This window comes from Protomyctophum parallelum, assembly GCF_964188405.1.
Source record: "Protomyctophum parallelum genome assembly, chromosome: 12".
Classification (NCBI taxonomy): Eukaryota; Metazoa; Chordata; class Actinopteri; order Myctophiformes; family Myctophidae; genus Protomyctophum; species Protomyctophum parallelum.
The window spans coordinates 50,244,321-50,316,409 of NC_139712.1; the positions used below are offsets into that span (position 1 = coordinate 50,244,321).

Genomic DNA, 72,089 nt, shown 5'->3' on the forward strand with positions numbered 1-72,089 from the left:
CTTCAGATTCATGACACTAACAAACCTTTGATTCACACACTGTATATATAACGATAAGCATTTTTGTATATGGATATATATAGCTTTTACAGCATTTTTTATATTGTGTCCAAAACCTTTCCTTTTTTATTGTTATTTTAAAACCCAAAGTAGCACAAAAGTGGTGAAAATAGCAGATCTACAAGCTTAAAACGGGCGTTGTGAGCAATTTCACTACTTTTGCGCGACACTCTTGTATGATGAAGCAGGGCATTCAGAGAAATACAAAGTTTCTGCCTGACAGCAGATACTGTATGTTATTCACTGTTACATTACAATCATAGGCTGTAGATTACAATGTTGCTCTCGTAATATTCTTATTGTGACAGTGTGTTTTAGGGAGAGAAAAGAATGACTGTACTGCTGCCATCTACTGATTGAACAAACAATCTGATTATTTGTGCTTGTACAATCATAGTTTAAATGTGACCATTTTCCCATGTGGCTGTTGAATACAAAACAACCTTTTGTCTGAGGGAGAAATGCATGTGTCAAATTATTTCGTTTGCTTGTCTCCTCAGTTTTCGCTTATTCTAAAGGAAATCCCAGATTGTGTTGGAACTGGAAGGACACACAGGTGTGTGTGTGTGTGTGTGTGTGTGTGTGTGTGTGTGTGTGTGTGTGAGACACAACTTGGCCTGTTGTAGCGCCACCATGAGGCTGATTTGAAAACTGTCAAGTGGCATTTCTTCCTCAGCCTATAGTGGGAATAGGCATGCACGGCTTGGGAAGCCGTGGTGCACGGCTTGGGATACACACTGCCATGTCTTCCTTCTCAGAATGCATTTCTTCCATGTGGATTCCAAGGGATTCAATTTCCCAAAAGTTGCGTAACTGATCTGACAGTGCCTGTTCCTCTCCGACGCTGATGTGCATCACTTCAATGTCCACAACTTCAGTTGATATTTAGCGTGGTGACTTCTCCTAGCACCAGCCATCCAAATACACTTTCCAGTGCAACTAGTCCTTCATTCAGTCTCTCCATTTTTTCTGTGACCATTTTCCAATATTGGTCTCCGCCAATTAGGACTCCTAATTCCACTGCATCCATCCCTATGATGGGTACATCTGCTATGGGCATTCCTTTTGCTGAAGTCCCTCCTTAACTTTCCGTTTGGCGCTTTAATCATATAGAAGAGCTCAACTTGGGTGTTTCCATTAAATGGACATCAATGCTTTGATTGTTCTTAATATTTCTCCTGTCATTAAAGGTGTTAAATAGTACCCTGCAAAGGGTGCTATTTAGCCCCTATCATTAAAGGTGCTATACCCTTTGGCAAAGGTATAGCCTACTATAGCACCTTTAAAGATTGGTGCTATATACAGCACCATTTGACAAAGGTGCTATTTAGCACCTTTAAAGATTGGTGCTACATAGCACCTTTAAAAATTGGTGCTATATAGCACCAAAAATGGTTTGTAGTACCAGTAGTACAACCACGTGGTTGCCTATAGCAACCAACTGTAGCCAATCACAGCGCGACCGATCGCGCCTCCGAGGTGTGGGATGCAGTGCCATAGAGGCTCTGGTTTGGATGCATCTTCAGCCGTGCGCTGACTGAACGTCGGACGGATTCAACCATGAGCCCAGTGATGGTCGACGCGCTCAGTTCATTCCCATGCGATAGCGATACGTAAAGGTCCATGTAAGGTTGGTGGTTGGTAGCCTACACACGTACACATGTAATATTATATGACGACTCATCTTTAATAGGCTTTAAAAGAATGTTGCGTGCGGATGTTGGCAATACATGTTATTTGTCCACACGCACCGGCATGGACATGGTAACTCAGTATTCTGCATAAATCCTGTCAGAACCTTGGTGGATTATTTATTGGGCTGCCCATCTCTGTTCTCCTCAGTTTGTCAAGGTTATCAGGGACTTGACGACGTGTTGTCTGTTGCAGCGCTACAGGTGCAGCTAATACAAGCTTTGAGATCCATACGCCTTTGCCCTTCAAATTCGCGTTCCAAGCTAGCCCTCCAAGCAGAACCCAAATGCTACTGAAGTTTCTGACATTTGTTCGACCCAGTGCATTGGGTCCTGTTCCACGTCGTCCATGCCACCTGATTAAAACATTTACTGGCTCATGTTTACATGTTAAAATGCCTCCCCGCGGCATGTGACGCCATTATTTTCCTTGAGTTATTCTGAATTCGGTAACTTTAAGTAGCTATACATCCCGGTGCGAATATCTCCTGTGGCGCGGAAGCCGTTAAGTATTTTTAATATATGTTTGCCCGATTTGGAAGCTTGGATTCTTCTTGTTTATTGACACCTCATTGTACCGCCTATCTGGCTAGCTAGTGGCGCTATAGCTATGACACAGCAGATCAGAGGCAGGGACGTAGCCTCACAAGCCAACCGCACACCGGGAGGCGGTACAATAAACGGTAAACAAACAAGAAGAAATAAAGCGACCAAATCGGTCAAACAAAGATTAAAAATACTTAACGGCTTCCGCGCCACAGGAGATATTCGCACCGGGATGTATAGCTACTTAAAGTTACCGAATTCAGAATAACTCAAGGAAAATAATGGCGTCACATGCCGCGGGTCCTATTTTAGAGAGAATCTCCACATCCGCATTTAGGAATTTCCATACGAAAATACACTAGCGAGCAGGGACCCAACGTAAAACTAAACAAAATATCAAAAAAGTTTTACGTAGGGTCCCGAAAGGGGCTAGTTCCAAGCATGCTTCAAATGACATTGAGTATAGCCTAATTTTAGCCTACATACATCTCGATAATCTCGTTATTGCATATATCATCGGCATCGTGATTATTTTTATGTAAATTTGCTAAATAGAATCATCATTGTCTTTATACATTGCTTGCTATTACTATTATAAATATGACGAATTATTATTAATATTATTCCTATTATTAATTGTATTATTATAGACTATTATCGTATTATTATTATTATTATTATTATTATTATTCATCCTAATAGTGGATACGCAGATGCTAATTAAAGTGATCGACGAGTGACGAGTGATCAGACCAGCACTGAGTTCAAGTATCATTGATTGATTGATTGATTAACAGTTTGCAGAATTACAGTTGAGTAGGCTACATTTCAATTAGTCAATATAGTCAGTCAATAAAGCCAATGAGTCAATAAAAGCTAAACCGTTTCTACTGAGCTTTAGATTCAGACCGCTTCAGAGTCCCGGGACTAAAATAAAATATTAATATGTGCAGCATGCTGTTGTCTGTGGGCAAATATGAATAACATGTCTCGTTCACTATTTTTATTTCACTTTCACTTTATTTTTTAGATCAACCTGTTTTAATGAGACTATTAATGCCATAGGGGCATACATAATTATTATCTTGTACGTACGACATAATATCTTGTACGGACGAGATATTATTTTGTACGTACAAGATAAAATATATTTTGAATGCATGGCCATTCAGGGGCTCCGTACCTTCCCCTTTCCCCTTGTCATTTTATCTCTGTCTCCTGTCCTATCACATCACAGGCCTGCTCTGCTCGCATCCTCCTAAACGGAGAAACGGTGTACAGGTGAGGAACAGAGGAAGGGAAAGGCACAAAGATGGATTCCATCTCCATGACTGGTGCTGGCGGCGGCAGCCCGGTCTTCACCACAACCTCCTCTTCGTCCTCGGCCTCCCACCCCAACTTCCAGCACCAGCAGGAAGTCACCTTCCTCCCGCACAACGGGCTGAAGAACGGTTCCAGCGACTTGGGCATCCCCGCGGGTGGCGCCTGCACCTACTCCACGTCTTCCATGATCCCGCCCTCGCCCTCTGCCGAAGCCAAGCCCGCGGTGGCCATCTTGGGCTCAGGGGACTTCTCCAAGTGCCTGGCCATCCGACTGCTGCGCTGCGGCTTCCACGTGGCGGTGGGCAGCAGGCAACCCAAGCGCGCCGCCCAGTTCTTCCCGCATGTGGTGGACGTGACACACCACGAGGACGCCGTGGGGAAGGCCACTGTCGTCTTCCTGGCCATACGGCGCGAGCACTACCCCTTCCTGTGGGACCTCAAACACCTCCTAGAAGGTAGCTTACACTCCCACCCAAGCAGCTCAGCAGTATAAGGTCTCTCATGGGTAACGGGTACGGTTGCCCCTATTCCATCTCGCCCCCACTTTTTTCCGCCGACCTCAGGCAGACAGGTAGCTCGGTGTGGTGGTTCGTGTATTCTTTATTTCGTTTAACTGAGAATAAGGTTAGAAATACGTTTAGGGTTAGGCATAGTTTTACTGGGTTAAGTTTAGGAATAGGATTAGGTTTAGGCATAGTTTTACTGAGGTTAAGGTTATAGGAATAAGGTTAGGTTTAACCGTTTAAGCATCATTTACTTATAGGTTACTTTAGAAATACCAGGCCGCGCAGTTCGGCCGGCTGTGCGCCCGCGGCGAGTTGGTAAAGGGCCGGATTTACCACTGGGTAAGGGTGGGCTGCAGCCCAGGGGCCACCAACTGGGGATCCCTAAAACAACATAAATAATTATGAAATTGTAAAGTATTGCAATCCAATTCAAGTGAGATTTGTGTTTAGTTATTGTATTATAAAAGAAATTGGGTGATTTTGACCCCCCCCCCCCCCCAAACAAATCTGGCCAAAACGAACGTTTGCAGCTGTAAAGGGCCTGGGGGGTTCATGCGGGAGACCCGGTTTTGAACACTGGGTAGGACATAAAAGGGTTATGGATTGTGGCTTCAAGCAAAGGGGGGAGAACTGGTAAATTCCTCTCAGTTTCCCCTGTCTCTCATGCTGTCCAACCTAAATACAGAAAAATCGTAAGACAATAAAAAGCCAAAGATGTCCTAAGCCTAGTTCAGACCAAAGATTCACGGCAAGCCAAGTTGAAACTTGCAACCACTTGCAACAAAATTGGTCAATCTGTGGTTTGCAACAATATGAAACCGATCATCAAGGTGATGAGCTGAGACCATTTCCACAGCAATGCTCTTGTCATGTCATGTCAACCATACTCTACTTGATGTGTAAACTCCAGCACAACCTTTCCTCCTGTATCTGTTTAGCTGTATATGTATTTATTCTGCTTTTATTTATTTACTAGCAATCCCAGCACAGTCCTATATGATATGTAAAATTGTACTGAAGTACAGTACTTAAATAGTAGTAAATGTACTATACTTTACACTGCTGTAAAAAGCAACTTGTGGCCTGGCTAAGCTGTTGTGATTCCTCCTGTGTTTCCTCCAGGAAAGATCCTGGTGGATGTGAGCAATAACCGGCGGGTCAACCAGTACCCAGAGTCTAACGCAGAGTACCTGGCCTCGCTGCTGCCTGCGTCTTTGGTGGTCAAAGGCTTCAACGTCATCTCTGCCTGGGCCATGCAGCAGGCCAGCCCTAAGGATGCCAGCAGACAGGTACTTACATGTCAGATAACTCTATATTTCTCTATTCTATTCTATTCTGAGGTAGGCTACAACACTGTAGTGAGCTGGAGTCTGTACATGTTAAATTACACTGACATCAGAGGTAAATTATATCAAGATCCCACCGGGGAATTTCAGTCGTCCAGAGGTAGCACAGCAGTTACAGGTACAGAGTCAGAGCAAAGTACTGTCGTATACAGCAATACAAAGGCATGAAAAGCAATTGATAGTTGAAGCATATAGTTCTCATTATGCTTTATGAGCTGTACACATTCTAATTTGAATAGTGGTTTCTACAAACAACCTGTTGAAACAAAATGTTGATGCTGTGTGTCTGCTGTCATTCAACGTCAACCGCTTAGACTGGTGGTCGATATGATTGCACACAGTCATCTAATTTGGCGACATGTGAACTAAGGACACGTTCTTGCATTCTCTTGCATAAAGCTGCAGCTGGCTTCAGCCCGGTGATGATCGTTGTAGACATATATACCGTAATAGACTGCACGCAATGCATCATGTTCTCTCTTCAATCTCACTCACTCCACTCTATCTTTCTCTCAGGCTCCAAATGATCTTTGTCTGTCCTTCTATTTCTCTGTCTCCTCTCTTTCTGCCACCTCTCTGTCTCACTCATCCTCTCCCTCTCGGTGTTCGTCCTTCTTTAGTCGCCTCATATTGAGAGAAATGGCAGCTGGTAGAAGCTTTCTATCAGCACTACCAGCTGCCATTTCTCTATACTATAGTTCTCCAGTACAAGGGTCTATAACCGAGGGACCATTCAGATCACAGCTGACAAAAGAAATATCATATATCCCACCACTGCAGATTATACATATTATTTAATGATGCTATGAAAATAACTTCTCAGAAACTGGTCCCTGATATTCAGGAAGCAGCAAGTGAAAACATGACAGAGATGAAATGTCATGGTTTTAATAACTTTTCCCCCCCTTTGGCTATTTTTTGTTCATCACTTAAATTAAAAAGGGGGTTGTGTAGCCATTTACACATTTCTGCTGAGACAGTATTTGAAATTTAAATATTTTATTTTCAAATGTCTTCTAGGCAGGTATAATACCAATAATGAAAGAAAATAATGTAAGTAGCTATTCTTATATAAATGGTGTGATGTAGTGTAGCTATAGCAGTGACTGGGACAACAGGAAGAAAAACAAAGCCAAGTGACAGCTGTGTACGCGACTGATCCGGCCCTTATGAAGTCACATTTCGTCCAATGCGGCCCCCACCCCAAAGTGAGTTTGACATCCCTGCTTTAGACAGTAGGGGTCTCTGTCACCGCTGTGCCTGTCTGAGAGATGCTCGTTTGCCTTCAGATTTGATGCCTGTGGATGAGAGGAAAGGTTCATCTGCCACTATGCACAGTCCTGGGCAAATCCATTCAGTAGAGCACTCCAACACTGGGCAAGTGGATTAAATGGATTAAATGCTCATCCTTGAGGGGACTTTTGTACTATTCTTTTAGCATAACTATGTGACACCCAGGTATTGTCTGGTGACCACCGGAGAGACGGGTGACAGCCGGAATGTAGACGGCACTCCGGGAGCCGTATGGGTTAGCGCCCCAGCCTGCATCCTCCGTGAGGAGGAAGCCCAAAAACCTTCGGTGAGGCCTTTAGGAGGGCCATTCGAGCCGCAAGTGGTGCCTGCAGAACCATTGCGGCTCAAGAATCCACCACTCCTGAATGAAGTGTGCTGGTGCTGGGAGTCTGGTGCAACGCATAGGTCCTAGCTGTACTCCTGGTGAGAGCAGGAGTGGACCTGCGTAGGAACGGCCCGGACAGGAGTCAACCCACAGAGCCTAGTCCCTCCACATGCCAGAATAGTACTTCTCAGTCCCGGCATAGTATAGTTCCGGAGTGGTTCCAACGGATTGTGTGGCCCTGGTCTTGCCCTAGTGGGTCTGATCGAGGGTAGCTACTGGGACGTAAGTCGGGACTTGATCACCCCGGCTGGGTCACCCGAGTGAGGGGTATGATGTTCGCGAGACCCGAAACCCGATGACCTTGGGATACATCACTGAGGATACGTCCCAGTTGCATCCATGCAATGTATTAAGTATTCAATTAAAAACATGACACTGACCATGATACTGGCGTGATACTGGCATGATACTGACCAAAATACGGACATGATACTAACATGATACTGCTGACCATGATCATGCACTGACAATAAAAACTAATTAGCATTAAAACAGTAAATACATTTATTCTTTGTCTAGTGAATGATAAAATAATAATAGGCACACCTGGACTTGTCTCCTGGCAGGTGTCATGTGGCTAACCTTCGTACCGTCGTCCCGTTGCAGGTGTACATCTGCAGCAACTCTGTGGAGGCTCGGCAACAGATCATGGAGCTGGCGCGAAAGCTCAACTTCCAGCCCGTGGACATGGGCGCCCTGTCGGCGTCGCGGGTCATCGAGAACATGCCCGTGCGCCTCTTCCCCGCATGGAGGGGCCCCGTTCTGGCCGCCGTGGCCCTGTCCATTTTCTTCTTCGCCTACAGCTTCGTGCGCGACGTCATCCACCCGTACGTGAAGCACAAGCAGAGCGACTTCTACAAGATCCCCATCGAGATGGCCAACCGGACGCTGCCCACGGTGGCCATCACGATGCTGGCCCTGGTGTACCTGGCGGGCCAGCTGGCGGCCGCCCACCAGCTGTACTACGGCACCAAGTACAGACGCTTCCCCCGCTGGCTGGAGGACTGGCTGCAGAGCCGCAAGCAGCTGGGACTGCTCAGCTTCTTCCTGGCCTGCGTTCACGTCCTCTACAGCCTCTGTCTGCCCATGAGGAGGTCTGAGAGGTACCTGCTCCTCAACATGGCCTACGAACAGGTATAGTGAGGCACGGAGCGACTGGCTGCGTGCGTGCGTGCGTGCGTGCGTGCGTGCGTGCGTGCGTGTGCTCACAAGCTTGCATGCTATAGGGTATAGGCTATATATTGTGGTATCAACAGACATTATGAATATAACTCGGTTTACATGAACACAATTTAGTTCCTAACTGAGTAGTAAAAGCACACTGGAATTTTTTTACATAAGGATGCTGAATATGAATATATAATAATGTGCGACTCCCATTCTTTATACGTTATCTCACCAAATACCTTCCCAGCGGCCTGTTGGATTGCTGTAATCCAATTGATGAACATTTTCATGTCAAGGACTCCCAAATGTATATGTATTTGGCCACGGAACGATTTTGTGCCAGGGACCCTCATAAGAGAAGATTCAATAGCGTAAAGATCTTATACAAATTATATAAAATATATATTTTTTAATGAAAAAAGGGTTAATGCTATATTAACACATTTTGCTGAGGACCTCCTATAACCCCCTCAAGGACCCCTGGGGACCCCACTTTGAGAACCTCTGCTTTAGCCCACTGTGCGTCATGTTACTCTCTCCAGAGTGACTGAGTTGAAGGTGATGTGATCTGATGTGACGCTGGTCCCCAGAGAGTGACTCATCTATTTTCAATGTGGTCCTTAAGGCATGGCCATAAACTGTTGAGGGAGGTCACACAGACACTAGACTAGACTGTGTGTGTGTGTGTGTGTGTGTGTGTGTGTGTGTGTGTGTGTGTGTGTGTGTGTGTGTGTGTGTGTGTGTGTGTGTGTGTGTGTGTGTGTGTGTGTGTGTGTGTGTGTGTGTGTGTGTGCCGTTCGTGTTGATCTTTTTTGATAACATACTGTATCTCCATAATAGTGGCTGTGCATGTGCTTTCCCCCTTGTAATTTAAGCGTCTAGCTTTTAGCTTCTATTTGTAGTAACATAATTACCTTGCAGTGGTTGCTTTGGGGTTAATCTTGGGGTTGGTGCCGGTCCATGCCTTCAGTAATTAGGTTAGCTTGCATCCAGAATTTATTTGTTTTTATTTTTTCATCAAAGTTTTTTAATGATTTTACAATAAAGCATACAAAATACACATGACTTACACAAAAGAAAAAGACAAGAAAAAACTAACAAAAAACAAAACACTAGCAGTAAAAAAAAAAAAACACCCCTCCACATTCTGTTGACAATAGTGATTATATCATCTGTAATGAATTACCCATTACAAATTGTGAGTTATTATAGTTTTGAAATATTCATTAGTTAGAATCAGAATCGCAGAATCATCTTTATTTATCACAGGTTTACAGGTAATACAACAGTAGATGCAATTTGGGTTTTTTTCCTGCCACTTTCCATCGTATTTGTTGTGTCCAAGAAAACAAAAGAACCTTAAATAATTATACATAGAAAACAAAACATATTCATACATTATGGTTGTACAAGCTTAAAGGACTGAGACAGTCTCAGAGAGAAACGATGTGAGCTTTCTTCAAGTCTCTGCTACTGAGCTGCCTCCCAGCCGGAGACTGCAAGGTACATGTTTACTTTAAGAATTAACACACTGCTAAATTTAGATGGAAACTGGTTCTTATTATTCCGGGTCTGTTGGCGGTCTCTCGTGTGTGTGTGTGTGTGTGTGTGTGTGTGTGTGTGTGTGTGTGTGTGTGTGTGTGTGTGTGTGTGTGTGTGTGTGTGTGTGTGTGTGTGTGTGTGTGTGTGTGTGTGTGTGTGTGTGTGTGTGTGTGTGTGTGTGTGTGTGTGTGAGAAATCACATTGTTCAGGAAGTAGTGTACCTGCTCATCTCAGGCCTGACTCTATACCTAATGCTTGTGTGCTGGCAGGTCCATGCTAATGTGGAGAACTCGTGGAATGAGGAAGAAGTTTGGCGTGTGGAGATGTACGTCTCCTTTGGCGTCATGAGTCTGGGGCTACTCTCCCTCCTGGCCGTGACCTCCATCCCCTCCATCCACAGTGCCCTCAACTGGAGGGAATTCAGCTTCATACAGGTAAACACCAGCACCGTCAAGGGGGAGGTCAATAGATTAAACAGTGGGTAACACATGGAATTGTTGATGACTAAAATGGGAAGAGAAAAAAGATATTGTTGAAAAATGTAAAATAAAAGAATCCAGCTGTCTCTACCCTCAGATGAAGAATTGTGAGTTTTTTTTCTCCCAAAGGATGAAAATGAAAGTAGAGACAATTCTTGTAGTGCTTTACTTGGTTAAGTAATCTATAGTGGTTTTTTTATAAATACTATAAAGCTCTTTAAACTTTGGATACATTTGTTTTAGGGCATGTCGTAGAAGGTAATGTTTTAAATGGTCAACATCATGGTCAGTATCATGTCAGTATCATGGTCAATATCATGTCAGTATCATGGCCGTCACTCGTCAGTATCATGTCATGGCAGTATTATGGTCAGTATCATGTCAAAATCATGGTCTGTATCATGTCAATGTCATGGTCTGTATCATGGTCAGTAATGTCATGGTCTGTAATGTATCATGTCAGTATGACAGTATCATGGTCAGTATCATGTCAGTATGACAGTATCATGGTCAGTATCATGGTCTGTATCATGTCAGTATGACAGTATCATGGTCAGTATCATGGTCTGTATCATGTCAGTATGACAGTATCATGGTCAGTATCATGGTCAGTATCATGTCAGTATGACAGTATCATGGTCAGTATCATGGTCAGTATCATGGTCAGTATCATGGTCTGTATCATGGTCAGTATCATGGTCTGTATCATGTCAGTATGACAGTATCATGGTCAGTATCATGGTCTGTATCATGTCAGTATGACAGTATCATGGTCAGTATCATGTCAGTATGACAGTATCATGGTCAGTATCATGGTCAGTATCATGGTCAGTATCATGGTCAGTATCATGTCAGTATGACAGTATCATGGACAGTATCATGGTCAGTATCATGGTCAGTATCATGGTCAGTATCATGGTCAGTATCATGGTCAGTATCATGGTCTGTATCATGTCAGTATGGCAGTATCATGGTCAGTATCATGGTCAGTATCATGGTCAGTATCATGGTCAGTATCATGGTCAGTATCATGGTCAGTAGCATGGTCTGTATCATGTCAGTATCATGGTCAGTATCATGGTCAGTATCATGGTCAGTAGCATGGTCTGTATCATGTCAGTATGGCAGTATCATGGTCAGTATCATGTCAGTATCATGGTCAGTATCATGGTCAGTATCATGGTCAGTAGCATGGTCTGTATCATGTCAGTATCATGGTCAGTATCATGGTCAGTATCATGGTCAGTAGCATGGTCTGTATCATGTCAGTATGGCAGTATCATGGTCAGTATCATGTCAGTATCATGGTCAGTATCATGGTCAGTATCATGGTCTGTATCATGTCAGTATGGCAGTATCATGGTCAGTATCATGTCAGTATCATGGTCAGTATCATGGTCAGTATCATGGTCAGTATCATGTCAGTATGACAGTATCATGGTCAGTATCATGGTCAGTATCATGTCAGTATGTCAGTATCATGGTCAGTATCATGGTCAGTATCATGGTCAGTATCATGGTCAGTATCATGTCAGTATGACAGTATCATGGTCAGTATCATGGTCAGTATCATGTCAGTTAGTCAGTATCATGGTCAGTATCATGGTCAGTATCATGGTCAGTATCATGGTCAGTATCATGGTCAGTATCATGTCAGTTAGTCAGTATCATGGTCAGTATCATGGTCTGTATCATGTCAGTATGGCAGTATCATGGTCAGTATCATGTCAGTTAGTCAGTATCATGGTCAGTATCATGGTCAGTATCATGTCAGTTAGTCAGTATCATGGTCAGTATCATGGTCTGTATCATGTCAGTATGGCAGTATCATGGTCAGTATCATGTCAGTTAGTCAGTATCATGGTCAGTATCATGGTCAGTATCATGTCAGTTAGTCAGTATCATGGTCAGTATCATGTCAGTATGGCAGTATCATGGTCAGTATCATGTCAGTTAGTCAGTATCATGGTCTGTATCATGGTCAGTATCATGTCAGTTAGTCAGTATCATGGTAGAACACAATTACATTTGTATCCCTTTCTTTTAGGAGGGTAGGACATTTCAATATTTCAAATATGACAATTTACTGTATTTTCTGAAAACTATTACTGGATTACTGTGCGGTATAAAACAAACAAACAGCCTAAACATTGCTCCTGTCCCCCTGTTAGTCCACTCTGGGTTACATCGCCCTGCTCATAGCTACCTTCCACGCCCTGCTCTTTGGCTGGAAGCGAGCTTTTGAGGAAGAAGCGTACCGTTTCTACTTGCCCCCCAGCTTCATGGTGGCCCTGGCCCTGCCTGTGTGCGTCATCCTGGGCAAGGTGCTCCTGCTGCTCCCTTGTGTGGCAGGCAAGCTCCACCGCATCCGCCGGGGTGGGGAGAACATCCGTGGCCGCTTCCAGCGCCTTGACCCAGTGGGCTCCGTCATGCACTTATCACCAGAGAGAGTCACCATCATGTAAAGTGTCTTTTTTCTTTATTTTCATTTGCAAACAAGCTGCCACAGACATTTGCTCTCTTTATGCCGACTTTAACAAGAATTCTTATTCCATATGTTCATCAGCGTCTTTTTATTACTTTTTCCATTATCATACTTTTACTTAGTTTATATATTTTATCATGTGTTTTATATTTGATTTTGTAGTTTGTAGTCATATTTCTATATTACGTTTTGTCTATTAAACTTTGTTAAAAATGGTAATGTTTATAATTCTAATTCTAATTTCTGTAACTTGTTTTAAACTTTGCATTATTGTTGCAATCACCAAGTGGTTGTTCACCTTTCCTAAAAGTGGCAAACAAATTACCCTCTGGCTGGACAATGTGAGCCTTTTGTAGAGATGACATGACATCATTGACATGCATCTCAGACTGGAGTTATGATTTACCATCCAGTGCTTTAATCACTTGAACCCTAGCATCCCTATTCTGGGGGGAACATTGGCCAAAAATAGCATATCTACAAGCTAACAGTTTGTAGATTGTACATATAGTTTGGCAGAGAAAACAACAACAGGTTTTTGTGTTTTTTGTTTGTTTGACTGTTGTACTGTGAGCAGACGTAGAATACGCACATCGACAGGCTGGGTGCTGGACTAAGTAAACTTCAGTAGGTATTGGATGGATGACCGTTGTCAGTATTTCAATAAAGAACGTCTTTCTTATACCTGTGGTGTGCGGGCTCCATCCAATACATAATGACTGTTGTACTGTGCAATATTGTGTCGATCATTATGTGTTATATATGTGAGACCCATGGGCTGTGATCAAGAATTTATTAAAAAGGTCTTTTGATGTTGTCTGTTTCTCATACAGACTATAATCTAATAAAATAATTGATTTGTAATTGATCCTTATTTTGGGCATGTACATTGGACATATAGAAAATGAGCAATCTACAAGTGCACAATGCTTTGTGATGTGTTTGTGATATCTTCTATTTTAACTATTTTTTTTCATTACACTATTGTCCGAAGTATAAAATAATGCTAATGTGGTTAATCAATTTATTGATATAAATTAGCTTCTCAATTATTCAGTTAATCAAAAGAGCAATGGATAGAATACAAAGAAAACAATTGATGGTTGCTGCCTGCCAAGGTGATAACACCATGACATATAATGAATAATAATGTGTATTAAAGATACCTGACATATAATGAATAATAATGTGTATTAATTAAAGATACCTGCTGACTGTGTTCACTCTATGGCTTTGGTGTCCCTCCCCCGCGGGAGCCAATATCTAACAAATTCATGTGTTATCCAAATGTTGGGTTGACTAAATGCTGTATTTTTATATTAAAAGGGACTCAAACGGATATGTATGTAGATATTTGATATTCATTTTAACAGACACATCCCCTACCTACAAACCCATTGTAACGACAAACTCCATTTTAACCCTGTTTGAATCATTGAAAACACCCGTCCTTGGTTCTGGTGACCGATATTGTCCTAATGCGTGAGGACTCCTAAAAATGATAAAGGAAAGCTCTCCTCACTTTTTTTTTTAATACATTTGGGTGGGAAACTAAAATATGGGGTCAGAGTCATTCGAAACAGTGTCTGACTAAGTAATTGTAGTATTCCACTGTCTGAATACAGTGAATACATTAGTAGGCAATTTTTTTTATTTTATTTTAGATGCTTGACAAATGTGATACCATAGAAGCATACTGTTCATTAATGTAAGCAATATAACATAGTATAGCTGGATTTCCACATGGTCATGGCAGAGAAAAAAAAGATTAGACTCCTGAGAAGGTGCGTTGGAGGGGACTGACAATAGTTCAAAACGCAATGAGACCAAAAGAAGAAACTAGTAAGGTCAAGGTCCCTCTTGAAGCCAGTCCAGTGTAGCTGCTGGTACTACAAGGGTGTAGTCACACACTTGTAGTGCCAGCACTCACTACAACTACATTTGTCCACTAGGTGGCATTGTCTACCTAACTTTGCACAACAGTTGGCCTGTAAAATCACGGTCGGGTTCTTCTGCATGATGTGATGTGACGTGAGAGTATAACCTTGCATAATATTACATAATCTATGACGCATCTGATCATCAGATGCGTCATAGATTATGTAATCTGGACTGGAGACTCACTTTTTCAAACTCCACCTGAGCCTGTAGCACTTGATCTAGCTACGGATAAAAATGAAATGGATGGTTATTATCATGGTTAGATATTTCAATGTTGTACAAATGTACACACACGCTCGCACGCACGCACGCACGCACACACACACACACACACACACACACACACACACACACACACACACACACACACACACACACACACACACACACACACACACACACACACACACACACACACCGGTAGATGAGCACATTGAGCAGGGAGACAGCATGCGAAACTACCAGATGGCCAACTCTGTAATAATTACAGAGTTGGCCATCTTATTCATATCAACTCTGTCTTTTTAAGTTTTGCTTAAAAATATATATATATATATATATTTATTATGATATATATATATATATATATATATATATATATATATATATATATATATATATATATCATAATAAATATGATATATTAGCATTAGGACTCTACTGTAGTTGGGCCGAGTAGGGGGCGCATTTAAAAAAACGTACAGCTAGATGGCGGTCTTCCACTGACTGTAGCACATCTCAAAAACAGATAGCTCAAAAAATACGATCGACTATGAACTGAAAGCACGGACACACCTCGCCGCTAGATGGCGCTCCTTGCACTGTCTAAGGGCTGTAGCCCAGCTGAAAGCACAGAAACAAGCCAGCACAGCTAGTAGGTTGAAATAATTGACGATTTGAGGTCGCTGCTGCATCAACCAGAGACGCCAGTTAGCGCTGTCTAGTCTTTCACACCCCCCACTCTAAACACACTAACACGGCATTGATGGTAATGTATGCAAGGAAACAACCGAGACTCGGCGATGGGTAAATAACACTTCTTTTACGTTTTTATTTACTCCAGACATTTCCTCCTTCCTTTCCTCTTCTCTAGCTGCGCTCTGACAGGCCGCCATTTTTATTGAAACCAAAATAAGTGGCTGTAGAAAACTTGCACCATTCAGCTGTTGCGGCACTTTGGACTGCTTTGCAACGTTTGACATCCAGTGAAGCATTCTCACTCACCGCTGTTTTTCTGTCTCTATTATCCAGGTGTGACCGAAGAGATTCTCAGCCCTATCAGGTACTTGTTAGCTTAGCTTGCTAGCGATGCTAGCGTCAAAATAAGATTAAAATGGACACTCCGTTTCGGGCTTCCACAGAGCACAACAGGCCCCATCCAGTGCGCAAAATGAATCCAAAAGTAGGGGGTGTTGGCGTTGGAATTTGACCAACAAACTCTGCACATGTCAAGTTTCAGAAACGCGTAGTTAAGAAATACGCTGAGAAATCAACTTTTGCGTCGAATCCAACATTTCTTTTTAGGATTCTGCACTGGCGACTTTTATCAGGCTAATGGTAGCTTACTCGTTTAGCCAGTCTGACAAGGCCTGTCCGCAATGGAACAGCAGTGTTTATACACACAATCTCCCTTAAAAAAATACAACTACACACTTGTGCTTTATTTTAACGCACGCGAGACTTGCTATTTCAACACCACAAATCCACAATTCTAACAATCGGAGTTGATTTGCTGGCCTAAAATACTTCGGTAGGTACGGCTAGATGAGCGAAAACAACCACTTGACGTTTGCTCGCACGGATTATGTGCAATAAGGAACAGCGTTGACATGCCCCACATCTGATCAGTAATAACTAACAATAATGTACACATATGTTGCAATATGTAGATTTGACAGCTTCCTTACTATAATCACGTTTTCACCAAAACAAGGCATTTTCATGCTATACACAAGGATCACTGCTCAAAATCCATAGTTAAAATTGAACATTGATGTAAGACAACTTTAGACACGGCAGTTGTATAGCTACACATGACACCCAGCACATTGTCTTGATCATAGTAATATTATGTACATAGTAAATGTCTAATTCAGCATCATCTGATATGTGTTTTTTACAGACTCTCAAATACTCATCCAAGAGCCATCCCGGAGGGGACCACCGCCATGAGAAGATGCGAGACTCCTCAGATGCCACTCCACCCTGCAAAGTGCTCAGGCGCTCTGACAGCCCTGAAAACAAACACATTGACAGCACGGGCCACAGCAGAGCGAAGGCTGTCCACACACACCGCGCCAGGGACAGGGAAGGAGGTGAGAAACCCAGTACCTAGTGATCACTGACGTTTAGAATAGAACACTAAAAGTGAGTGAACAGTGAACTATTCGCTAAACTGATGAAAGGTTCCTGTTTACTTAACCGTTGAATGATATTTAACTAAGTCAACTCTGCTTGCCTGTCTGAATTGACTATACTCAATGCTTTTCTGCAAAATGTTTATATGGCTGCAGCACTTGGAATAAGGTGTATACATAACATAATTGAATGTCTGAACAGCTACATATGGATAGCCTGCTTTCTGTCAGTGGTGGAGGGAATCCACTCTTGGTTTAGGCTTATCTGGCTTTGTTGTACCGTGCATGCATGTAGATCACGGTTGTTTTCTAGTGCTAACATCTATTTTATTTTACTACAGTAAGTAGAGGGTATTGTTATCTAATAAGCCAGATATCCGTTTGGTGCATTGTTCAGAGTATAACATGCTTTGAAATCACTGGAAAGGTAGTTTGTTGTCTTGCAGTAGTAGTAAAATTAATTGGAGCGAATTCAGGGATTTTATATTTAAGCTTGTATATTTCATGCACACCACTGACACAAAGACTGTCCACAGCAAATACTTCGTTCAATGCCTAATATCAGCCACTTTGAAAGTTCTTAGCTAATGCTGAAAATGTCAACATTCAGACAGAAAACGAATCAAAGTTTTAGGCTGTTTTCCTGACATTTGTTGCTATCTTGATTTGATACACTTGACGCAAAGTTGTCTTTCTTACTAGAAGCAAAATACATTTTCAATGATTAGTTTAACATGTAACCTACAATCTAGGAAACGTGAAAGTTTCACCCAATGGACTGTGAAACAGTTTTTGTTGTCTTTCCCAATAGAATATTGGCCATCGCAGCAGATCATAATTAGAAAATAGAAATATGAGACTTACTTCGAAACCTCAAATGCAAATGACAGACTAAATGTAAATTGTCAGCATGCTGGTTTTAAATTGTTGACCAGTGTAGCCTGCTCAGAGCAGATATGATCATGTGTAGTTACAGATATGGGATAAGACAACAAAGGTAACATTGCACAGCAGCAGTGCTCATATGTGACAGGTTTAGCAACAACCAACCAATCACAAATGAGAAGGAGTGGGACACTGGGACCAATATTTCAGTTGCAGAGTATGGAAATGTCTGCAGAGATTAGTCATGACATGAACTTGCCAAAAACTATGCAAATGACCACCTGCATTGTGTGACAAGTAACTGAGAAGTAAGGTCATAGCAAGCTGTCACAAGCGACAAAGTTGGCAAGGTCTGGCACCCGTTTCAAATGTTATCAACCGATAATCACCAGTAGGTTACTTATCACTCAAATGCAATCGAGCCAGCAGGCTCGCCTGGAGTAACCAACGTCGGACATCTTCATGTTTCCTAATCGCAGCCAGTAGGCTACTAGGCTCAGGTGAGCCTTCAAGTTATAAATAACCTACTGGTGATTATCGGTTGATTTTTATATTCAAATCTGCTATCGGTACGTACAGTTGTACTATCATCTAGTTTATTACAAATCTACCGGTAGTTAGTATTTTGAAAATCCATTGTTATGGAATAGATACAGAGTCAGTCTAATTTTGTCAGTTTATATGATATACTGCATGCTCCGTTGGTTCAGTCACAGATAAACCATGATGGATGCCATTGCAAAGAGTGACAAAATTGTCGTATTTTTATGAAGTTCATTGATTCAGTTGGTGCCCAAATGTTTTCTTTCTGGCCAAGATCATTGCTGAATGAAATCACAGCATTCTAGAGTCCTTAATATCTTCAGTACCGTGATTTACAATGCTGTCAAATGTCAATTTGAAATGTGTGCTTGTTGGTACTTTGTGTAAGCCTTGTGTGCTGTAGTGCAGCTACGTTGGAACCAGGTGTGCTAAGAAAAATAATCTGTGCTCAGTAAACTTTTTATTATGGTTTGAGTTACCACTCATAGGGCTGAGGTGAAGTTGAAAAGTTAAACCAGGTGAAAGCCTCAAAGGTGGTGTTAACATTTTCACATCACTAACATCATAATGAGCAGCAATATCTGTCACTTAATCTTACTGTCCTACAGTCCTATTGGACATGCAGTGATGGATAGGTGACGTGTCAGCCGTCAGGTTAAATTACTGCGATTTTGACTCTTGCTAACTTATGTCACAGCTTGGCAAGACATTAGTGCACAGACGTGTAGCATGTACCTTGGTAACATGACAATGCCAAGTCACCATTATTCTCTGCAAGAACATTTACTAGTTGAGCGCTGCTCAATGTAGTTATTCTTTTCCAATAGTGTAGAAGTCTTGATTCTTTGTGCCACAATTGAGTCTAGCATCTTCCATCAAATTTGGTAATGTCATTTTCATGGCTTTTCAAAGTGCCTTTGATAGTCTGATCAAAGCGCAGAGGTTTTCACAAAGTTAGAACCAATATTGCAAAGACTGAGATGTTGCCCAGAGATAGAAGTAGTTTTAAAGGGCAGGACCACTTTTTTTTAGTTTAGTTATATTAGTTTACCTTGCCATGATATAACTCCAAAGGTGGACAAATCAATTGATAATTCAAAATATGCTCATTGACTAGCTCCAGACGGCACGGAACTAGTCTGAAAGCGTGTGAACGAGTCTCTTGCTGACAAGCTCCCATCCATTGCTGTCTATCGCCGTGCCGACTGGTCGGAACCCGTTCGTGAAGCGCCAAGGATGTTCGGTTGGTTGCCGATCTCGGGAGCCGTCGATAACTGTGTGGTTAGTGATGAGGGGGTAAATACTCCACTGTAGAATGCATCTTTAGTCTGCTCGTCATGTTTCAGAGCTGTTGCCAACCATATTCCATACCATATAGGCATATACACTAGATACCATATCCTCAATCTCAACTCTCAGTTCCTGACCTATACTGAACTCCAAAGCAAAGCTAGTGCAAAAATGCTGCCTGTGTGTGTTGTTTTTGTTGCGGGATGCAGACACTCCGATTCAGTGAGTGAAACAATTGATCAGGTCACGAGCTCAAAAGAATCGACCGGTTTCACCACTTGAGCCCTATTACATGAGCCATTTAAAAAATAATCGTGAAAGAGAGCCCAAATAAGCAACTACAGTTCAGAAACAAGCTCAAACTAAAGCAACGCACAACTATGAATATATATATATATATATATAAGGTCTTTTACAGGAATACGATCCCAAAGTCGCTTATAATAGGCAGAATTGGCAACACTGCAAACCAGTGCTGCAGCCTACTTTGCATGCGCAAAAACAATGTTTCATCAGCCAACTGGTTTGTGCTGAACTAAATCATGCGGTCTGTCGCACTCTGACAGTTTAAGTAGTGTTGATGGATGTTGGGACAAGTCTTTGAACTAGTCTGTTCTGTTTAGTGGGGAAGGACCTTTACAGTATATGCTCTCAAAGTCACTCTTAGCACAAATTAACACAGTTGATTCAGACAATACCAGTCCATCAACAAACCCAGTCCTTTTTTTAAATATATATATATATATATATATATATATATATAAAAATGTTAATTTCCTGTTGATTTGAAGATCAGGATCCAGTCCGGGGTTTCTTACCAAAATCAACAGGAAGGTAAAATCTTTATATATTAAAAAAAAACCCAAAACTACTGGCTTTGGCGATGCTCTATATTGTCTGAATCAACTTTGTTTACGGACTAAAATACTGATTCAGCATACAATGTAAGTCGATGAGTTTTGAATTATCAATTATCACTGGAGCAATTTTTTATTTCTTGTCCACATTTGGAGTTGCATCATGGCAAGGTAACTAGAACTCAAACCTCTACCAAAGTGGTCTTGCCTTTTAAGCCCCTTTTACTTTTAGAAATCTTAAAGGCGAGAATGTTGCGCCGTTGTTCTGCTTCACCATTATCTACAAAACGTACACAGACATGGAATGGATTTAGTATTGTTGTGCAGCCTTTGAACTGGCTCAGAATGTACCGATTTCAGTTTTTTAGCTTTTAAAACCCATTCTGAACGGGCACCCATTTTGGTGTCAGCATCATGTTATGCTTTAGCTATTTAAAAATAGCAGATCTACAAGCTCATATCGCGCCACCGAGTGGCGCGATACGAGCTTGTAGGTCTGCTATTTTTGAAAAATCGAAGAGCGACTGACATTTTTAGAATCTGATCTCAGGTCAGAATGGGTTCATCAGACCAGTGTGTGTCCGGCGGAAACCTCGTATGAATCTGATCTCAGGTCAGAATGGGTTAACAGTACATTTAGTACAGTCAAAGGTTATGATAAAAGGATAACATAAAAAGCCCCAGGGGGCTTTCTGTAAAAGGGACGGCTGGCAGGGCGTGATGGGCGTGACACAGATCCACACAAACCACTCCGTGCTTCCTATCGGTTTCTCCTCCCAACATGTATACACGCTGCCATTTTCACCACCCAGACCTATTTTCAATGGAACATTTTAAACAGGTTTTTTTTTGTGAGACAGTCCTGACCTTCCAGTGACAACAGATTTAAATATATCCTAAATGATGGACCTAGTCTAAACAAATCAATCTTTTGAGCCTGTATTTTGTGAAAAGAAAATGTAGGCTACCATAAATTATCCATCAATTCTGTCTTTTGACAGCTGTCATCTCAATTTGTGTGCATGTGGGGGAAAGAGATTGATAAAGCGAACGAGAGGAGAATTAGGTTATGATGTTAGTTTTGTAACTTTAAAACAAGATTTTCATGATTAACTGAATTGTGAATTGTTAAGACTAATTATGTTTTAGAAGACAAAACTAGAAGGAAATCATTACTTGCAGAAAGTTTACATAAGACCAGACAATTCAGACAGCTTAATTTCTGTTTAATTCGAAACAAAAACAAATTAGCTGTTAACATTGGGGTGTGCTGAGATCCCTTTGCATTCACGCTTGTCAGACAAGTGCTTTCCGTTATTATAGCTCCATAATTGTCGGATAAGATTGTTCACAAACTGTAAATGACTCGACATTCACTGAATATTTATTTTGGTAAATATTCTCTTCTTTAGTATGTGTTATTTGGTTTTTCACCATTTGTCTAGTCAGACTTGTTAATCCCATATGCAGGCACAACCATGTGCTGTAGGGCAGTGGCTCCCAAACCTTTCGGATTGAGACCCTAAAGAGAGTCTAGACCAGGGGTCCTCAACTAGAAATGATGAAGGTCCACAAATATTTTTTTGAATAAGACCGAGGTCCGGTCCCATGCGCGGCGTCCATCGGAGAGCGGGGCTCTATGCCCGTTTAGTATGGTCAAGCCAAGCTTATACAAATCAGATCCCCTTCCAACCAACCAATAATGGGGTGCAGAGTGCAGGCCCGGAGTGGAACTCCAAATCCAAATCACACTGCGCGCGCGCGTAGCGCGCGCCAGAATTTTGGGGGCCCTTGGGGGACATTTTGGGGGCCTTTGCAGCAATTTCACATGAGAAATGTACCATCTGATGTTATTTATATTATTAACTTAAAAAAAACAAAAAAACAAAAAACCTTTTTTTTTTTTTTTTTTTTGGGGGGTCCGCAAAGAGGTGGTCCGCGGTCCGGTCGCGGACCGCGGTCCGCCAGTTGAATACCCCTGGTCTAGACGTTTGCCCAGCACCCAAAGTGCAGAATGCGTTGCTTTGCGCAGCGTTCTGTGCTTGTAGATCAGCTATTTTCTATGTAGGAAACCTTTTTTGTGTAGGAAAAGACAATGGGATGTTTACTTGAGTTGTGACCCATGAAAATTGGTCCGTGACCCCCAAAAATTGGTCCCGATCCAATGTTTGGGTAACGGTGCTCTGGTCCTTCTTTGCCACTCTTAAACCTTGACTCGTGCTAGCACTGTTTCTGCATTCATGCTCTCTCTGTCTCTCCTGTGTCAGAATGCCTTGTCAGAAGAGGGTACAGCCTTCTATTCAGTCCCTGCTTCTGTCCAATGGGGACTCTCTCTTACTTGATTCTGCCATAGATATAAAAAGACCAATTTCAAAATGATGTGGCACTTGAATCGAATTGGTGCTACTCATGTAGAGCTGTGACTATTCCAGCATCTATCTTGCCAGCTGATTACTGACTGTTTTAAGCCCTACTGGTCCGCTACGGTATGTCGGTACAACAATGAAGAAGGCATCCCAGATTTAGACATGTGATGCTATAATTTCAGCAAGCCTTTTGGTCAACTAGACACTGGTGGAAAACCCCTAGCCACTGTTTCTAAAACTGGATTGAAACAATTAATGGATTACAGATTGGCAAAGACTTTTGGGTGGTCTTTCATGTAGGGACTGTTAACCCATTCTGACCGGGCACCCATTTTGGTGTTGGCATCATGTTATGCTTTAGCTATTTATAAATAGCAGATCTACAAGCTCATATCGCGCCACCGAGTGGCGCGATACGAGCTTGTAGGTCTGCTATTTTTGAAAAATCGAAGACACTTTTAGAATCTGATCTCAGGTCAGAATGGGTTAATAATGAAACTGTCAGGATGTAATAGACATTTTTAGAATCTGATCTCAGTTCAGAATGGGTTAATAATGAAACTGTCAGGATGTAATAGACATTTTTAGAATCTGATCTCAGTTCAGAATGGGTTAATGGATGTAATGGATACAATAGATGACACGTTTCATGACACGTCAATGTCGTTTGTAATATGGACTAATGTATCATGCAGAATTTACTTGCATCTTATTAGCTTACATTTTTCACATGGTCAGTGCTATATAATGAATGAAGTTTCCCATTAACCCATTCTGACCTGAGATCAGATTCATACGAGGTTTCCGCCGGACACACGCTGGTCTGACGAACCCATTTTGACCTGAGATCAGATTCTAAAAATGTCAGTCGTTCTTCGATAAAAAAAAAAATAGCAGACCTACAAGCTCGTATCGCGCCACTCGGTGGCGCGATATGAGCTTGTAGATCTGCTATTTTTCAATAGCTAAAGCATAACATGATGCTGACACCAAAATGGGTGCCCGGTCAGAATGGGTTAAAGGGCCCTATCAGGGCTAAATGGGTTAACGAGTATCTTTAGTCTTTTCCTGTTATGTCCTTAAATCTGATGGTCATGCAACTAAGTTCTGTTTTGCTATTTCCCCTTATTTGTGTTGTCTTGCAGGGACCAGCTTTTCTCCACAAGAAAACTCTCACAACCACAGTTCCCTTCACAGCTCCAACTCGCATTCTAACCCAAGCAAGACATCTGACACAGTAAGTGTATTCCAGTCTCGTATGCGTTTCGTGTGACTTGGTATGCAGGTATAATATGGTTTGATGCAATAGCAGATTCAGCGCCAAAGCTATGAATGGCCATGTGGGCTTGGCTGATGTGTGTGTGTGTGACTGTGTGTATTCACTCAGTATGTATGATTTTGCAAACTCCCTGGGTAGTTGGGGAAGTTCAATAGATCTATTGAGGATGGTGTGCACTGTTTGTCAAACTGAAATGTTCTTTGCCGTGTTGTTGACAAATTCACTGCCGAGTCCTGCTGCATGTTCCCTCAAACCAAACATATTTCTCAGTGATGCCTCCTTGACATTGTCATATTTCATCCAGTGTAATTACTGAGCTAGCGTACATTTTGGTAACCTTGAAAAGCCATTCCAGACATCGGTCGATGGGGCTATTCCTCCACTCGGAAAGCGTCTCTGATAACAGCCAAGCATGGGCAGATGAATAGCTAGCTTCCCTGACAGGGATATTGTCTGTGCGTCTTACATTGCAGACCGTTGCATCAGAAATAATACCTCATGCATTCTTTCTCTCTGCAGCCCCCTTTTTCAGACTCACCTTGACTATTGCATCGAGTTGCTCTCATTTTTCCCCGACTGTAGCGATGCATGATTTTGACCAAATAGAAAATCTTATTTCAACATATTTCTGCTATGAACAGATGTTGCTTTTTCTGTACAAAATAAATTAATATTTATATGTGCAAATGGGGTTTGTCTTGTTACAATTATTTTAAGAGAGAATTTGCATAAATCAGTGCATTAATTCTAATATCTGTGGGTAATTTCTAAATATTTGCTCTTTGTCTTCTTAGGCCCAGCCAGGGGATGACTGGTCAGAACACATCAGCTCTTCTGGGAAGAAGTACTATTACAATTGCAGGACAGAGGTCTCCCAGTGGGAGAAACCCAAAGAGTGGCTGGAACGGTAACCAATTTACCTTTTACTCAAAGCCTTGACGAATAAAGGCTATTATAATACAAACAAACTGCATCTGGATTATTGGCGTTGATTTACAAATGCCTGGTAGAAATGATTCCCTAATTGGATATCCGTTTATTCCACAGAGAGCACAGACAGAAAGAGACCACTAAGACCGCCATCGTGAACAGTTTTCCCAAAGACAGGGACTACAGAAGGGAAGCCATGCAAGCGTCGGCAGCCACTGGATTTACTGCTGCTAGTAAGTATACCGTCACATGGTACTAGACAGACATGGTGGGAGACTGCTCTTGACTGCCCACACCCAATCTCAGATGCTCCTTTTCTGCGTCTGTACTGCAGATGTTTGTTTAACTCTTAAGGCCAGACCTCGTTCATTAAAATTGGGAATGGGCATTCGGCATGTTAAGTCTTGGGCAGACTAAAGCCCTGTGTGGGCTCCATACGTTGGTTTGACATACCAACAGTGCTATAGTCATCAGTCAGACAAACCTGTGCTGCGCAGTGTTTTTGTCTGCTATTTTTGAGTGGTGCAACCACTCTTATAGACAGCTGTGTGTCCCTGGGTACCTGGCTGGCTGGCTGGCTGGTTCTCTCATTCTTTTGATGAAAAACACAATTGTAAGGAATACAACCAGAAATGGAACATGTTTTGATTGAATTTGCATATTTATTTGGACGTCAATGCTTGCATAAAAAAAAATCTAATTTAAATAAATCAATTCAACCAACTCAATTCAACAAACTGATGCCAGTACAGTAACAAGACAACACTTATAGAACCAATGTTCACTAGTTTAACCAACTGATGCCAGTACAGTACAACAAGACAACACCTGGTTATAGAACCATCCAGTTCAGCCACACTGTAAACCCAGTGCAACCTAACATTACTAAATACCTGGTTAGAACCATAGTTGGGTGAAAAGACACACACGCCGTCGCCCATGTGTGTTGCCACACGATAGGCTAATGTTACTATCATTGCTACAACAGTAGGCTGCCCGCACGCACATGCGTGCCACGTTCATGTGTTGCTACATTACTATTACTACAGTCTACATTAGTTAGTGGGCTAACCATTGACCAAGTGTCGTGGCACCATTTTCACTCACCTATTTATTTTCCACACAATTCCTGCCGGTAATTTCCATCACATTGCATGTTCTTTAGTCCAATAAGCCTTTATTATATTCCTATGTTCCTTTATTGTCGCTTGTCGGACGTAAGTTTTATAACCTTGGTGCATGTTGCAAACACTTGCCGCCACAACTCGGCGACATATAGCCCAAACGTTGCTTGCTTTGTATGGTAGTTTAGTAACTTTTGTATCTGCTGTGAGCCAGGTGTGTGTGTGTGTGTGTGTGTGTGTGTGTTGCCCACAGCAACATCGGTTTGTAAATGGAGTGCATCACAGGAAACGTGAGGAGAACATAAAATAACATATTATATATATTGTCTTTATTAGTCAACGAAATTACATAATTATTTAGTCCCAGTTATTGTTTAAACACGTGGGGTTTTGTCTAGTATAGACTAGTCTATAGTCTAGTCTAGTTTTTGTTGACGAACATATTTCGTTTTAGTTTTCATCAACAAAAACAACACTGTGCTGTGGGTTAAAAATCACTGTGGCTCCCGACATGCGTGGCGAGTTAAAACTAATCTGTGCTGCAGGTTAAAATCACCCGTGGCTTCCTGTGAGTGTGAGGTTAGGGTTTGGGGAGGGTGTGTCCTACTGTTGGTCTGTCTATCCGCCTTGTGGTCTCTGGTTTGTCTGTCTGTCCGCCTTGTGGTCTCTGGTTTGTATGTCTATCTGCCTTGTGGTCTCTGGTTTGTATGTCTATCTGCCTTGTGGTCTCTGGTTTGTATGTCTATCTGCCTTGTGGTCTCTGGTTTGTATGTCTATCTGCCTTGTGGTCTCTGGTTTGTCTGTGATGACTCTTGTTAAGCTGATCTGTTGCTGATGCATGCTAAAGAGCTGCTTACCAAAAGACTGAGACTAAAGCCAACTCCACATTGCACAGATTCGTTCACGTTTTTGCGTCGGCAGCTTGTCTGTAGGAGACTCCCGACGACAAGCTCCCGTCACTTACCGTCCATATCATTCTGTGAGTGAAACAAGCGACAAGGTCTGTGAAAACAAGTCTGATTTCTATAGTGTGAGTGAGCTTGAAGTACTCCCCCTGGACATGATGCTAGTATGTCGCTGAAACTTACCCCCATTCCAACCCTTGATTCTAAGTGCCATGCAGGGAGGCACTGGGTCCAAATTTTTGTCTTTGGCATAACCTGGCTGGGGATACATCACTCAACTCCCAGTCTCAGGGCGGACACTCTAACCACAAGGCCAATGAGCTGGTACCAATGCGTAAGCAAATTGGTTCTAAGATTTCCTAGGGGCTCCTGTTCGGTACTGTGGACAGTGCCTTTTTAAATAGATATCAAACTAGTCTTTGGCTGTGGGTCCATGTAGGTTTCATTCTTATATTAACCCATTCTGACCGGGCACCCATTTTGGTGTCGGCATCATGTTATGCTTTAGCTATTTAAAAATAGCAGATCTACAAGCTCATATCGCGCCACCGAGTGGCGCGATACGAGCTTGTAGGTCTGCTATTTTTGAAAAAAATCAAAGAACGACTGACATTTTTAGAATCTGATCTCAGGTCAGAATGGGTTCGTCAGACCAGCGTGTGTCCAGTGGAAACCTCGTATGAATCTGATCTCAGGTCAGAATGGGTTAACAGTTTGACTGTGGTATAAAACATTGCAATCCCCATTTGACTGCCTAGTTTTTCACTAACTTTGAAGAACCACCGCGCCGACATCGTCGTTCCGTTTCATGAAAACCCGCCTTACGACGGTGTGATCCTTTGTCGTCGTGTTGAAGAATAATCCAAACTGCCGATCAATAACAAAGAGCGTAGGACAGAGCTACCCATTGCACGCCACCATTGCCATTCGAATGCATTGGGCCTCAATTTCATGATGTCATCCAAACGCTTCACCTATCGCACTGTCTGATGGAAATCCTGTCTTTAAACGTATAAAAACACGAATTACACAATGAAAACATAACTTGTGTAAATCGTGAACGGGAGGGAAGCTGTTGTACATCAATTAACTCATGTAACTCGTCAATGGGAGTTCCACCAATTTTAGAGTAGCAGAGTATCGCCTCTAAATGATAGTCTTATATAGTCTTTTCTTCTTGTTCACTTGACTTTTATGAGGGTGTAAGCCTGATGTCCTTGTCATGTGTACCAGTTGTTTGTATGAACATTTGAACGATATTATTTTAAACATGGATGATGATCACTTGTTTTTTTTTGGGGGGGGGGGGGAAGACATGCAGTAAAGGCCGTGTCGGGCTCGGGAGTCGAACCCGCGGCACACTGCGACTGGATTACCAGTCGGGTGCCCAGACGGTTACGCCACCGCCTGGGCCGATCACTTGTTTTTCATATATGATTTTGTTATTACTGGGTCTTTTCTGTCAAAATCATGATGGGCAAACTGGTATGCTTCATATTTGAGTGATGGTATTATGGGTGCCAGCTGGGTCCCTGGTCAGCTGACACAGCACAACATGTATATGTAGGTGCTTGTGTGTGTATTTCAGTGTAAATATGTTTTCTCTTATTCTAACCTGCACATGGCATTCAGGGAGTGAATGTGAGTGCTTTTAAAGTTCTCAACGGGCCCAAAAATTATGGCCCGGCCCGACCCTACCCTAACTGGGTCGGCCCGAGGCTCGGCCCTACCCTAAAAATTGCCATAATGTTAAGCCCGAAGCCCGACAAAAGCCCGACAGAAAAACAAGAGAGAGAAAAAAAAGCAGCACTAAATGGCAGCGCAGCGGCGCCGTGTTTCAGTGTGAAAGTGAGAACGGAGATCAACGGATTTATCGAAATAAAGGATGTATGTAACTCACGTTAGAATAGGCTATTAATGTTCCATAACTTCCATTTCCAATCATTCTAATGGATTCCATACAGTGGTGGTGGTGACTGGTGAGTAAACACGAATAGCTGCTGCAGCTCCCTCCCTTAGTTTCCTCTGAAGTGAAGTTGCTTTACGTGTAGCTATAAGTTATATATCACTGGATCGTTTGGTGACGTTGATTAATAATTAGGTTTTATTCATCGCAGCCAGCTGGGTTAACGAGACTCTCAGTGCAACATGACGAAAACCTGACGCTTCTTCAGCTGTGATAATCCGATTGATTTTATAAAATATTTAAGCATATGGCAACTTGGCAAGTTAACTGGTGGTTAGTAGCTCGTTTGGTGCGCAAACCAGAGGGAAACCAGCGGTAGCAAGGCACGCAAGTCTCTCACCGTTCACTGTTCTCTACTGCCTGCGCGCGGGGCAGGCTACAATGCTGCTCTGGCCTCGTACACACATGCTGGACTGACATGATCTGTTCTGTCTGTGTTTCATGGCCGCCTCATTCTCAATGCTTTTCCAATGGAAGTCACGTGGTTTGACATGTGTGTACGAGGCCTCCGAGTCTGAAATGCCAGTGCGATGCGACCCCGTCTCCAGTCCTCCTCCTGTCACAAGTGAATCGCCTAGCGCAGCCCTCTTCATAATAAATACATACACGTATAGGCTACACAATCACATTACACAAATAACAGAATTGCTATATTTATTATAATAACACTTAAAAAAAAAAAAGAAAAAAAAAGAACAAAATTGCGGAAAATCACAGAGCCCGAGGCTCGGCCCGGCCCGACTAATTAGCATATATTTTGGGCCCGGCCCGGCCCTAAAACGTCGGGTCGGGTCGGGCTTGGTCGGGCCTGGTCGGGTTCGGGCAGAGTTTGAGAACTTTAAGTGCTTTTTCTACTTAAAAGTAGTAAAAACCGAATGGTTTTATCATGTGATGCAAGATCGACAATATAGTTTGTAACTTTAAAGTGCCAGCCAATGAGTCTGTGTTGCGCACATGCAACACTGTGTGTGTGTGTGTGTGTGTGTGTGTGTGTGTGTGTGTGTGTGTGTGTGAAACGCTGTCTGCACTGAGACAGACCGCTGGTTTAGCGCAGCAGGCAAGACTCCTCCCTCCGCCCATGAACGTCACTTGAAAGTTTATTAAAGTTTAACTTGACAGCAGCACTACTTACAGTACTTAGTGCTGCTGTCAAGTAGTTTGAAATTAGTTATGACAATCGCCGGTCAGTATGTTATACTTTGTAGTACGCTCGGTGTCGCGTGCCAAAAACAGGCGACGACATGCTAACAATGCATCATGCTGCCAGGTGTTTAACTTGTATATCTGTGGGGGAAAAGTTAAATGTTTCAGTCCTACAGTGCCAGTCACACTGTGTGTTTGTGTGATAATGGTGAAGCTAACCTATGTGTCTACTGACTTCACAGAAACAGCCCAGGTGGAGAAGCCCACAGCAGCCCACTCCACCCACTCTCATTCGTCATCCTCGGGCTCAGGCAGCCTGAACCATTCGTCGGGGACTCCGGGCTCCTCGGCCTCCACGGTGCCCGTCTCTCCGGTGCTGCAGTCCTCGATCCCCCCGCTTCTCCAGGACCCCATGCTGCTTCGACAGCTCCTCCCAGCGCTTCAGACCGCTCTGCAACTCAACAACGCCAGTGTGGACATGGCCAAGATCAATGAAGGTGAGGACTTGTTCAGAACACGCACCTGCATGATGACCTATTTATATTCACCCTTGGCACTACTAGGGTGTCGGTGTGTTGTGTTTCTTGAAGTTGAGTTATCTTGGATCTAGGTGCTATGAGCAAGTGGAACTGAAATGTTTTGGGTCTTGGATCAACATTTTTTACAGTATAACTCATTTATCTAGATTCTAAATCAAGCTGTACTGTACAAATGTATGTGTGGCAGATGCTGCCAGACTGCTAACAATGTACAACATAGTGGTCGTAGAGGTTGAATAAGTTTGACTGAATGTGGATTCACTGAAGGACATACCATCGAAGGGATTTGGCACAGACTGCATGTGGCACTAGTTAGCTTAGCAGTGTTGCTAATCACAGTTCAAAAATGTTTGGCAATCATCATGTGTCTCTGCAGTTGCATGCGGTTGCTGAGTGTACCCTTGACAGCTTGCCCACTAGTATTGAGTGTTGTTGGGACAGTCTGGACTTACTGGCTAGCCTAGCAGATGGAGCTGCCCAGAGCGGGGCATGTTCATCTTGTTGGCCCATGACTACATGCTGCTCACTACTTTTTACTTGCCAGTCCTATTTATCGCCTTTGCCCCCAAGTTTACCTATTGGGGCTGCGTGGTTAGTTTACCTATTGGGGCTGCGTGGTTAGTTTACCTATTGGGGCTGCGTGGTTAGTTTACCTATTGGGGCTGCGTGGTTAGTTTACCTATTGGGGCTGCGTGGTTAGTTTACATATTGGGGCTGCGTGGTTAGTTTACATATTGGGGCTGCGTGGTTCTTGATCAGATGTGAAAGTATAAAAATGTTGTGGCTTGAGGACCGTGTCGCAACTCGCAACACATTGTGAATGTGAACTTTTAGATCTACTAATTTCAGTGAGGTTGATTTGATTTGTATGACAGGGATTCAGGGAATACATCTTGCTTTATTCGACTCGTCTCGACTGTTCGAAATGTGTGTAGATCAGTCAATGTCTTAGCCAAGTGATATGTGATGGCTTTTGTAATCTCTTTGTGCCTGCTTTGAGAACTTGACAGATGTGTGTGGTGATGCAATGTATAACGGGTGTAATTGAGTGTGTGTGTGTGGTCTGCACTGCAGTACTGCAGGATGAGGTATGAGAATGAAAGAAATGAATCCAGATATTGAGCCCATTTATTTAACAGGCAGTGTATTCAAATAGCCTAACATAAGGCAATATGCATAGTCTGAACATTAGCTTCCAATTGCATTATTGAACATCACCTAAACACAATAATTAGGCCTTCCATTCAGGATGTAAAATAGAGTACCCTAGTCCGGCTTATAAAAAAAATGGAAAGAGTGAAGATATTCCCTGCTGAACTAGGAAGCGGCCAAGCGCTCACTCCCAAAGATTGTGCAGGGTACACTACAGAGAGAAGCATCCTGTGATAGAGGCTAGGGTACACTACAGAGAGAAGCATCCTGTGATAGAGGGTCCACTACAGAGAGAAGCATCCTGTGATAGAGGCTAGGGTACACTACAGAGAGAAGCATCCTGTGATAGAGGCTAGGGTACACTACAGAGAGAAGCATCCTGTGATAGAGGGTACACTACAGAGAGAAGCATCCTGTGATAGAGGGTACACTACAGAGAGAAGCATCCTGTGATAGAGGGTACACTACAGAGAGAAGCATCCTGTGATAGAGGCTAGGGTCCACTACAGAGAGAAGCATCCTGTGATAGAGGCTAGGGTACACTACAGAGAGAAGCATCCTGTGATAGAGGCTAGGGTACACTACAGAGAGAAGCATCCTGTGATAGAGGCTAGGGTCCACTACAGAGAGAAGCATCCTGTGATAGAGGCTAGGGTACACTACAGAGAGAAGCATCCTGTGATAGAGGGTACACTACAGAGAGAAGCATCCTGTGATAGAGGGTACACTACAGAGAGAAGCATCCTGTGATAGAGGGTCCACTACAGAGAGAAGCATCCTGTGATAGAGGCTAGGGTACACTACAGAGAGAAGCATCCTGTGATAGAGGCTAGGGTCCACTACAGAGAGAAGCATCCTGTGATAGAGGGTACACTACAGAGAGAAGCATCCTGTGATAGAGGGTACACTACAGAGAGAAGCATCCTGTGATAGAGGCTAGGGTACACTACAGAGAGAAGCATCCTGTGATAGAGGGTACACTACAGAGAGAAGCATCCTGTGATAGAGGCTAGGGTACACTACAGAGAGAAGCATCCTGTGATAGAGGCTAGGGTACACTACAGAGAGAAGCATCCTGTGATAGAGGCTAGGGTACACTACAGAGAGAAGCATCCTGTGATAGAGGGTACACTACAGAGAGAAGCATCCTGTGATAGAGGGTACACTACAGAGAGAAGCATCCTGTGATAGAGGCTAGGGTACACTACAGAGAGAAGCATCCTGTGATAGAGGGTCCACTACAGAGAGAAGCATCCTGTGATAGAGGCTAGGGTACACTACAGAGAGAAGCATCCTGTGATAGAGGCTAGGGTACACTACAGAGAGAAGCATCCTGTGATAGAGGGTACACTACAGAGAGAAGCATCCTGTGATAGAGGCTAGGGTACACTACAGAGAGAAGCATCCTGTGATAGAGGGTCCACTACAGAGAGAAGCATCCTGTGATAGAGGCTAGGGTACACTACAGAGAGAAGCATCCTGTGATAGAGGCTAGGGTACACTACAGAGAGAAGCATACTGTGATAGAGGGTACACTACAGAGAGAAGCATCCTGTGATAGAGGGTACACTACAGAGAGAAGCATCCTGTGATAGAGGGTACACTACAGAGAGAAGCATCCTGTGATAGAGGGTCCACTACAGAGAGAAGCATCCTGTGATAGAGGCTAGGGTCCACTACAGAGAGAAGCATCCTGTGATAGAGGCTAGGGTACACTAGAGAAGCATCCTGTGATAGAGGGTAGGGTACACTACAGAGAGAAGCATCCTGTGATAGAGGCTAGGGTACACTACAGAGAGAAGCATCCTGTGATAGAGGGTCCACTACAGAGAGAAGCATCCTGTGATAGAGGCTAGGGTACACTACAGAGAGAAGCATCCTGTGATAGAGGCTAGGGTACACTACAGAGAGAAGCATCCTGTGATAGAGGGTCCACTACAGAGAGAAGCATCCTGTGATAGAGGGTCCACTACAGAGGGAAGCATCCTGTGATAGAGGCTAGGGTACACTACAGAGAGAAGCATCCTGTGATAGAGGGTCCACTACAGAGAGAAGCATCCTGTGATAGAGGGTCCACTACAGAGGGAAGCATCCTGTGATAGAGGCTAGGGTACACTACAGAGAGAAGCATCCTGTGATAGAGGCTAGGGTACACTACAGAGAGAAGCATCCTGTGATAGAGGCTAGGGTACACTACAGAGAGAAGCATCCTGTGATGGAGGCTAGGGCAGGAATGCGGTCCTTCCTTGTTGGGGGTGTGGCGGAGGGGCTCAATGTGAGTAGTCTTGAGAGTAGCCTGACTTGTACTTCGTCACACGACCGTATGCACTGAAAATACAAGCTTGTGTTGTGACTCGTGAGCATAGGCCGGGGGGACGCGTTATGTTGTTCGGTAACTTTTATTTTCACGCACTATAATTGGCCTTTAGTGTGGTCAACTTTTTGAGGGCACAAGGCCAAGTGCCAGGGCATGAAGGCCATCAATTAAAACAATGATTTTAAGTCCCCGGTCATCATTATTTTAGCTTAAGAGGTTAAGGATGATTACATTTTTTTTATTTAAAGGCGAATGTTGGTTCAGAACAGTGCTTCTTAAATAAATAATCACAGCTTTAAATAACAAAATATAAGTAGCTACTGTTGTAAAATATTGTAAACATGTCTGTAACATGGGGTCCCAGTGCAGAGATGAAAATCACAATGAAAAGGCCTATAGGACCCTGTCACCCTGGGCTAATTCATATACATTTAATTTGGGGGTCCTTGAAATTAAAATGGCTGAGGATCACTGGATTAAACTTGAGTTAATTCACAGAAAATACAATGACAGACAGCCTACATTCATTTGTATAGCCCTATGTTTCTGTTCTGCCTTGTTTGTTTTTGTTCTGATATTGTCACAACTGTGATTGATATGTTCCTTGTTTTTAATTTTCTTCTATTGTTTATACTGTGCAAATTGTTCAGCACCTTCTAACTTTGTTTTGAAAGGTGCTTTATAAATAACATTTAATTTGACTTATTTACATAACTTTTGAATGAGGGCTTGGTTTAGAAAATATTATTTTGTGCTAAAGTAATATATTGAATAACATATAAATGTAGATGTTAAGGCTAAACTGGCATATGGCAGGACAGGGTGCAGGACTGAGGACTGGAGATAAGTCAAGTGTAAAAAGCGTTTTGTACAATTGTGTGCTCATGAACATTTACCACGTCATGTCCGCATTGATACAGAAATGAATGATTATTAAGCGAGTGACGCGTGGTGTACAGTGAGCACGCTCTGGTGCTTGGCTACTAGTGTTTGGCTAGTGATATTAGCCGTTGGCCACGGCTAATACGGACAAATTACTCAACTAACGTAGCAGACGATAGCGTGGTAAATGGTGGAGGAGTCCTGCAGTCTATGCTGTTGCATGGTGTTGTTTCGTGAGTTTATATCCATGAAGACGAGTCACGTTGGTCTTAACACGGGCTCTGTCTGTGTGAATAATCCTGAACTGAAGCACCGCTCTGCCAGCCGGGCCGAGTTGCAGTGAGTGAGAGCTTGTTAGTGCGTGCATGGAGCGGAGGAGCCAAAACAAATAGAATCAAACCACATGGCAACTACAATACAAGTCTGCGCGAGACGTTTGTGGAAGGTTACCTAATGACTTGGAAATTGCGCAGAGGAAAAACGGTAAAAATAAATGCTGTGGGCGCCGTTCAGACCGTCAGAGTACAGTAGTGCATCCCGTGGACGCCGAGGTTGATGGGTCCCAAAACTATAAAGTGCGTTTTGGGACGCAAAACGCACCGGATTTACATCACTGGGCTTAGTTCAGGGCTCTCTACAGGTTGGCAGAGGAAGAGTAGCGCCCAGGATTACAGTTTAGATGAAGGGTGAAGAGGGTCACAACATTGTGGGATAAAAATCTGTAATTCATTTTCTTTTTTTACATTTACCTATTCCTATTGCTTGTCTGATCTAACGGCCATCCCTAATTGCTAAATCATACAGTGGTTCTCAACCTGTGGAACTTTTGTGCACTCTTCCGTGGAAGTGCGTTAATGTTGTCAGTTACAGGGAATTCTGATGTTAAGGAATGCCACAGAAAAGGTTGCCTGAGTCATCATTATTAGGAAATGTGCCCATGTAATGTCAGTTAACCTGAGTTTAACCCATTTAGACCGAGACCAATTCTACAAAACGTGTTCTAAATCATGACAGTTTTCTGAAAAACCTTATGTTTCTATATCGGTGATTCTCAAACAATTTCATGTCAACGACCCCTACAATTATATGTATTTGACTGCCGACCCCCCCCCCCCCCCCATCTGAAAATATGTTGTTCCAGGGACCCCCCAGAAGCAAAGGTTTGAGTTAAAAACGATTTGCACCACAACTTTTCAAAAATGGCAGACTTACAACTTAGTGCCGCGCTATGATGTTGTAGATCTGCTATTTCTCAATAGCTGAAGCATAACATAATGCTTTAAAACACCAAAAGGGGTTCACGCCCAAAATGGGTTAATGGAAGGTTGGATAAAGTAAGAGAATGGAATAAGGGTAACCGTGGGATAGGGGAGAGTCCGCACACAGGTTTGCTCCAAGGTGTTTGCTTTTTATTCAATACACCATAAATAAGGCACAACGTTTCACCTGATGAAGACCGTTCACGGCCGAAACGTTGTGCCTTATTTATGGTGTATTGAATAAAAAGCAAACACCTTGGAGCAAACCTGTGTGCGGACTCTCCTCTCTTCACTGTACTTACCTTAGTCCAGCACCAGACAGGAACTGGATGTGCGCTAGCCACCTACCTTTTTATAACCGTGGGATAGGAACAGATCAGTGGTTCTCAAAAACAACCAAACAAACAAATCTTTTGGCTCTGAACCATTCATATATTTCAGTTAAATAATACCTGAGCTTGTTACAATTTGTTGCATGTAGTATCGTGCAATGAATCAAATCAAGCCCTTATAGTATAGTAGTATACCGTTCAGGACACACTCTGCTCGGCGTAGCCTGTCTCTTCAACATGATTGTTGATGAGAGAGACACTTCTCGCTCGCTCGTCTATAGCAGTTTTTCCAAGTAAAATGTAGTGTTTTACAAGTGGTTTCTTCAAATGTAGTGTTTTAGAGACGGTATCGAAGTCACGCTGAAATGACGACACGCTCGTAGTAGGTTGTGCTACAGGCAGCCTCCAGGATTCCACCGGATGAAAGACGGCAGTCATAGCCGAAAAGGCGAGCTGAGCACGGGAGGAGAAAATTCAACCCTGTATTCTAATCTGATGGCTTGTTTGTAAACTACTTATAATATTTAGTTGTAAATATGTGGAATGTGTATTCTTTTTGATCCATGTGCACAGACCAGCCATAGTGTATGAGAGTCAACTCGTGACAAATGTATTCATTCAAACGACTATAAAACAGTAACCACTACTGTAGAGTGTTACTGTTGTATAGCACCATAATGCTGTGTTGATAATCTACTGGTTCCGATGTGTCGACACACTGAACAGAACCTTATTTTTATTGGCCAGTTCAACCCAGTTGTGAGTGTGTATGCCATGACGCACGCACACACACGCGCACATACACCTTTTCTATAATCTTCTCTTTATTTTAACCAACCCTTGCACTACATTTTACTAGGGCCTTGACTTGAAATACAGTGCTTTTCTAACAGACAGACCTCGTGCATGCAATTTCTGTTTGTAGCAAACTACAAGGCCGCCTTTGTTTTAAATTGTCCCCCATTCGCACGTCGACAAAACCGTTCGCACCTCGGTCGGAGATGCGCTGCCACCCCCAATGGCCCCCATCAATCATTTAATCCACGCTACGTGCCTGCCCCTTATTATATAGCCCATGACGTCAGCTGCTGCTGCTGCGGCTATACCCGATAACATCCTCGACAAGCCAAAAGCTTATTGATACTCGGGTCTCGATAAATGCTGAACCGGGTTTGTAATGGACCCGATTTTCGTGTCCGTCTTTCAGCAGCCTAGCCTCGGTAGCCTAGGCAAGAGCTCTATTAACCCATTCTGACCGGGCACCCATTTTGGTGTTGGCATCATGTCGTGCTTTAGCTATTTAAAAATAGCAGATCTACAAGCTCATATCGAGCCACCGAGTGGCGCGATACGAGCTTGTAGGTCTGCTATTTTTTGAAAAATCGAAGAACGACTGACATTTTTAGAATCTGATCTCAGGTCAGAATGGGTTCATCAGACCAGTGTGTGTCCGGCGGAAACCTCGTATGAATCTGATCTCAGGTCAGAATGGGTTAAAACGGCTGAATTTCCGAGGCTAGAGCTCCATTGATTTGGGCTGGGCTGCCCAACAGACGCTGGGATTGGGGATGCATTCTAGCGTGCACCACACTGTGCCGTACCTGCGAGTGTGCATGGACATTTTAATGGTACCACACCGTGGTACTGTTACGAGCATGACTCCACTGGTCTGGGGTCAGAGGCACTTGCCCATCGGACAGTGTGGTTGGCTCGAAGGCCTAAGGAAAGGCGTTTTTGCTAGCCAATTACAATGTCAAGTCACCCCTGTGATCACGTGTAAGTAATTAGGGGGGGGGGATGTATCCCCCAAAAATCATGTTTATGCAACGTTATTTTTATTTTGCATTTTCTTGGATGAAAATTGAATTGTTTTTGGCTCTGTTGATTCAACCACTCTCAAACATTTGGGGTGGATTGGTCATTATGTTTGTGATTTATGGCACTAAATTTGGAAGACGATTATGGCCGAACGATACAGACTATCATAATTCTGGCTGTGGTGTTTTAATCGGTTGGGTCCAGAGACAATGTGTACAGATCTTTGCGAGTTGTGAACAAAATCTGTAGGTGGAAGAGCAAAAATTGTGTTTTGAAGAAAATTCTAAATGGCGGAAAATCTTATCGTGACGCAAATGTGGGGAGATGTGTCATGACCCAAGGAATCCAGGGAAAGAGACATTTAGATTTTACCAACCATTTTGTCTGCAAAATCATTGAAAATTTTTTTCTTCTTTTTTTAGCGTGATTTAAAAAAAAATCAGACTAGTCTGAAGCGAGTGGTGCAACAGCACCCCCTATTGGTACTCTAAATGGACATAGTCACATAGGTTGGGACAGGACAAAGCTGTTCCTTGGAGTGGTTGCACCACTCAAAACGTGAGTGTTACCGTACAGTACTGAGTACAGTATTGCATACCAGGACCCCGGGGGGGGGGGGGGACATCATTGCGTCCTTTCTCAATGTATTGTCTATTTGCAACTAGGGGTGGGTCCCGAATCTCGGGACCAAGTATGTACCGAACCGAACGTGCCTGGGTGGGTACCGGGTACCCATTACAATAATTCAATTTCGGTTCTCTATCGGTTCCCACAGACACGCAGTCACAGGATATTTATTTATTTTCTTCCCTTAATAGATGTGCAGGGAACAGAGCTGATCTACAAGCCTACATTGTGTTGCATTAGCGACGAGTTGTGGGCTTGTGGCTTGCAGAGGCGTAGCCATCTCTCTGCCTGGAGTTAGTTGTCGAGGAGTCTAGAGACAGTGACACACGCTGTGCCTGGCACTGAGGCAACATCATTATTAAAGTTTCTTAAACGTAATTTGCAAGTGAAGCTTATGGGAGGAAACTTTTAAGATGGGACAGGAATCTTGCGCCTTGTCTGAGTCTTCACTGCATACGTGCGCAGCACGCTGGCTGCGCAGCATTGAATCAACATGAGACAAGGAGAGAAAGCGTTGGTGCACTCACTTCGAGTGTGCACCCGTGTGTGTGTGTGAGTGTGTGTGTGTGTGTGTGATCACGGCGTAGGGTCCAGATACCCAGTCTAACTTCGAGAGGTGGCGAAAAAACAACAAACTTTGGGCAGCCCGTGTGCATGCACATTTCTGTTAGTAGCAAACCACAGCATGCAAGCCACCTTTGTTTTCAATGATCCCCCATTGATGCGCTGCCCCCTCCCCTTCATTAGCGATGCTAATTTACACAGTCAATCGTGTGTGTGTTGCTCTCAGATCTCAGACATGCTTTTATTTGTTATTGGTAATAAGAGAAGTAGCCTACAACACTATTGCCCTGGGTAAATACAGAATCGATATTATATAGATACATTTAAAAGAATCACTATATTATCCACAAATGGCTCAATAAAGGAGAAGATGTTATACTATTCATTATACATGTCTTTAGTATACACAGTATACAATCTGCTCTGACAGTCTGATGCAGACTGTGCACCACATGAGACTACCTGAGACTATCTTTTTATTTTTTTCTAGATTTCTGACTTTGTGTTGCAGTGATGTGTTGCAGTGATGTTTATGTTGTGTAGTCTCTCAGGCATATTTGTTGTCATTGTCAGTAGTAGTAAGAGGTAACTAACTGTAGCATCCACAAATGGCTCAACTGTTAAAGGAAAGGATGTTGGTCTATACTCTATTCACCTGTCTTAAATCAAAGTCTTAAAAATAAAAGCTTTGTGAAAAACAATTGACCTTAAGTTTATACCATTTATTTTGTTACTATATTATCCACAAATGGCTCAACTGAATGAGGAGGAAGAGGATGTTACACTATTTATTCATTACATGTCTTAAATTGACATTGAGCTTTTTTGTTAAACATTTGACCTCTTTTATATCATTTTGGAACCGAAATAGGGAACCGTTAAGAACCGGAATCGATAAGCAGAACCGGAATCGGTACCGGACTCGAAAAAACCCTAACGATACCCATCCCTATTTGCAACACTGTAGATGCTTTTTGTGTTCGCTCATTTAAGCTTCCGTTTGTTCGTCAGTGAAGTTGACGGAGCACCTGTGCTGCTGAGGTATAGTGCTTATGTAATGATGTGGGTCAGTGTTTCTCTGCTGTTGCTGTCGTTATTTCAGACTTTTTAAGCTGCACACGACGAGTTTGAGTTTTCCAAAACTTGAGTCACTTTACCACTGATATTAGGCTACTGAATGCACTACTTTTTATTTATTGAATGCACATTTATTTCATATTTATTGTTTTTATTTTAAAGATGGCAGAAGCTACAGTATTTTGCTCTGATCATGAGTAAAATATAAAGTGAATATGAAGCCTACACCCCACTTCCGTTTTGTCACGCAAATGTATCATTATATAAAAATCATCTGAACGCGATCTAACTTAAAGGACAACTTTAGTTTTTTTCAACCAAGGTTCATGTTTTAGGTTATTGGAGAAACTAAAAGATGAGTAAAAACATTTTCGTTTGCTGCTTTCTTTCGTTTTAGGGATTTTAGCTGTTTTTGTGGCATTCGAACATGGGGCTAAATATGTATTTTCTTTTTTACAAAACTTTTTTTTTTAATTATTTACTATAGTCCTAATGGAGCCCCGGAAATTAATCTGGCCACAAAAGATCACAGGATCTACTGAATGTGAAGGTAGCCTACTGGGGGGAAGCCACACTGTGTCATAGGCTCAATTTGTCACTTTGACACATTCAGTAGATCCCGTGATCTTTTGTGTCCAGATGTAATTTCTTGGGGTGTAGTAGGACTATAGTAAATAATAAAAAAAGAGATTGCTATAAAAAAATTGTAAAGAAATACATATTTATCCCCATGCTCGAATGCCCCTGCTCCCCTATCAAAAACAGCTAAAATCCCTAAAACGAAAGAAAGCAGCAAATGAAAAAATATATACACTCACCTTTTACTTTCTCTAATAACAACCTAAAACATGAACCTTGGTTGAAAAAAACTAAAGTTGTCCTTTAATCAATACAAATCCTTAAATGACGGAATATGCAGTGAATGATTAAGCAGTTTAAGTTAATTCCCTTTGTAAAATAATATTGCTCTGTAATCATAGCGGAGCGTAGAGCAGTTGTAGCAGACTGAGAGACTGTCTGGTAATCACCGGTTTGACCACTGACTGAGCTCCCTACCAAGTGCTCACCAAGCAGGGTGAAAACAGGAAATGAATTTCCCCCAAGACACTAAGACCACGGCAAAGAAAAGGAAATGCAGTTACAACAAGGTCTGGGGAAAGTATTTATCTGTGGGTGAAGCCATGCAGTGCAAGACTGAAAAAACGTGTTGCTCAAAAGGAGGGTTCACTGTGTATGGATACGTTCGTAATAAAACCAAATAAGATTCCAAGACAGATAATGTAACAGACGAAAATGGCTATTCGGTTTCGGCTCGAATAGGCCGGAAAAATCAAAATGCGGGGTACCTACGTAACCTAATGTTTTGTACCTACGTAACCTAATGTTTTGTACCTACGTAACCTAATGTTTTGTACCTACGTAACCTAATGTTTTGTACCTACGTAACCTAATGTTTTGTACCTACGTAACCTAATGTTTTGTACCTACGTAATGGTGATGACGTCTGACGTGATCAAAATGCGGCTACAAGCACGGCGTGCCCCGCACACATGCCTGGCTAGCAAAACACGTTTCAACATATCAACCATGTTGTAGGTTGATGTACACATATCAGTCTTCTGCGGCTTGGAAATATTTACAAACATCAGAGATATTGTTATAATGTTTCAGCAGTTAGTCTGGAATTGGATTAGATTAGATGTCTTTATTATGAACAAGGGAAATTTGTTTTGCTCAGGTCAATGCATACAGTCAGGACAATACAAATAATTACCGTATACAATAAAACACCCAGCAAAGTACTAGTAAAATAATTCAATTTTTTTAAAGCTATTTAAAAGAAAGCAAAGTCTCTCTCCACGCCATGAAACACTGTGTGTGTGTGTGTGTGTGTGTGTGTGTGTGTGTGTGTGTGTGTGTGTGTGTGTGTGTGTGTGTGTGTGTGTGTGTGTGTGTGTGTGTGTGTGTGTGTGTGTGTGTGTGTGTGTGTGTGTGTGTGTGTGTGTGTGTCTGTGTGTGCGCCCATTATCAGCACTCAGTCCAGTTCATCTGCTTTTTTTTGCGTATGCAATTAAGGCATTCAACAGTGCTGAATAAATGTTTTATGGACCCATAATAGTGATTATTACTCAAGTTAACTTTTGCCATAATCATGCCATAATCGGGTAGCTTTAAGGTACGGCCATGACAGCAATGGTACAGGTAGGCCTACAAAAACTGTAAAAAGAAAAAAGGAAAGAAAAAGATGTATAATATTATTCACATTCAGCTATTCGGTTTTCGGCCAACTATTTCCTATATTCGGTTTCGGCCAAGAATTTCCCTTTCGGTGCATCCCTAATCCTGACACAGCAGTGATTGCCACGTTGATTCTTAATCAACGTGGTGGTCCTTGGTTCACAATCAGTTGAAAACCCCTGGTGTAGAGGGTTCTCATCTGGAGATGTTTCTTTTACGAGATGGATGGATGAATGAGGGACAGACCGGACAATGCATTTTATATCCTGGACTTAGGATATAAGTGCACATTGATAACATTGGTGCTCCTTATATAACATTTTGGTAGGCGTTCCTACATTTGAAAATGAAGTTGAGAAGTCTACCCTCAAGGCTTTACTTCATCGTATGCCAGTATTGCGAATGAACACAAGCCGATCTAAAAGTCCACAACGCATCCATGATACAACACATTATGGGCTAATAGATTAGCTGTGTTTGCCGACACTGTCATACAATTAAGGATGAATCAGCTGCCTTGCTGTAAACACACAGACTTCACATGGCAGACACACACACAGTAACCAGCCTCGCTCGGTAGTCTGTACTAGTCATCACACTGTGGAGGGAGGAAACGGCGAGACAAATGTCGCCCCCAAATGTCACACCCAAATGTCACACAAGTCCAGACTAAAAACGCATGTCTGAATCGAATGTCAAGACTCGAGGGTAAGCAATGCTGATATAATTGGCCTGTCAGTGTTTTAGGGGAGAGGTTTTGCAATTTGATCACCAACAACGACATCGCTGTGATGCAGCCAGAAACCAAAGCAATTTCAGTGTAAGAAGTGACCGTTTCTTGTCCGTTTCCCTCTCCTTAGTTCTCACCGCTGCAGTCACACAAGCTTCATTACAGTCGATGCTGCACAAGATCCTCACAGCGGGGCCGTCTGCTTTCAACATCACTACTCTCCTTTCTCAAGCTGCTCAGCTCTCCAGCCAAGGTAAGCAACCAAGCCCTTTAGAAAAGGAACAGTTCCGCATGCAGCATTACATTTGCAAATTAAATGGTTTTATTTTATTAACCCATTCTGACCTGAGATCAGATTCATACGAGGTTTCCACTGGACACACACTGGTCTGATTAACCCATTCTGACCTGAGATCAGATTCTAAAAATGTCAGTTATGAGCTTGTAGATCTGCTATTTTTCAATAGCTAAAGCATATCATGATGCTAACACCAAAATGGGTTCCCGTTCAGAATGGGTTAATAGCGCTTCATCAGCTTCAAGTTTAAAACTAGTATTGCTATACAATATACAGTTGGTGGCACTGTTACATTCATTTTATCTGTGTACTTAACAGTATATGCCCTTGACAGAACCAACTGGGCTTCCGTCTGCTTTGTTTTCCTTCAAGGGAACTTGCCAGAATAGAGAATTGACAATGATGCATAGTTTGTGTGTGTGTGTGTGTGTGTGTTGACCCCAGCAGCCCAACAGTCAAACCAGTCGCCGATGTCGTTAACGTCGGACGCGTCATCACCCAGGTCCTACGTCTCACCCAGGATCAGCACACCACAGACCAATGCTAAAACCCTCCACAGCACACCTCCCGTCATCTCGCATCCAAAAGTAGGACCACAGCCCTCTGGCACTCGCACTGAATATTTTATGATGGAAGGAATTCGAATTCTGGCATAGTCCACATTTGCGGTCTGTTTTGAATGAATAAATGAGGCTCTGGGAGTTTGAGGCAAAATTTCCTATTTCTCAGTAGGAGCTCTCAGGTCTCATCCCTGCTCTTAATATTTTGTTTCAGGTGAGCACACCAGTGGTAAAGCACTCGGCTCATTCCCAGTCCACACCTCAGCAGCCCCATCCAGCTGATAAACACCATGGCCACGACACCACGACCGCATCGCCACGCACCACCATCCAGCGCCAAGGGTACGTTGGCCTACCACACTCTGACCTTAAAAGTGACATGAAATTGTATTGAGAGTATTTAATATCCATATTGTGACACATTTCCAAGTGAAACAGGAGCTGCACAAGTCTCAACCAATGGGGGTAGGGTCGAAGCGCACAGTAGCTTCCAGACACAGGCTGCACATGTTTTACCTGGCTATGAGTAACTCTTTTTCGGGTTGCAGAGTACCAAGTCATGTCTGGCTGCAAATTAAACAAAGCAGTGCTGAATCAAGTTTGTTACTGCATTGCCCATTTCTCTCCTAAACGGAGACATTTGAATGTACTGTTTAGCTTTGAAGAGAGATTGTAAATGCACAGCGGTCATAGCCTGATGGTTAATTTCGTTTTCACTCCATTATTCAGTCTGAAAGCCTTCTGAGTGCAATAGTTTTCTGAGATGAGGGCATGGCCAAAGTGGGACTCTTTGGCGGTTTGTTCATTGTGACCATAGGTTGCATTTACTATGAAAACGTGTATCTCCCGTCCGTCCGTCCGTCTGTCTGTCTGTCTGTTCGTTAGTCACCCACGCCTCCATATATGGTTGCCAATCCATCGTGCCTCATGACATCATGGAGACACTTAGATCTCCATATATGGATCTGACCTTGTGACATCTCGTGACATCACGTGACGACATGGAGACCCTTAGATCTCCTTATATGGTTTTTGGAGTGTTTCGGCCCTTAACCACAACACTGTCCAGCTATTGTCCTTTGTCTATGCCAGAGCCAACAGGAGGTACACCTGCCTTGTGTGTTCTTGGGGGATTGCAGGCACTTGGAGGTCTCTAGGACTGTGGTTTGCATCCTGCCTAGGGTCCTCCTATGTCTCACCAGACTGTAAGACTCTAGAAATGGAACATATCGATTTCATTTTTTTACATTTAATTAAACTTGAGTTGTGTAAACAATAGACATATGACAAATTGAGTTGCTCAGGAGGTAGAGTGGCCGGAAGGTTCTTAGTTCGATCCTGGGTTCCCCCTGAGTTGATATAGAAGTGTCCTTGAGCAAGACACTGACCCCCTAATTGCTTCCGTGGGGGAAGGTTTGTGCCTTGCATGGTTTCCTCAGCCGTTGGTGGGTGAAATGGTAAATGTAATGCACATTGTAAATGGCTTTGGATAAAGGTAATATTGTATATTTAACATTTGGTACTAAACACATAGGCATGTTGAGGATATTAAGATTTTTCATTGTTCCTTATAGATGAATCTGCAGAGCTGTGCCCTGAAGGCCACCTGTATGCAATCAATGCTGCGGTGTCGAGCTGCACTTTTAACCCATTCTGAACGGGCACCCATTTTGGTGTCAGCATCATGTTATGCTTTAGCTATTTAAAAATAGCAGATCTACAAGCTCATATCGCGCCACCGAGTGGCGCGATACAAGCTTGTAGGTCTGCTATTTTTTGAAAAATCGAAGAACGACTGACATTTTTTTGAATCTGATCTCAGGTCAGAATGGGTTAATCAGACCCAGTGTGTGTCCAGTGGAAACCTCGTATGAATCTGATCTCAGGTCAGAATGGGTTAATGTGACACTGCAGCTATGATTGTGCCCAGGGCAGCCTGCACAGATTTGTCTATAGACTGGTTTCTTGCAAACAGTGAAACTGTACGCATACGCACGGGTGCCGGTTTCATGTAATCAATTCCCAACTATCCACAAACGTGGTGTTTTGTGGAGCGTTGGTTTCTGTTTATTAATAAAACCTCCTTGTGTGTTGGCTGGTGAGGCGCTCCTAGCAACACACACAGTATATACTTCACCCCGCAATGGTATCGAGAACAGCCGACATACAAGCTCGCATCAAGTTGAGGATGCAACTGCTGTGAGCTTATAGGTCTGCTATTCTCGGCTGTTCTCTGTGCGCAACGGAGCATTCATTAGGATTGAGGGGATACAGCTGTGCAAGCAACCAGGGTCTGGTGCCGTGAGGTAGTGGCCGCGACTGGTGGTGGTGTTTGAGACTGTATTGAGAATCGTTATTATTGTTTACACACAGCAGAAAACCCAGGGGCACCGTGGCACAGTTGGTAGTGCTGTCGCCTCACAGCTAGAAGGTCCTGGGTTCGATTCCCGCTCGGGGCGCTGTGGGTGCTGGCGGCGTGTTTCCTCCTCCGTGTCATCAGTGCCCATACCCGAGGCGGGGGTTGGCGAAAGGGCCTTTCTGTGTGGAGTTTGCATGTTCTCCCCGTGTCCCCTAGGGTAGGTACCCTCACGAAAACATGCTGTAATCCTGGTCTCTAAACTGCCTCCCCCTGGCCAGCCGGGGCGCCTGATGGAGGGGAAAGGAACTGGTTGGAATAATGTGTAAAGTGCTACGTCCAACCAGGGAAACTCCCCCCTGTCGGGTGTAAAGGAGCAACTTGGACACTCAAGCATGAAGGAAGCATGAGTTAAGTCTGTTGCTCTCCCCAGGTTGGCGGAGGGTGTGTAGAGTGTGTAGAAACTGTAGATGATTGACACAGCAGAAAACCAGAGCGAGCGATGACAGTAAAACTCCTAAACCGTATTCCTCCACACTGTGAGGAAAACGTTTGTTACTCTATTGAGCTTTTGAACTTTTTTTCTGCTCTTCGCTCTAGACTGAGCATTCAGAGGTTGACCTTTGACCGTAGGAATACAACAATCCACGTCTGGTGTTTGACTGTTGACCTCGATACCCTCCTTGTCCTTTTCTTTGCATCTAATGCAGAGACTAAATTGTTTTGTTTTTTTCTCCCCACACTAAACCCAAGCGTTAAGGTTCTAAACACTTATTTGTAACACTTTTTAAACGTGTCACAGTGTTTGGATTATAAACAGAAGAGCATGTTTAAATGCCATGATTGCACTGAGTCATCTGGTACTCCTTAAACCAGGCTAGTCGCTTTGGTGAATTTCTGATCAGTATTATTATATGTCACAAACTACCATGAAATCCTGACACTCTTTGATGGTGTGGACAACATCTAAACTAAAATGTGGTGAATGTAAACAGACACTAGTTCTGTCCGCCTCGGCAGGTTCTGTGTTCTGTCGCTGGGTCGGCAGCAGGTTTCAACGGCAGGCTGGCATCGCTGTTGCCAGCCAGGGTGTTCTTGCTGGTGGTGGTTTCATTGTCTAGCCTAAGCAGAGTACATTACTGACTGTATGCATACGTACCCTACCTGGCAGGTGAAAACAAGCCACCAGATTACATTTGAGTGCCTGATCTGCATGTGTACAAGGGGACAGGCAACACGGTCCACCACCCCCCGCCCCGGGCCAGGACAAAAGAGCTGTTAACCCATTCTGAACGGGCACCCATTTTGGTGTTGGCATCATGTTATGCTTTAGCTATTGAAAAATAGCAGATCTACAAGCTCATATCGCGCCACCGAGTGGCGCGATACGAGCTTGTAGGTCTGCTATTTTTGAAAAATCGAAGAGCGACTGACATTTCTAGAATCTGATCTCAGGTCAGAATGGGTTCATCAGACCAGTGTGTGTCCGGCGGAAACCTCGTATGAATCAGATCTCAGGTCAGAATGGGTTAAAGCCTCGGCCCACTCATGGGGGCCGAGGCATAAGGTCTAATTCCTCATGGGGGCAGAGGCCCCGTGGCCCCCACGGACTCTACATCGAATGAGTATTGGTCTTTAATCTTTTGGTGCCAGCTTGCATGCGCATACTGGTTCTTATCAGAGTGACATTGTCTGGAAATGCCTCTATTGCTACATGCAATTTCTGTTGTGCGTATGTGTGTATTTGTTGAACAGAGATGCATGGAGTAGACAAACCTGGATTTGTCTTTATGTCCTTGATTGATTAATTCTACTTTTGGGAAACGGGCACCAGGTTTACTCTTGAAGAATGCTGTTGTAGTTTGCAACTTCGCATTGTAGTGTATTTGTATTTGTCTTGCAAACACTACACTGGTGACCCCAGCAGCACTCTTGCTGTCGTGTCGCTGTAATTCCTGAGACCATAGTACTGATATCATCTGTGCCGTCAGGCCAGAGCAGGCAGTTTTGTAGTGTGCAGTAGTATGAAACATGATCTGTCAAGCATTTCCTAATAAAGCTACGTAATATCGATTTAAGTAATAAGTAGTATTCGTTAATAATGACGATGAGAGTTTTCCTTTTGAGAATAATATATTGGTGTCCAATTCAATTAACTCCATCCCCAGTAAATGTCAGGATAGATCCTTGATGCACATGTACATTGTATCTACCCTGTGTGCACGGTGCACTGTGTAACGGTTTGTTATAGATCATGGATCTGGGGTGCCAGCCAGGCAGTTGTATCCTGACAAAATGTTAGTTAATAGAATAACCGTTGCATAAGGCTGTGCAGCATACCGTGGTCCGCACCACACTGCACACCCTGTAGAGTCACCGGTAAACACAATAAACACAGACACGGTAGAGTTGCAGTTTAAGAAGGTGTATAATGAAATGTTCACAGCACATAGGTTCACAGTTCACAGTTAAGTTCAGTATCCCGTCCTTGCCCAAACGTAAAACCCGACAGTATGTTTGCTGTACCCGCACGGTATCCGTTAGTTAGGTTGTAAGTGTAACCCCGAACCCCTCAGCTGTTCGGTTGTGTTTCTTCGTTTTTAGTTTAATCCCCACGGTTCCAAGGCGTCCGATCCGAACGATCGCCGGGACGTCCTCCTCTGCGTGATCCTCTCCACACTGTATATCCCAAAACGATCCGAGCACACAACGATGAATAAACTTAAGGAGTTACTGGCTAAAAACAACCGTAACTAGGTGCAAACAAACCACCTCCAGCCTCCGCGGCTTCCACAGCACTTCCTCCTGCCGCTAGCCAGGTGCGTGACGTCAGGGCATAAAAAGACGTCTCAGTCTGGAGTGTAACTGACGGCACAGATGGGCGTGCGTGGTGTGCGTGCGTGCGTGCGTGGCGACGCTAATCGCCACAACTGCTGCTGTTCCATAGGCTAGGCTAGATCAGTGATTCTGTTCACTGCTGCTGTTCCATAGGCTAGATCAGTGATTCCCAAACTGGGTGTAAGGACTAAGGACCTGCATGGGGGTCCCCACGTGATTTTGAGGGGTCCCCAGATGACAGTGAAGTGACAATTTAAGGACTTTCGAGGCCTTTTTAATGTCTAACCTAAGTTTCATTAGATTAATTCATTACTGCATGAAAAACCTATAAAAACTTGTCAAACATTGGTCAAATAATATAACAAGGAGGCAAACATTTTGAAAATACAGCTGTGATCTGGCAGATCAGCTATTTTCACAATATTTATCTGTGGAACAGAGTCAAACACAATGTCAACTCAACTCCTACAATTGCAATGCCTTGTCAACGTATTTGAAATTGGGTCCCCGTTTCAAATGATTATTTTGCATGGGCGCGGCCTTGAAAATGTAGAGGACCACTGGGCTAGATGAGGATTCGGCCTAATTCAATTGCTATGATCTGCCATTGAAAGAGGGAGATTTAACCCTCCTTGGGAGAAAGTTGTTCCTGACAATGTACATGTGTCAACTGTAGTGTTGTGACTCCATCTACTGGCGGCTGCTGGAATAACATGCTGAACAGCCACTAGCCATTTGATGCAATGGTAGGACAACTTGAGCCTGTTCATTCATTTCGGATAGATGTTAACACAACAGCGCCATTGGCCTAGATATATTAAACCTCATTATTTTAATAAAAACCCTCAACGCCATTAAATAAGGTTAGAAAGTGAAGACCGTATGGTGGACTCCATGTTGCTCCCTGGAAGGAAAGAAACATGCGCAATGGGCCTATATGCAGCCGACACTTCCGCGTTCAGCTTCCTTGGTCTCAATTGCGCACGTTTCTTTCCTTCCAGGGAGCAACATGGAGACCACCGTACGGTCTTAGCTTCCTGTCCTATTTAAATAGTCCTTGGTTCATGATCAGTTCCGAAAGTCTAGAAATGTGGCTTTTTAAAATAAGAGCTCAACTGGGGAAAAATGCTGGCGTGAATTATATAATTTGTCAATAAATGCTAGCGCTGTAAGTGTTAACCCATTCTGACCGGCCACCCATTTTGGTGTTGGCATCATGTCATGCTTTAGCTATTGAAAAATAGAAGATCTACAAGCTCATATCGCGCCACCGAGTGCCGCGATACGAGCTTGTAGGTCTGCTATTTTTTGAAAAATCGAAGAACGACTGACATTTTTAGAATCTGATCTCAGGTCAGAATGGGTTCATCAGACCAGTGTGTGTCCAGTGGAAAACGTATGAATCTGATCTCAGGTCAGAATGGGTTAAATACTCTTCAGATTAATTACTTGTATTAGATTTGGACGAGCCAATTGGAAGTTGTTGGGACAACATTCACTGTAGCGAGCATTGACACAACGTTCAGGTGCACATCTGAAAACTCTTGCTCACAAAAGAGTGTCCCAGCCTCATCTACAGTAAAGAGTGTCCCAGCCTCATCTACAGTAAAGAGTGTCCCAGCCTCATCTACAGTAAAGAGTGTCCCAGCTTCATCTACAGTAAAGAGTGTCCCAGCCTCATCTACAGTAAAGAGTGTCCCAGCCTCATCTACAGTAAAGAGTGTCCCAGCCTCATCTACAGTAAAGAGTGTCCCAGCTTCATCTACTGTAAAGAGTGTCCCAGCCTCATCTACAGTAAAGAGTGTCCCAGCCTCATCTACAGTAAAGAGTGTCCCAGCTTCATCTACAGTAAAGAGTGTCCCAGCCTCATCTACAGTAAAGAGTGTCCCAGCCTCATCTACAGTAAAGAGTGTCCCAGCCTCATCTACAGTAAAGAGTGTCCCAGCCTCATCTACAGTAAAGAGTGTCCCAGCCTCATCTACAGTAAAGAGTGTCCCAGCCTCATCTACAGTAAAGAGTGTCCCAGCCTCATCTACAGTAAAGAGTGTCCCAGCCTCATCTACAGTAAAGAGTGTCCCAGCCTCATCTACAGTAAAGAGTGTCCCAGCTTCATCTACAGTAAAGAGTGTCCCAGCCTCATCTACAGTAAAGAGTGTCCCAGCCTCATCTACTGTAAAGAGTGTCCCAGCCTCATCTACAGTAAAGAGTGTCCCAGCCTCATCTACAGTAAAGAGTGTCCCAGCCTCATCTACAGTAAAGAGTGTCCCAGCCTCATCTACAGTAAAGAGTGTCCCAGCCTCATCTACAGTAAAGAGTGTCCCAGCCTCATCTACAGTAAAGAGTGTCCCAGCCTCATCTACAGTAAAGAGTGTCCCAGCTTCATCTACAGTAAAGAGTGTCCCAGCCTCATCTACAGTAATCAATTGAGGACGGACATGTTAATATGAGATAACGTTCAACTGATTGGATTCTTGTACATGTATTGAATGTTCAATATAACACTGTCCCGTAAATAAGCAAATAAAGTAAAGCTTGAAAATGGCAATTTTTAACGACCACCCTCTACGTCTGTGTTTTCTCTCCAGAAGTCACAGGAGTCCCTCCCCCGGTTCCAACCACGTCGCCCCCGGCAGTAGCCACGCCCCCAACTCCGCCTCCGCTCCCTCTAGTGCCGCAGCGTCTCGGCCGTCCTGCTCCTTCACTCCCTCCCTCGCCTCTTATTTCAATGAGAATCTTATCAAACATGTCCAGGGCTGGCCTGCCGACCATGCGGAGAAACAGGTACGTACGTACTTCCATTTGCTGTTATTTCTATACTTTGATATCATCAACATCATCAATTTAGCATCAACACTATTCAGTATTTTAGCTGTGACGTGAGCGCCCCCTCCTGAGATACTTCCGGGTCCTACTTTTGTGTCGCTTTTGTGTCCCCATGGAGTTATACTGTGACGCTCCGTCGGACTAAATCTGAGACAAAACAACCACGAAAGTCTAATTTTACCGCTTTCCTTGCAACAACAAAGCTGCGCTGCTCTCCCAATTCTGGCTGTGACAGGCCGTCTGCCCCACATGGAATACTATCGCCATTTTATTTTATTGTGTCAACTAAATCCTCATTAATGCAAACTAGATTCAACATACTAAAGCCTGCACGCATTCTAAATATGCCCCCGAAATATTTTACCGAGCAAATAGTTTTAATTGTCTCCATATCATATATTTTTATTATCATGGACACTTGTACAAAACATTAATAATTCTACTCGAGTTGGAAGCATTAAGACCCATTTTAACCCTCAATGGCTTCCTTTCTGAAAAATAACGTCATTGTAAAAAGATTCACGCGTTTAGATATTCTATTTACAATGGGATGCGGACGGGAGCTGGTGCCACTTGGACTCGGACGTAACGTAGCACTACAAAATGACGTCTGACTTAAATACTGAATTTGTTACTATTAGGAAATTATGTCCTTAAGCATCCCCAAACTTATTTGATTTAACCCTTGCTTCAACTGCAGTACTGACATGTAATATTGGAACTAGGGATGGGCAAGATGGCCATGTTATGTTTATTGATATTGTGACTAGATATTATCTGCGATTTTGGTTATAATATTTTGCATGTTGTAGAAGTGTTGTCTTATACTTGTTACTTGGCTCAACAAAATGAGCGGCAAGATATATATTTTCACAAATTGATATATATTCTAGGTCATTGGTCAAATAGTGTGATATTTGTCATAATTGGAACACTTGTTTTGTTCAAACCGATCCTCCTCAAGGCATCAAGACTACGTGAGGAGGCCCACACCATGGGGAGCATCTGCATGTCTGACAATTGCACCGAGCTAAAGAATCTACGATCCTTGGTCAGAGTCTGTGAAATCCAAGCAACATTGCGTGAGCAGAGGTGAGAAATCATGGGAGACACTGACATAAATGTTAATCTACAAGCTGACGACGTGTTGCAGTTGCGATGCATTTTCAGCTTGAAGATTGGGTATTTTTGGGAAAGAGATTTGGTACAGAGTGGAAAAAGTAGGGGGCCTTTTATAGACTCCTGGAGTCAAAGTATATTTAAGTGGTTAATCTTGCTTAGTATGAATGCATCAACTAACTCTTGCCCACTCTCTCCCCCACTCTTTCCCACAGGATACTATTCTTGAGACAGCAAATCAAAGAACTTGAAAAACTGAAGAATCAGAATTCTTTCATGGTCTGAGAACTTCTGGTTGAGAGTCAAAGTGAGAGCTGGGAAACACCCCATTGCACATAACCGTAGTTGGAAGCCGGAGGGAGAACCCTTGTTCAGTTCTTGTTGCCCCCAGTCTTAACACATAGGAGCTACAGTTGGGTTGGCTTTGGACCGTTGGGCTGGGCGCGCATAAGGGGGAGACGTGGAAGAGTTGTTGATATGGTAGGGGAGCAGGTGGGGGTTGATTTACAAACGCTGGTTTGTAAAAAAGAAAAAAAAGAAACCCGGTGGGAGAAATGTAGATTTCTTGTAGATGTTATCTATGTTGTAAATATGTTTTGTAGATTGAAGCCATGGAAAGCCATGCCTATCAAAGCTTTTGACATCCAAACTAATCAACACAGAGGCCAGCTATATTCATTAGCTAGCCTTTCCGTCATGTTAACTTGTCTGCAGACTTAAAGCTTCATTTTTGTTGATGGGCCCTTGAACCGTTGCCTTGAGCATGTCATGTGACCTGCATGGAGCAAGATATTTTAAGCCCTTAACAACATGCAAAAGGAGCACAGCGTAAAGTTTGGAACACTGGCCTCTAATTTAGTTCTTTATTGGAATTATTGCAAACGGATTAGTCCAGAGTCTACTATTTACTTGTCCCTTTTGGGTTGAACTGTAAGGGTCGTCATGACTGTTCACAAAGGTTCAATGATCTGTTTGCAGTTTCCAGTTGCCCTGCATTTCCCAACTGAGAATAACAGTGCCTGGTGGTGTGGTGGAGTGAGTGTTTGATTAAAGAGAAAAAGAAAGACTTATGTGATGGCGTGCCGCTTTGGACCATTCCCACTGCTATAGCCCCTACCCTGGTCTTGGCCCTGCCCGCTTGGCAGCCCAACTGACACATCTCCTCCTGAGGGAATGACATCAACTGCAGTCACTTTAAACCTCTCCTAGTCATTTTGTTTCAAGAATTATTTTTCCTGTGTCATTGGGTTTGTTTATGGTGGAGAACTGTACTTTTAAAAGGTGATGTGGCACATCATGCCAGTCACAAGTTCATTCCTTTTTACAATTTGCTGTAGTCAGCTGAGTTTATGAAGAGAATGAAGAGGAAAGAAATGGTTCAACTGTAGTCAGTGGAGTTAATGAAGAGAATGATGAAGAGGAAAGAAATTGTTTTTATTAAAAGTTGCAGTGATGACTGTCCAAATAGGTTGTAATCATGAATTATCACTATTTTTGTTATTCGCATCCAGTTGGAACGGAGTGGTATTGCTGCCAACGGCAACCATGCAGCAGTATTGGGCACTGCTGAAAGGTGGAAGGACAATGCTGATCACTAATCATGCAAACCTGAGACGAAGCAGGGCAATGGAGAGGTCACAAGGTCAAATGTGAAATGTATGTATTGTAATAAACATGCTAAACTAAAGCGAGCACTGGGTATTATTTTATTGGAGTACTATAAGTTAGATTTGGTTTATACACTAGTGCCTTGTTGGAAGTCTTAAATCATATAATTTACATGAATATACCACATAGTTTATTGAAAGGTTCTTGTCAAGCATGTCATGCAGAGGGTTATCTTATTTTATTTTATTTTGCCCTAGCACGCTGTATCCGTTATGTTTGTTCCCCACTATTGAAGAGCAGTGTCCTAAGCTGTAGCGGCCACCATACTTGTACTGAGTAGAACTGCACCACACATCAGGAAGAATGGTGATCACGTCATTGCTTTGTATATTGTTTCCTGAAGTATATTGACAAAATAAATAAAGTACGCCATGTTGTGCTTTCATGGGCTTTTGACTACCATGTTTTCTCATTTTGCGTGCTCCTTGCTTGATTGAAATACATATCCTAAGGTATTGAAAACATCCCTAGTCAATTGATGGTTCAAAGAACAATTGAGTAACTAGTCTGAAGAACAGAGTTTTCAGATTGGTGGAAAGTGGGGAGTGGGTTTACTGTCCAGTACTTTGCACTCTTCGCCCCCTATGGGACATAAGGCATTGATAATGTTCCTCCACCTATCATGGTCATTGGCAAGCAGTTGCCCTGTGCTTCAGGTGTTTTAGGGGAAGGGTGTGGGATGGACAGACTTGAGCGGTGTCTCCTCAAATTTACCCGATTAAATTCAAATGACTCTCACGTACACGCGCTCGCACACACACAAGCAAGTGAAACTGACACCAGCCAAATATCTCTATAAAGCCACCGTCTGTTTTAAAATGTTATGTCTAAAACCTGTTGCATTCAAATCCATCATATACAACATACATGATATACAACATTAAGATTTTTATTTTTCACAAAATTAGTAATATTGAGCTGGAAATTTAAAGTAACATGAGGGATGACGGCTCATCAAGAGAATGGAGCCAGCCAGTGTCCTGTGAGGCTCCACCTGGACGGCTCGCATGAAAGACACGAGAGGCGTGAAAGGGAGTCTGTCTGCTGAGCTCTGCTCCATGTGTAACCCAGGTTTATGTGTCAATGCTGTTTATGCTTTCCATAACCTTAGCTTGGGACATGAAGTCATCCTCCGTTACTTTAGGGGTGTCAATAGGGTTTCTGTTAGCTCTGGTCCATATAACGTTAGAATAACTTTTGTCAGACTGCAGGTGTTAGTGAGGTGAATGGTGTTAACACAGGAGCTGCTTGTACCAAACATTAAGAATTTGCCAACTTGGATACATTGGATTTAGTGGCTTTTAAGATTCCCACCACCTACACCCATTGCTTTGAAATTGATAACACTGACTGAGCTTAGATTTCTGAATTGGTGAGTGAACATGAGGTGGAAATGTTTGTTTGAAATGTTTATTCTGATTTAAATGTTTACTTTTGTTTGAAATGTATGTATTTAAAATGTAATGCTAGTAGATAAACTAAGCTGTTTTGTTAAGTTTATTATCATTTTGCATTTTATTTAGCAAGAGATTAATTTGTCGTTTGTTATATACATTCCAGGTTTTTCAACAGACCCATGTGTGATGATTATGATTCTCGTGATGATGGCAAGCTAACCACAAGCCACTTAACACTAACAGTGACTCCAATGATCTACTCTGGATTCCAGCTCTTTTGTCCTAGCAGGGCGGGTAGGCCAAACTACAGCAGCCATATACCATTCACCCAATAATGGACCCATCCTACCAGGGCGGGTAGGCCAAACTACAGCAGCCATATACCATTCACCCAATCATGGACCCATCCTACCAGGGCGGGTAGGCCAAACTACAGCAGCCATATACCATTCACCCAATCATGGACCCATCCTACCAGGGCGGGTAGGCCAAACTACAGCAGCCATATACCATTCACCCAATCATGGACCCATCCGTGGTGTCCTACCAGGGCGGGTAGGCCAAACTACAGCAGCCATATACCATTCACCCAATCATGGACCCATCCGTGGTGTCCTACCAGGGCGGGTAGGCCAAACTACAGCAGCCATATACCATTCACCCAATCATGGACCCATCCGTGGTGTCCTACCAGGGCGGGTAGGCCAAACTACAGCAGCCATATACCATTCACCCAATAATGGACCCATCCTACCAGGGCGGGTAGGCCAAACCACAGCAGCCATATACCATTCACCCAATAATGGACCCATCCTACCAGGGCGGGTAGGCCAAACCACAGCAGCCATATACCATTCACCCAATAATGGACCCATCCTACCAGGGCGGGTAGGCCAAACCACAGCAGCCATATACCATTCACCCAATAATGGACCCATCCTACCAGGCCGGGTAGGCCAAACTACAGCAGCCATATACCATTCACCCAATAATGGACCCATCCGTGGAGCTTTCTGGGGGTCCCATGGACACACTACTGTACTGTAATTTGGTGCTATTTAATTTACTTTGTTTGCATAACTCTTTGCATCTTTCCAGTTGTCAACCCCTTCCCACTCATGGATAGGTCTGGGATGCTTAATTACATCACTTCAGGGCAAAAGTTTTAATTTAAATAAAGTTTTAATTTAAATAAAAGGTGTCATTTGTTGAGACATTTTCATAATGTTGAATTATAGAGCTTCAGCTGATAAAGTATGCCCTAATTACATTTAACTAAATACCCCTGCTGTAATGTAGACTACAATTACAATTTAGGCATTTAGCAGACGCTCTTAATCCAGAGCGACTTACATTTAAGCAAGAACAAAAGCATGGGAATACATCACATAAAAGTATTTATCATGAAACATGCGTAAGCTAAGAAAGTAACAGTGGAATATCTATATAATGAAACTATACATACACTATACATATAAACTATACATATTTACTACTATGCTATACATATGTACTATGGCGTGCTATGACTAAATACAATACAATTATAGTGCTGTCTACATAACATGCTATAAGTCTGTATCAAATGCTATCTAAGCCAACATAAATGCTATCTAAGGGGTTAGGGTAAGTGCTATGGGCCATGATGGAGTCTGAAAAGGTGGGTTTTCAGGCTAGTTTAGAGTGTACGGTATAGCCATACTATTTTTCGTAAGCAAATTTTGTAAAGTGAATTAAGTGATATACTGTAGTTATAGCAGCCAGTGACTGAGACAACAGGCTGAAAAACAGCCAGTCACCGCTTTTTAAGTAAACACGCAAGTCCCGTTTCACCAGTAGACCTTGTCAGATTTAGTGGCAGTATGTGATTGCATGCATGCATAATTATGTGCACGAGTGTTTCACCATGGTTGGTATCTCACAGAAGACTACATACCATAGCCAAACACCCACTCCCATACATGACTGAAACCACCATGTGCCATTCACATGGGTTCATCATGCCATGGGTTCATCATGCCATTCACATGGGTTCACCATGTGTCATACATGACTGAAACCACCATGTGCCATTCACATGGGTTCATCATGCCATGGGTTCATCATGCCATTCACATGGGTTCACCATGTGTCATACATGACTGAAACCACCATGTGCCATTCACATGGGTTCATCATGACTGAAACCACCATGTGCCATTCACATGGGTTCATCATGACTGAAACCACCATGTGCCATTCACATGGGTTCATCATGACTGAAACCACCATGTGCCATTCACATGGGTTCATCATGACTGAAACCACCATGTGCCATTCACATGGGTTCATCATGACTGAAACCACCATGTGCCATTCACATGGGTTCATCATGTGTCCGTGAAGTCACCCTCCCCTTCCACAACACCCAGCATAGGACACACTGTATGTGCAGTAGTTCTACCCCTGTATGTAGTATGTACCACATACAACATACATCATGATTAGTAGTCTTTAATACAAGGTGGGAGATCATTTCTCCCACTTTTTCTTATGACTAAACATGTGATGTGTAGTTGAGTTAGGTGGTTGTATTCCACTGGACAACAGCTGTGTTTGACAAATTGCTGTACATCACTCAGCAGAGTCAGCCGTTATAGTTTTTTGTTTGGGTGATTGTATGTCTGGTGTATTTAGTCTTGGTACAGTGGGCATGTGGTTAGAATGTGTGTCTTCTCTGTAGGAGTCGGGTCTGCCTTTGGTGGCCTTCATTGATCATGATTACTGCACACCGAGGCTTTCCTTATTTTGGGGTCAGTCACAGTGCTGCTCAGGTATTCTGTTCCTTCCTGTTTAGGGCCAATTGGTTCAGGGGCATCTCTCTGGGTGTGGGTGAAGACTTTGTTATTACGGAGCATGTCTGGGTCACCTTCTTTTGGTGACTGTAAAATGTAAATGCTCATGGCGGGTATCGCCCTAATTCTTCTCTTCATGTATTTGGTGTTTGATGTTGGATGCAGAGAATCATGGATTTGCTCTCTCTCTTCTTTCAGCCCCTACTGATCTCTACAATGTCACACCTAGAGTGTCAACACTGGCTCTCTTCACACATTAGGCTACAGTTCGTAGGCTAATGTGTGAACTGTGAAGGGAGCCACAACTAGTGTGAAATGCTTGATCTCTCAGCATGATGCAGACACATAACGAAAACACCCTCTCTTTTTAGATTATGTATTAATTTGAGTTGTAATCCCATTACTCTTACATGCTGTATTTGTCTTGCTTACTGTTGGCTCTGTTTGTGATGACGCCTGAATTTCTCAGGATTCAATATGTCTATACATACCTACCCCCATTAGTGGGGACAAGGGATACAATGTTAAATGGAATTATCAAGGTTGCTTAGACCCGTTATACTTCTAGCCAGAAAGGGAGCAGCTTGCTGATAATGACATGAGTGGATTTTACTTTGGCAGTAATGTCCCTCTTAAAATATGTATTTCTACTTCATATTTAAGTTCTGTGTGTTTATGGAATATATTGCACTGACTGACTGAACACAAACATTACACCAGGGGAAAACAACATATTTTGCGATATTGTTTAACTGAATTCCAAATACCTGTTTTACCAATTGTAACCAGTAGGTGGCAGTGTTTAATCGCACAAGAGAGGGGGGTGCTTCACTTTAAACTGGCTGGACACACCAGCAACAAAAACAAGGTAATCATGTTTTGAGCGCTGTTGTTCCCATGAAGTTGAGCTCTGTAATATATGCCTGCCCTCTACCTCTATAACACCTTTTCAACGTGCATCATCAAAAGTGCATCAATATTATATATTTTACCACAATTGTACCAGCAAGTACATTGTACTTATAGCTGATGTTACGCTATAAAATGTAGTCATTCTCAACGTATTCACCTGCCAGGCTGTCATTGAACTCGGCCGTAGCTATAAGGGCCGTTCAAGGTCTTTATGAACACAACAGCCTCCTACAGGTAGGCTAAATTCCTCTTTTGGGCTTCGGTTTTGGCGGCGTCTTTCAGTGTCTCATTTGGGCCTACATTTCAGAAAGCAGATGATGCAGCAACAGGTCAGCTGGCGCCTCTCAGGAATTACTGACTGATAATTACGGTAATTGGCGTCGGTAGTTATTTCTGCATGTCCCCTGGAGCGGATTTTGACTTTAGGCCTACTTTCGACAACGTTTCTTCTATGACACAGTTGCTTTTATAGTCTCATTTAGATGATCCCCCATTCCCCCTATAGGTCTATATATTAGACATAAGGCGTGCAATTTCACCAATTTTGCTTGATTGAATTGATGTCAGCCAATTTTGCAATCTGGCCCCCTATCTACTCTATTGTATGTTAATAAAATTAAAGAACTTTCATTATTTTCTAATATGAGACCTGTCACCTCACCAATGAGGTCAGGTTATGGTCAGGGACATGATTGATTGAAGTAGGTATTTATTGACAGTTTGACAGTACATTTCAGGTACAAGTAGCCTACAACTCAATACAAAAACTGTTAACTGTGAGTGGACGACACCATAAAGCATTACACTTGTTTTTTCAATTCATTAAAAACATAATGAAGGCATTTTTAACTGTTCTATATTAAACTAATGAATGGTGGTAAATACCTTTATGGTTATAGCCTATTAATGTAGGCTATACGTTGTATTAACCAATGCTAGCAAGCAATGTGCACTTTTATACTAACGTGCATTCATTCACTGGACTCTGGCCTTGGAAGGACTACAGAGAGGAGTCGGTGCTGATATCGATCGCAAAGCCTGTGTATTGCATGGAACTGTTTAGAGGGCAATTGAGTGTCAGTGTCTGTGTGTCGTCTCAGTGGCGCCGTGTGTCTTTTTGGATTGCTAATTTCCCTAACCGCCTGGTGTCCGCTCCGCCCAGTAGTAGGCAGAGAGCAGGCTCCCTGCATCAGCCTGGGGAAGTGTTCTGTCTTCTGTGTGTGTATCTGCTTCTGCTGCTCACACACACACACACACACACACACACACACACACACACACACACACACACACACACACACACACACACACACACACACACACACACACACACACACACACGGCGTCAAACTGACTGCCTGCCAAATTAAATTACACTTTAGGTACATTTAGATGTTCACGCAAATGTTAAGACGTATATTATGACTATAGCAAAGTTATATTATGCCATTTCCTGTTCAGTTTTGTTTCAATGTTAACAAGACAATGCATATATACAAATTACAATATAATTTAACAACGCAAAAAGTTAACAGAGCTTGGTTTTGTGTCTTTGTCTTGTTCTGTATGCTCCCCCCCCCCCCCCCCCCCCACTCCCCCTTAAAACAAAAAACAAATGTGTTTAACCTGATGGACAGATGGAGTGACTGGCGCCTGACCCAATCGAATGACATATGGAATATGGTATTATGGAAATGTAGACAATGAATGAGGGGCCGGCCCAGCCAATGGGAGCTCGGGGGTGGAGCTGTGTTACGTAGAGCTTCGGGCCATAGCTATTTCTTCAACTAAAGAACCTCTATTCCAACTCTGAGGAGCCTGAGTCCGGAGTTCACAACCTTTCTTTACATTTAACTCTGTTCTAGGAATACTAAACTGATGAACCCGTGTCGCCTGCTGTCCGAAGGAACACAGGAGGACCGGCGGTGACAACCCCGATCCAGTGTTGCTCTCTACTGGGAATATATTTTTTCATTTTTGCGTGGAAAAGGCGTTCTGTTTCCCGTTCTCGAGAATGCCGGACGGCTTTTAGAGAAATGCGCACCAATTTGTAGACCCAAAGGAAGATTTTTTTTGGAGTGATATATATTTTTTGTTGCGTTTCTTCCAAGGGATTGTGAGTCCACTACCGTCGGCTCGGGAATGCATCCGTTTCTTTGATAGCTTCATGTAACGTTTTGTTTAATCGAGCTCTGGCCACCGGGATCTGCTACTGGATAAGAGGAGCCGAGCGTAATTTGCTGTAAATGGATCGCCATTCCAGTTTCATTTCCATTTGGCTTCAATTGGAACTCTGTGCCATGGCTGTTCTTCTTACTAAAGGTACGGGCACAACGTCGTATTGGCGAGCACAGATTTAAGTTTAGTGGGCTAATTGTTTGCGTCTTCGAATCCAGTTAAAATGGCATATTTGGAACGGGCTTGAACTTTCGAAACGTAAAGGGGCCATGTTGGCTATACCGGAGATGCGGAGAACAACTAGACGCAGTGCCAGTGTAATAAACGTTCCTGGTCAAGTTCAGTGTCATATCACAAAGCCATAAAGCACACTGAGCCCCAGTTATAGATCGGATGTAACACACCGTGAGCGGAGAGTAACGTTAGTTGTTTTCATTGTACGCTCCAGCGCGCATCCTTTTAACTTTTTTGTGGTCGTCCTTTGCCTACCGTTTGTGCTTTCTAGTCTAATGAAATATACCGGTAATAACATCGTACGGTGTCTTTGCTCTAATCACTCACAAACAAACGCTTCAAATGTAGGGCTGAGTTAAAACTTAATTTGGCCAGAAACAATTAAGAAGCTAACAATCAATTCGTCTTAATTTAAAACACTACAACTAGGCTATACTTAACTTAAACTCCAAACAATACTAACGTCTGGGCTGGCCTAGTAATCCATAGCCTATACTGTAGGCTAATAGCTTTGAAATAAAGCAAATACATGTATACTTGTATAATGTTTATTAGATTATATATATATATATATATATATATATATACTACCCTACATACACACTAATAAGTGGCCCCGTGGAAGAGTCTTAATGATAAGGTTGCTGGAGGCTTTTTAGATGAGCCCACGGGTCCACCCCGCCCCCCAAGCGGTCCTGACCACAAGTAAGCTTGCGTGCAAACTGAAAAAGGAGACTTCTGCGCTCTCTTCTGGAGCTCTCGCCCCCCTTTACGAGTTTCCATTTGGGTTGAAAGAAATTGACTTTGGCAAACAAACCACTAATTATAAGCTACACGGTTCCTGTTTTATAATACAGAAAAAAGTGCAATTTTGCACGAAAGGCGCTCAATTGCAGAATCTATGTTAGAATAACGTTGTTTGTTGAAGTCTCTCAGCTACCTGGTCTTTTACTAGGCTAGTCGCCTAGAATTCTGACGGTCGCTTCTGAAATGAAGGCCTATGCTGTTAATATTATAGTTTCAATACTAATGTGGACTTAAGAAAATAACATGCTGTAGTAGTCTACTGATAAAACCAAAAGTTAGAAATATTTATTGCTTCAACTTGCACTGCATGCCGATGCTATAACATTAAAAGCCTATATGTCTTAACTCAATTTGGTGACTTTCTTGTGTGTACTACTATTATGTGATACTTACAATTATATGCCTTGGGGGCTTTTAGATGCAATATTAACAGCCTGGCTTCTCTCCCGATGCCTTTCCAGGAGAGATACGGTGTTACTGTGATGCGCCGCACTGCGTAGCGACAGGATACATGTGCAAATCGGAGCTAAACCACTGCTTCACCAAGGTCCTGGACCCCCACAACGCCAACTCTCCACTTACACATGGGTGTTTAGACCCCGTAGCCAACGCTGCAGACATGTGCAGCGGCTCCACAGACTTCCTCGTCGCCGGGGTCACAACACTAGAGTGCTGTCACGACGACATGTGCAACTACAGAGGCCTGCACGACCTGGCACACACCAGAGACTCAACAGGTAAGAGAGACGTTAATTCACCCACAGACTCTGTTGAAACATTATAGGATTGGGATCCATTAGGATTTTGACGATTCTGGTTCCCCTTTAACAGTGCCTATACTGTATATTGAAGAATATGTACTATTATTATAATTTTGTATTATTTATTTTATTTTTGATAAAGACAAATTCAATCATACCATACGGTATTGCATACATATTATTGTAGTGGTTCTCAAAGTGGGTTACTTACTTGGGGGGGGGGGGGGGGGGGGGGGGGGATTCCGAAATGGATCCCGTAACATTTGTACACTCTCAGAGTTACAGTAGTCCTTGAAATGAAAAGGTTTGAGAACCACTGACAGTGTAATAAATGGGAGGCACACGCAGATTAGACACACCCAACAGACACTGCTCCCGTGCTTGCGGTTAGGTGTTTAGGTTTGGGTTTAGGTTAGTTTAGGTTTGATGTAGGTTGGGTTGGGTTGGGTTAGGGTTTGATGTAGGTTGTCTTGGGTTAGGGTTAGGGTTTGATGTAGGTTGTCTTGGGTTAGGGTTTGATGTAGGTTGTCTTGTCGGTCTAATGACACTCGGACCAATAATAGTGTCGGAACTAAAGCGGTAAAATAGTTCTAAATGTTGTGGAGACTTCCGTTTTCCTCAATGTTGGATCCGGTTCCCAATCCCAACCCTTGTTGAAACGCCAACAAGGCTTATAGTTTTTAGGATGTCTCAGTAAACCTTAAACATTTGCCTCTTTAGTGTGAGCTTTAAGGTTTTTCAGACACCGTTATAGTCTTTATAGACACGCACCCCTCCTCCTTTTTTTCTTATACTTTTAAGCACTTGGACATAGATCAGATATTTTATTTTACAGCATGTGCACCATGTAATTTCCCCACCGGGTTAGGAATGTGCCTTGTAGAATGAATATTCCTCGACAAGACTGCATGTTGTCTGCATAAATACAGGCTCGTTGAGTTATGAAAAGGTGCATAGACTAAGGAAGGGGAACTCTCCTGTGAGGATTTCTGTCCAGTGTGACCTATAGTTTATTAGCTGAAATTAATTTCTGGCTCTCAGCCGGGATAAGGTGACTCATTCTTTTCTGCCCTCTCTCTTTCGTTCTCTCTCTAGATCATAGTCGGTACCAGCCAGAGAGCAGCAACAGGAACCTGGTGACTCGGGTCCAGGAGCTAGCCTCGGCCAAGGAGGTATGGTTCCGCGCGGCGGTGATCGCCGTGCCCATTGCCGGTGGCCTCATCTTGGTGCTGCTCATCATGCTGGCCCTGCGCATGCTCCGCAGCGAGAACAAGCGGCTGCAGGACCAGAGGCAGCAGATGCTGTCTCGGCTCCATTACAGCTTCCACGGCCACCACGCCAAGAAGGGCCACGTAGCCAAGCTGGACCTGGAGTGCATGGTGCCCGTCACGGGCCACGAGAACTGCTGTCTGACCTGCGACAAGATGCGGCAGGCAGACCTGGGCAACGACAAGATCATGTCTCTAGTCCACTGGGGGATGTACAGTGGCCACGGCAAGCTGGAGTTCGTATGACTTCCTGCTGGGACTATGTGTGACTCTCCTCTCCACTCCCTGTTCTGGCCAGAAAAAAAAACACATCACTCATTTGGTCTCCCTTTCTTTCATTACTTAAATGGAAAAAAAGAGACATTTCCACATTTTTTTTCGTCCATTGTGCCAGCGGGCACATGTTGTTGTCTTTTTTTCAATGGCGGAAAAAAAGACTAGACTGACTCTCACACTGTGTGGTTATTGCTATAAAGGAGCACTTTACTTGAAAATGAAAGGCGAGCCAATGAGGAGCTGAGTTTCAACCTGAGAGGGCTGTGGAGAGACAGACGGACAGAAAGAGAGACAGTTCTGTTCGTTGCTCTTGAGGATCCTGGACATTAAACACTGACCGTTGAAGGATTCTAAATCTGTCTTATTTGCACATTTGTAAAGATACAGAAAGCAAAAGAGAAATGAACATCCAAGTTGTCTTTGCTTAATAGAAGAAGAATTTTACACTGACACCAGGGTACAAAAAGGACTTGTCCGAGGAGTTTTAAAAAAAAACTAGAAAAAATTAAGATTTCAGTGTTTTGACTGTAGAGTGTGCACACTCCTCTGTGTACGTTCCGTGATTCAAGCTTATTGTAAAGATTTTAAATATATATATATATTATATTTTTGTCTGAACTGACCAGTGTGTGTCTTGCTTTGGGTGAATGTCCAACATCTCTCTTTGTGATCAGACTATAAGCTTGATTGTGAGTGTGAATGAAACAAAACATCCATTAAAGGTGACTTTTTATTTAGTTCAGGGCTCACTCCTTTTCTGTTGCAATGAACCACAGGACTCTTGAGAAATGAGACCCGATGGTGTTTTCTCTCTCTCTCTCTCTCTCTCAAACACACACACAGAGAGAAGCGTTCGGCACGTAGCCAAACAGCTATTTTAGCCGTGTATGAAAATTCCCACATTCATGTCACGCAGCTAGAGGTGTGTTAGTGTGTGTGTGTGTGTGTGTGTGTGTGAGAGAGAGAGAGCGAGCTTCTAATGAGTAACAGAACCATGCTGCTTTGGTAGCGTGGAGTTTCAAGCCAGGCAGGAGTGTGGGATTGGCACACTTGTTTGTTTGTGTGTGTGTGTGCATGTGCGTGTGCGGCTGCAGAGCTGACAGTAAAGGCCTTGTTTTACAGTAATGCTGTACATCTGACTCAGTCATTCTTGAGCCCTCTCCAGAGGTCAGATTTTCAGCTTCAAACAACTCTCCCTCCTCCCCCTCTGGATTTATTCTGGAAGTAGTAGTGCTATTTATTTTATAGATACCCACTCTAATGCCAGTAAGCCCCACCCCCCCCCCCCCAGTCAGCCTCTCTGGATGTAATTCAGCAAGCACACTTCCCTCCTATATCCAGGAGTGTGTTGGTAAAGATGGTGAGCTGTGATGCCACATTTTACTACTCATATAACTTTAAAATGTAGATGTTAAAAGTGGGCCAGTTAGATGCATCTATTCCACTGATAATAATGTTTGTCTCCATTTACCCATCTAGACCTGAGGCTGATTCTACAAATGCCTTCTAAACAGTTTTCAGAAAAATCGGGCAGAAACCTTATCTCCATACTTTTTGTATTTTTTTTCGTAAATTCGTCCTCCTTGATCAAAAGTAGCAGATTCACACCGCATTTTGTGCGTGTAGATCTGCTACTTTTGAATTTGAATCATCCTAAAAAGACAGTTTGGACAGGAGGTTTCCACCCCACGATATTTATAAAATCTAAAATGGCAGATGCTTTCCCGAGTTACAAGTTACACAATGTTATGCCGTGAGACATGTCCAGGTGTACCATGGGATTTTGTGACAACCAGTCTGTATACAAAAAGTTATTCATTGTCTTTTAATTTACGTCTCTACAAATGTGAGCACTCATTCCACAACACGGTAAATTATATACACTACAAAATATTTTAAAAAATTGCCATTAGTAAACATTTACAGAGTGATAAGACTGATATGTGTTATAGATGCTATTTTCCATGGATATGAATACAGTTGTGCCATGAGATTTTGACTTGCCCAACATGAATGAATGAATGAATTTTATTTGTATAGCACCTTTCCAAACGTATAGTTACAAAGTGCTTTACAGACAGGTTATAAAAACAGTAATCATAAAAACAACAAAACATCAGGACAACAGATATAATAAAGCATGAAGAAAATAACAGGTCAATAAAACAATAAAAACAATATTAGGAAAAACACTTGGCATACAGATGTGTTTTTAAAAGCGTTTTAAAAGAAGGCACTGATTCTGCTAATCTAAGAGCCAAAGGCAACATTGCCAATCCACTGGTTTAGCATACATGCAGTCCTAATGTACCAATTTGTGATTTGGTAGTCTCTTTGTTTTTTAGGCTTTTTATGCACCTCCTTTTTTCCCTATTTTTCCCTAAAATAGCTGATCTACAAGCTCACACGCATCCCAATGCAGGGCATTTAGCAAAAAAAAAATGAACACAAAATGTAACACATTCCAATACTTTCTTCCACCATTTCATATGGTTTAAGTGTTAATGAGTTTACATTTGTTGTCTTGAGTGATGTCATGTCATATGTAGGTTATACCTTAAAATATGAAAACCAATAGCATGGCCTACACACTCAAGACACATATGTCAAAGCCACAAAGAGGAAAAATAATTACTACCAAATACTGGCGAAAGACTGCAGAAACAAAATAGTATTTTCTTCACTATGGGCTGCTGTACATAGTCAAATCCTCAGTGTAACTGTTCAGTGTCACTCCGAGAGTTAATTCAAGGACAAGTTTACCCTTCATGGCAACTGCATGGTTGGTCTGGTGTTTGAAGCAGAGACGACAACATTGCTGAGAGTTTGTCTCCCTACTATGCTGAAGTTGACCCTTGTTTCTTTCCATTAGGAGGACAGGAAAACACTATTAGCAGCTAACCACTTATGGCAGCTTGCATTAGCTAGGCTGAGCCCTCGCTCTGGGCCTCCCTCAGGACTATTACCCTTGTAATAATAACAAGGTCCTCTGCCTGGCCCTCCTAATGTGCCTGCTGTTTTCTTTAGGCCCGCTCTGCTCCATTGGCTCACCTGCTGATACCAAACACATGATGACAGTGGGGATAGGGCTGTGATGTACATTGTACGAAGGGAATGGAAGGACCGTTACCCACGGGGTAAATTATGTTTCAGCTTCTCCCAGCTGATGGCTGCTCAGATGTTTATGATGAGTGCTCAGGGGAGTGCATTTAGAAACGCACGCGCACACACACACACACACACACACACACACCCAGCACGTTGTCAGCTTTCTGATATTTTCTGCCATGTGACTGACTGAGCATAAATGCATTAAGCATTAGGGTCTTCAACAGGGGGTCCTCAGAGTGACAAATATTTGTGTGATAGGAACCTTTTTTCTTTCTTTAAAAAAATTGAACCACTTGAACCCTATAGCATGCCTCATCTCTCTGTCAGCTAAGGGATTATTGGCCTGAAAAACATTGAAGACCCCATAGACCCCATTATGGATAAAACATGGCAGCGACCTGAATGACCCCTTATGAGCTCCACTGTTCCCAGTAGTTATCCACACAAAGCAGGCCTCCTCTGGCCTGAGGAGGAGCCAGCAGTCACAGTGCGGTTCCACAACAGTAGCAACAGGATCATTAGCACTGGCCGTCTTTGTGAAGTACTAGACGTGGTGGCCAAGCAGCTTGTGGCATTGACAAGCACATTTAATGAGGGAGTCAGATTGGCCTCCACCAAAAGAGCCCCCGTTTCTTTTGAAGTGACTTCAAACTGCCCTCCTCTCGTTTGCCAGGCGAATCTCCCCACGTGGCCATGCAAGTCTGACTCTCTTCCGTGCCAATGTCCCCTCTGCCACCCTGACCGCCGTGCAGCATTCCAGAGCGGGCGCAAATGTGTCATATTCTTATAGGCAAGCAAGCATTTTTGCAATTTAAAAACTCACATGGCTAACAACTTTTAACCTTTTGGTTTATCATTGGGGTCCGCGACATGCGTTGCGTCCGCGTGTGGTTAGGGTTAGGTTAGTGTTTGGGTAGGGTGTCGGACTAATGACTGTCGGACTCATCATTATTATTATTATTATTAATCCATTTTCATAAAACATAAAAATGAAAAATTTACAAAAATAGTGAAAATAGCAAGCTGGTAGATTGACTATTTTAGCTATTCGTTGTACAATGTACTAGGCATAATAAGTGGTTAACACCTGTTATTTTAATCAGAGATGCACTGCTCCGTCCGTCCGTCCCCCACCTATCACCCCTCTGCTCAGACAACAAAGCTCCCACACATCTACAGCGGGTGCGAGGCCTTTTGCACAACTGTGGCCGAGGCCGTGTGAAACAATATATGAAGTGTAAACACACATGGGACCAGTTAACACCTGCACACAGCAATAGATGCACAACTCCTAGGGCATTAACAGGACGTTTTTATAACCTTTTTTTCCCTTGCTCCTCCTCTCCCCGGCCTGTTCACTGCTCTTGAAGGCCTGAACCCATGGGTGTATGCGTCCGTCTAGGCATGTAAACGTGAGCCTAAATAGTTGCAATTAATGTTTGGTCTATGATTTGCTAGGGTACGTATGATTCGTCCCAGTGTATATCATCAGCATGTGTATACAAATTAAGTGTGCTCTGAAGGCGCATTCAACATGGAGCCTCACTTGCTGGTCAACTCCCTTGAGTAAAGAGTAGTTATCAATGTAATATCAACAATCCTTGAAGGCTGTTTATGAACCCTTAGCCACAAACAAACAGACATTCCAAAAACAACAAACCCAATTCAATCATTTTAGAACACAAACACCAAGAGATGGCAATTTTTTGATACATTTCCATGTTACCAGACACATCTTTATTCTCTCTGCTGGTGATAGACATCCGTTGGAATAAGATGCAATCTAAATATTTAGCCAATTCATTTCCTTCCACTGGATTAAGAGATGGCTTCATAGTTCCCTGTCCTCATCTACCTTCTCCACCCCCATTTACCCATTCAAACATTTACCCCAGCACATTGTGTTAACGTTTAGATATAAATCTGCCCTAAAAGAAAAAATAATAATGTTGGGAATGTTTATCGGACCGGCCACAGGCCTCTTCAAGCTAAATGTCACTGTCTGTAAATAGCAAAAGTAGTTTTGTTATGTTCCAAAAAAAGGAACCTCGCAGTGAATTAGTGAATGTTAGCTGTTAGCACAAACAAAACAGTTCATACAGGATGGGAGTTTCTGGAAAAAAAGTCTTGTTTGTGATTGATGTTGCGTGTGTGTGCATGTGTGTGTGTGTGTGTGTGTGTGTGTGTGTGTGTGTGTGTGCATGTGCGTGTGTGTGTGTGTGTGTGTGTGTGTGTGTGTGTGTGGACTAGAGAGTAGATCTCATTGAAGCTTCGGGTATCATCTTACATACAAATGCGCACGTACACACTCTAGTCTCTGTTCACACACAAACGTGCATGTCCACTTGCATACACACATACAGGCATGTGCAGGTGAACACGCACGCACGCACGCACGCACACACACGCAGGCACACACACACACGCACACACACACACACACACACACACACACACACACACACACACACACACACACACACACACACACACACACACACACACACACACACACACACACACACACACACACACACACACACACACACAGTGATGAGCTGTCCCCAGCAGGTATTGGTCCCCTTTCTGTGCAGCGCTGTGGATGTGGATGACGTGGTGACACTCGTCAGCCTAGCTGTGGAGCCGAAGGCACTAACAGGCCCCTCTCTGTCAGTGGAGGGCCCGGGCCCCTAGAGACAGATGGC

General features: G+C 43.0%; 3 protein-coding genes across 6 annotated transcripts; all 3 read left to right on the forward strand.

The window, feature by feature from the left end:
- Positions 1–3,609: 3,609 nt before the first annotated feature.
- Positions 3,610–12,837, forward strand: LOC310868309 (metalloreductase STEAP2-like; the record flags this gene model as incomplete). Its single annotated transcript, XM_083778683.1, has 5 exons — positions 3,610–4,075; positions 5,249–5,415; positions 7,757–8,284; positions 10,129–10,293; positions 12,510–12,837. The coding sequence occupies 5 exons, from the start codon at positions 3,610–3,612 to the stop codon at positions 12,801–12,803; spliced, it is 1,620 nt and encodes a 539-aa protein (XP_083634809.1). The 3' UTR covers positions 12,804–12,837.
- A 2,796-nt stretch (positions 12,838–15,633) lies between these two features.
- Positions 15,634–55,996, forward strand: waca (WW domain containing adaptor with coiled-coil a). Of its 4 annotated transcripts, none has more exons than XM_083778765.1 (13): positions 15,634–15,790; positions 16,016–16,046; positions 16,887–17,091; positions 24,208–24,299; positions 25,136–25,248; positions 25,389–25,504; positions 30,652–30,906; positions 44,075–44,197; positions 44,687–44,829; positions 45,017–45,144; positions 52,582–52,777; positions 53,784–53,911; positions 54,154–55,996. In XM_083778765.1, the coding sequence occupies exons 1-13, from the start codon at positions 15,750–15,752 to the stop codon at positions 54,221–54,223; spliced, it is 1,641 nt and encodes a 546-aa protein (XP_083634891.1). In that variant the 5' UTR covers positions 15,634–15,749; the 3' UTR covers positions 54,224–55,996. The 4 variants fall into 4 exon arrangements, with proteins under 4 accessions (XP_083634891.1, XP_083634892.1, XP_083634893.1 ...); XM_083778766.1 differs by having other exon boundaries at positions 44,690–44,829; XM_083778767.1 differs by having other exon boundaries at positions 16,887–17,079.
- A 6,556-nt stretch (positions 55,997–62,552) lies between these two features.
- On the forward strand, positions 62,553–67,010 carry bambia (BMP and activin membrane-bound inhibitor homolog a). Its single transcript, XM_083778684.1, has 3 exons — positions 62,553–63,071; positions 64,430–64,705; positions 65,825–67,010. Exons 1-3 carry the CDS (start codon positions 62,996–62,998, stop codon positions 66,241–66,243), a joined length of 771 nt encoding a protein of 256 aa, XP_083634810.1. The 5' UTR covers positions 62,553–62,995; the 3' UTR covers positions 66,244–67,010.
- Positions 67,011–72,089: the final 5,079 nt, after the last annotated feature.

Excerpts from the sequence above, each read along its gene's own strand:
- waca (XM_083778765.1), top strand. The coding sequence starts at position 15,750 with ATGGTAATGTATGCAAGGAAACAACCGAGACTCGGCGATGG. Across the intron at positions 17,092-24,207 it reads GGAAGGAGGTGAGAAACCCA|GGACCAGCTTTTCTCCACAA; the intron begins GTACCTAGTGAT and ends GTTGTCTTGCAG. Across the intron at positions 52,778-53,783 it reads CCGACCATGCGGAGAAACAG|GCATCAAGACTACGTGAGGA; the intron begins GTACGTACGTAC and ends ATCCTCCTCAAG.
- bambia (XM_083778684.1), top strand. The coding sequence starts at position 62,996 with ATGGATCGCCATTCCAGTTTCATTTCCATTTGGCTTCAATTGGAACTC. Across the intron at positions 63,072-64,429 it reads GGCTGTTCTTCTTACTAAAG|GAGAGATACGGTGTTACTGT; the intron begins GTACGGGCACAA and ends ATGCCTTTCCAG. Across the intron at positions 64,706-65,824 it reads ACACACCAGAGACTCAACAG|ATCATAGTCGGTACCAGCCA; the intron begins GTAAGAGAGACG and ends TTCTCTCTCTAG.